The sequence below is a fragment of the Leucopleurus acutus genome (genome assembly GCF_964270905.1).
Source record: "Leucopleurus acutus genome assembly, chromosome: 3".
NCBI lineage: Eukaryota > Metazoa > Chordata > Mammalia > Artiodactyla > Delphinidae > Leucopleurus > Leucopleurus acutus.
This window is the reverse complement of record NC_139145.1, coordinates 160,475,442-160,547,530: the sequence shown is the minus strand read 5'-3', so window position 1 is coordinate 160,547,530 and position 72,089 is coordinate 160,475,442.

Here is a 72,089-nt window from a genome sequence, read left to right as displayed (position 1 = left end):
CTTCAAGTCTTTCCAGATTTTTCATTCAGACAAAACAATATCCACAGAAAGAAGAGGGATTCTTTATTTTTGGATTTGTCTCATAGGATAGACCAAGGACAGAAGTCCCAGAAAAAAAACAAAACAAAACAAAACACAGAAGTCCTTCCATCATAACTCATTAAATAGTCACAATAAGTCATGCACTCTTTCAAATTCAACAAATGACACTAGAAATGAAAGTGCTGTGGATTGTCTTGGACCAGTCAGGATATGTCCCTGGAATCTGATATGGGATCACTTTATGTGGTGGAGAACAGAACAAAACCAACATCCTATTGGGAAGGAATAAGGAAGTAAATTGATACTGTGTAGGCAGCCAACTAGGGCAGTCATGTAACTTAATAGAATAGAATAAATGTAAATATATTTTTAAAATATATTTTAATATAAATATATTTTTTAAAAGGGAAGTAAAACAGTTGTATAAAGTAATAAAGGTATGAGTGTTGCTGTTAGTAAGAGACAGACATGGGAGTCAATTTTGGGTAGATTTTACAGGATTCTTTACATTAGACTATGTAGGAAACTTATATTTTTAGGTGAAATAAATGTTCATGTTAAATATCAATTATTACTTCATTTAAACACAAACACAGGAGAATAATTATATTTAAATAAATGAAGTTGACATTTTTAATGATTCTTTTTTTTTAATTAATTAATTAATTTATTTATTTTTGGCTGCATTGGGTCCTCGCTTCTGTGCAAGGGCCTTCTCCAGTTGTGGCGAGCGGGGGCCACTCTCCATCGCGGTGCATGGGCCTCTCACTATCGCGGCCTCTCTTGTTGCGGAGCACAGGCTCCAGACGCTCAGGATCAGTAGCTGTGGCCCACGGGCCCAGTCGCTCTGCGGCATGTGGGATCCTCCCAGACCAGGGCCCGAATCCATGTCCCCTGCACTGGCAGGCAGACTCTCAACAACTGTGCCACCAGGGAAGCCCTAATGATTCTTTTTATTATGCTTAAAATGGAAAATTTTGCTAAGGATGAACATAGATTACGTATGTCATCTACATTCTCTATGCTAGACTCATTGCTCTTTTAACAATCCATAAAGATGGTTTGTTCTAATTATGGTACATTATGGACTTCTGTTCAGCAAAGCAATTGTTTGATAATACCAGAAAAATGGCTAAAATAAGGTATGTTTATTTGTAAATAATATTAACAACTCAGAATGTAACAGTGACTATTCCACAGTAGGAACTCAAAAAATTATTTGATAGATGCTTGAATGAACAATGCCATTTACTGACAGCTTCCTATATGCCAGAAACTATACTATTACTTATTTAATACTAACAACATCATTGCAAGATTAGTACTATTTTCCCCATTTTACAGATGAGACGATATATATTAAGTAATTTTCTCTGAAGACAGATATTAGCTAACAGCCCATTTTCTTCTTGGAACACTTTTATTTGGGTTGACAGCTGGTATTAAAAAGACACGGACTGAGTACTTATGTTTTTATAAGTGACATAATCAATGAAAATGTTATTGAAAAGAATGGTGGAAAGATTGTCATTTGCCATTAAACAGAACTTTTGCTTAACAATGAGAGATACATTTCTCAATTAGTTCAGAGCAAGGTGGTATACTCAATAGCTTGCATAAGAAAAAATTAACACAAGTTTTTATATTAATATGACAGAAGTCTTTTAGTGTGACTAATAATGTATAAAATCTGTAACTATGGCTGAGACAATGGCTTCACTTACTTCAACCATATCAGAATTTAAATTGGTTTAAGTTAAAATGATAGATAGTCTAAGTCACTTACACTAAATTTGAAGTGACCTCAATCTCTATAATAGAAATAGGTTATCTTGTATGTATCTTTATATAAAATCTATATCTGTGTATACCTTGTAATATTTTACTGGTGTAATCTAATGCCAAATGCACTTAAACATCTTTTCTTTTTCTTTTTTCTGTTTTTTTTTTTTCCTGGAAGTTGCCTATGTTCTATAAAAGGCAAGAAATTTCATTTGAATAGAGTAAAAGGATGAGTTATTACTCATGCATAGAAAAACTTTTAAGGATTCAGCTGTGTCAGTGATAGATGGATAGACTGCTGAGAATCCATCTGAGACTACTGTGATTAGGTTAGACAGGTCCCAGCTCTTATTAGTGAGTGTTGCCTTGTTCTATACAAAGAGGAGGCAGCTGTCTTCTTCAGTTTTCCCTCTGGTGCTGCCTGCTTTAACTAAGCCTATAACATTTTCGACAAGCAAATCAGGAAGGACTTTGCAGACAGATGGCGAAGCTGCCTAGGCATCTCATTTACATGCAACCTTGGCTCCTAACTATACTTGAGCCATATGCAGGGGCTTTGCATTCCCATTGGATTGGTTTTAAGTGCTAGGCAAACAAGTCAGATCTATCTTGGTCTATGTTTTCCTAATGTGATTTAATTCGATGGAGTTATGCAAAGTGTTTATCAAAAGAACTTTGGAAATTAAAATCATGACTGAGTGCAGAAATTTATACCAACCATGGTTAGTGAGAAGAGTGCCCTAGGAGACATACTCATATAGGAAATGAAGACTAGATTATATAATTTATAAGCTAAAATAAAACGAAAATATAAAAAATAAAACTCTACTTGGGATTTTGAATTGCTTAAGCCTAATGCTGGTCTATTAAAATGTCTGTAATACACTAGCCAAGTTATGTATTTTCCATTATGGGATGATCCAAAGATAAACTAATATTAAAAAAATATACAAACATTCTAACTCTTGCTTATAACCTTACATATGCTTTGGATAATATAGAAAATAAATAGCAAATCAAATTTTAGTGGAGAATTTTTGTCACAATAACTAAAATTTTATTTGTGATTCATCATAACAAGTAATGTCTCATGAAATCATGCAAGTATATATTATATTTTATTTAAAAGAAAAAATTAATTACTAGAGGTGAAGATGAATATAAGTAATACCTTTTAATGAATTAATTTTTACATTATGAATTTTAAATTATGACAGTGCCTAATTGTATTTCAACATATTATGGTGAAAAATCTAGTTCCTATAAGTTTATTGTCTTCCATGACTCACAGTCAAACTTATTATAAAATACTGTATGTATTATATTTCTATAATAAAAATATTTTCTCACTGTAAAAATCATAAGTATAGAATTTTGAATAGATTTGAAAAAGATCTATCTATAATTCCACATTAACATCATGTACATTTCTTTTATATATTAAACATAATTGAGATAAATCTGTATAAACAAATTATTCTTATATTACTTACTAAACTCTATACCCTAAGTATATCCCAAAGCTTATTCAATTAACTTCAAAAGCATTTTTAAGCTTCAAACATTAATTTTATGCATGCATCTCTTCAGCAACAACCTATTATAGATAATTATCATTTTTATACATTTGCACTATTATAAATAGTTCTGTTGTGAATATTTTGGCATAAATAATTGTTTTCAGTTTAAGTGATTTCTTTAGGAAAGATTTCTAGATTAAAATTATATTGAAGAATAAGATTTTTAGACTTTTATTACATGTTGACAAATTGCCTTCAGAAAAATTTATGGTGATTTATTATATTACCATTAGTGTGTGTTTATCAAATACTGCTAGCTATGTCAATTAAGATATATTTGGTTGCAAACAATATCAAATATCAATATGATTACATAAATTTTCTCCTAAGCAGTTTAATGGTGGGGCAGGTTAGTTCTGTGATAAAACATCTATGGACCCAGATTATTTTTACCTTTTCTCTATTAATCTCAGTGTTGAACTCATCCATATGTTGCTGGAATTCTGAGAATTGTCAGAAATCTAAATTTCTAGGCATCATTTAAACGTTATAATATCTGGAGGACAAAAAACATGATAAATCATCCTTTTTTATTGTTCTTTCTTTGGAGATAAGAAACTTTCCACAAAAATGAACAAAAAACATTCCCTTATGATTCATGGCTCAGAATTTGCTTATATTCTGACTCATAGTTGGAAATATTTGTCTACCAATAATATATATTCAATTATGAAAAAATAATAGATAATTACAATTTAAAAAAGACAAATATAAAAGGGATAAATGGAACAAACACTCTGTAGGTTAAACTGTCCAACATGGACATTGGTTCTGCCTTCTGAGAAAAGTCTTCCTTCATTGTTTATTATCCTCTGAGGCCATATCGAATATGAGCTTCACAACTTGAGTGACCCATTTTTTGCTCTGTGTCTGGGGATCAACTCTGGTAAATGCAAAACAAGTGTAACCAAGTTTTTAGCCAGAAAATGTAACATCTTAATTTCCTCTGGCCCAATCCTCCACTCTCAGAATTTCATATTTCAGTATCTGTTACATACCACTCTTCATTTTCTGGTGCCAAATCACGTGAGAATACTTTCAAATATCAGAAAGCAATATCATCCACCTAAACTGGCTTTCAAATTTAAAAACATATATTATGATATAACAGGTAATCTAGAAAGAGAAATCTTCAGAACTAGTTGATTTACAAACTCCAAAATTATAATGTAAACTTCTTCTACCTCTACCAGCATCAGTGGTGGCTTTGTCCTGAGGCTGAGACAGGATGACTATGGTTGGTCCAGGTGCTCCTGACACAACAAGAACAAGTAGAGAGTTTCTCTCTGTGTGGATTATCTAAAGAGAGAAAACCTTTTTTTTCTTTCTAGAAACTTCTGGTCATGTGTCCACTGGCATCATATTTGCCAGGATCAGGCTGAGTGTCTATTTATGAATTAGTACTAAGTGACTAGAATCATGAGATTACCCTAGAGAAAAAGTCTTTTGCTGGAAAGGAAGTTGAATTCAAGTCATTCCCAGGACATGGTTGTATGGGAGAGGACTGTATAAATGATCAATACCAGTAGAAGTAGGTGAAGGATAAGAATGTTTCCTAAGCAAATGAGTTTAAAATTTCTTGACTGCACTGGCTAGAAACTCCAATACAATGTTGAATATAAGTGATTAGAGCAGATGGCCTGTCTTATTTCTGATCCTAGGTGGAAATAATTCATTCTTGCACCATTAATATAATGTTGGTTATAGATTTTTCCAAGATATCCTTTAGCGTGTTGAGGACATATCTTCTGTTCCTTGTTTGCTGTGATATTTTAAAAACAGGACTGGTGATAGATTTTGTCAAATGTATTTCTTTATCTGTAGAGATGATCATGTGTTTTTTCTTTCAGTATTTTAATTTGATGAGTAACATTGATTTTCAAAAGATATTCTAAACTTGTATTCTTAGGATAAAACCTATTTGATCATGATGTACTATTCTTTCCATGTTGCTGAATTCTATCTGCTAGAGGTTTGTTTATCATTTTTGCACTAGGTTCATGAGGGATATTTTTATCCTTGGAACATCTTTCTCTGGTTTTGGTATCAGTAGAATTGTAACCTTATAGAGTGCGTTGGGAAGACATTCCACCTCTAAAATTTTGGGGAAGGTTTCCTATAGGATTGGTACTATTTATTCCTTAAATGTTTAGCAGAATTCATCATAAGGGCCTGCAAATTTTGTGAGAAATTTTAAAATTACAAATTCATTTATTTAATAATTATAGACTATTCACATTTTACCTTTCTTCTGAGATTTAGTAAGTTATATACTTCAAGGGATTTTTCCATTTTATCTAAGTTGTAAATTTATTGACATAAATTATTCATATGCCCTTATTACTATATGGCATATTATCATTCTGGCATTTTCAGAACAATCTGTGGCAATGTCATTTCTCTTATTCCTGACATTGGTGACACTTTTCTATTCTACTTTTATGAAGAGTCTGGCTAGATGTTTATCTATTTTCTTGATCTTCTCCAAGAACTAGCTTTTGGTTTCATTGATTATCTCTAAAGCCTATTTTCTGCTTCACTGACTACTGCTCTCATCTTTATTATTTCCTTTAATCTACTTATTTTAGGCCTTATTTGTTCTTTGCTTTATAATTTCTTAAGGTGAAAGCTGAGGTTATTGATTTTAGTGTCTTTCTTCTTTTCTAATACATGAATTTAATGCTATAAATATCATGCTAAGTGTTGTTTTAGCATTCTACTACAAATTTATTTGTGTGGTGGTTTCAAATTTATTCAACACCTAATTACTTTTAATTTCTCTTTTGAAATATTCTTTGACCCATTGGTTCTTTAGAGGTGTCCTATTTTGTTTCTAATTATTTGGAGATTTTAAAGTTATTTTGTTATTTATTTCTTATTTAATTTTACTAGGTCCAAATTTTTGTATAAATTACATCCTTATAAATTTACTGAGATTGTTTTTATGGTTAAGAATGCAGTATATTGTGAAAAATTTTACGTGCATTTAAGAATATAACATGTATTTTGCTGTTGTTAGTGAAATGTTCTATAAATATCAGATTTAAGTGAAATTAGAGGACATGTTGACAGCACTTAAGAGGAAAAAAAATTGAATTTTTTATGCCTAAAGTTTGTATCAAGTAAAAACCTTAAAGGCAAAGTAAATGCCAATGACTGGTAATTGTTTTGATTATGATCAGTAGTAATTTTCTCAATGTTTGAGCCAAATTATAATTCAACTTATTCCATAATTCTTTCAGCTTAAATTTGCTGTCATTCAACTTTTATCATCTCATAAATATTGAGATAAAAAGCAGGAAAATATATTTATCATAGAACAATTGAACATTGATCATATAATCAATACTTACTGGTTCATTTAAAATATGCATGGATAAAATACATTATACATATGCATAATACTTGATTTGATTTATGTTGGAAGGAGCAAAGATTTCTATATTCAAACGCTATTATGTTTTTTAGAGAATTTAAAACAAAAATGATTTTCCCAGGATGGCCATTTAACAAGTAAATTTAACAACGATCTGATATATTTGATGACTATTTACTTTGTACAATTATGCTCCACGTCTTAGTGCATTCTCTTAAGTGGTTTATTTCAGCAGGCAACACATGTAAACTCGTTATCTGGTGAACTTCTATTTTAGAAGAGTTTTAGACCTACAAATCTAAAGAAAAATTACAAAGATGGTAGAAATGTGAACTTCTGAACCACAGTCTTTTTTTCCCTTAGAATGCAGAAATGGTGTGGTATGATACACCCTGAAAACATAAATATACCACTGAGAAGACAAAGTAAATTGGAATGTTTTGTTTTGTGATTTGGAGACTCAAAAAAATTTTTTTTTTTTAGTTTTCTTTGATTTTTCCTTGGAGAATATAAACTGTGCTGTGATGTCAAACTCATTCTAAGTTTAGATATGCACAGGCAAGTTGTTTTCTCTAATTAAAACAAAATGAATACAAATTTCTTACACATACGTCTTTGATGGTTAGAAATGTACTTTAATGTTTCTAAAAACTCCTCAGCAGTCAAACTGCCTCATTCTGGTAATGTTACTTTTTGCAGACATCTAAAATTGTTACAAAAGTATATTTGATACATCAAAATCATCTCATACTTGTGTACTGTTTAATAATTGGGATCCTTGGGACGATTTGCCCCAACTATTTCACAATCTTGAAAAATATTTCTATCAGAAGACATTATACAAAAATATTTATGCCTAAAAATTGTTTAATTATCAAAAAATTTTCAACAACTCTTTAATTAAACAAGTTGTATGTTTAATTTTATTCGCTAAAACATTTTCCTGCTTCCCTTTAATAATGTGATGTATGTTAATGTCTTCTGAAAAGAAGAAAATTAGGAAGCTGAAGAGTGTATCAAATAAAATCAGTTTTAAGGAGAACATTTAAAAAGTTAATTTTGGGGGAATTCCTTGGTGATCCAGTGGTTAGGGGTCCACACTTCTACTGCAGGGGGCATGGGTTCGATCCCTGGTTGGGGAACTAGGATCCCACATGCTGTGTGAAAAAAAAAAAATTATGTTAACTTTTTCAAGGTAAAAGGACATAAATTTTAACATAACTCAATGTTCATATAAAATTTCTATTATTACCTATATTTAAGTATTTTAGTCCATATTCACTGGTTACTGCAGGTTACTAATGTTGGGGATTTATTTTTCTTGATATTGTATCAATTTTTTCTTCATTCAAAAGAACAATACTTGTGCTCCATGAGGAAAATATGTTGCCACTCCTTCTCTTAATTAAATAAAATAATTTTAGGTCTTTTTTTCAAAATTGAGGCCCATAAGAGGAACTCCAGATTCTAAAAATACTGATATGTAATCTATAAAAATATTCTAGTATATATTTTGTCCTCAGAATAGATTCAAACTTATGTCACGTGGGAATAACTCCCTTACTCAATACTCACATTTTTTTTTTTTTTTTTTTGCGGTACGCAGGCCTCTCACTGTTGTGGCCTCTCCCATTGCAGAGCACAGGCTCCGGATGCTCAGGCTCAGCGGCCATGGCTCACGGGCCCAGCCACTCCGCAGCATGTGGGATCTTCCTGGACCGGGTTCATGCCCCCTGCATCGGCAGGCGGACTCTCAACCACTGCGCCACCAGGGAAGCCCAATACTCACATTTTTCATATCCTTCTCCTCAATATTCTCTTCTGGCTCAGATGCCTGTGGCTGAAAAGAAGAGGTTCTTTAAAAACATAACAAAAACAATTTTGGTATCCCCACGTGTTTTTTGTTTCTTTGTTCATTTGTTTTTGCCAGTGTTCCTGCTTTGTTTGGGATAAAATATTTCCTTTGAATTTAGATTGATAAGGATATACCTCACTCCATATAGAAAGGCACCTAAGTGTCTATTAGTATATTACTCTTGTTTTCTTATTCACTCTTTCCTTAATAGGGAAGGTATGGGTGACTTACATAATTGGCAATATTGGAAAATGAAGATGAACTAGCATAGCTCATCTCTCACACCCTTTTTTTCTTTAGGACTTCTCAGGCTACAGTGAGCGTGAGTTCTATCTGCCCTCTGCCATGTTGTAAATTTAGCAATAAGTCCCTGATCATATGTGATTGACTTAGTAAGGCTGCAGTGGTCTGGGGTGCAGTATAAGGAAGTTCTCATTGTTAAGCACCAAGACCAGCCACTCCATGAGCTGTAAATCTCACATTTTTATTTCATTATGCCTTACTTCTATGTTTATCTTGAATGGTTCAGGATTCAGATAGGGAAAACAGGGGTGTAAGTTATTAACAATCTTCACTGTAATATATTCTATAAGGCCCTTATCTGTTCTATATTTAACCAAATTTAACCAAAAACCTATGGTAAATTATGAAGTTGCTGAACATCCTCTCTCTCTCTCTCCTGTATATCTACACTGATAATTCGTCAAGAGTTGTTTTCCAGGATAAATACTTAACAATTCCTTTTATAATTTTCATAATGTAACCTAATAAATCATCTTTGAGACTCTTGAGAGTGTGACTATGTAAACATACCTGGAGTTAATGTTTCTGGTCTAACTATCAAAGTTAAAATGTTGATGTCAAAAACACAGCAAACATAATAAAACTTGTAAAGAAGTGCTCTTTAAATAGTTTTATTTGTATAATTGCGCAGCCTCAAAGAACTAATGATGTACACCAAGCAAAATAGGTAAACTGCCATTAGTGAGTCAGAATTAAAAAAAAAAAAAACTAGACATAACTTTAGACAAAAATAATACTAATCATTAATATTAATTCCTGTAAGACAAATTGCATCTATATAAAAACTGCCTCCAAGTTATTTGCAACTTGCAAAATTCTTTGGGGAAAAATGAATGTATGAGGTCAGGTTAGAGAGCCCTTGTAATTTTTTAAAATCACTTCAAGCTTTTAAAAATTCTTACTTTAAATAAATTGTCCCCCCAATAGTTTAGTAATTGACTTTTAATATTAGGGTCAATTGAGTTTATGTAAACACACTTCTACCTTAAATATATATAAATATTGTGTTATTACATGAAAAAATGAATATCCACAATCCAAAATAACAGAAGGGTATATTTCTGTTACCAAATTCAGTTGGGTTACTCGCTGCTCCCAAGCAAGTAATCCAGGGGCAAGTATCGGTAGAAAGGAAAGGTGCTTTATTCAGAAAAGCCAGCAGTCTGGGGAGAAGGTGGACTCATGCCTGGAGACCAACTCTGAAGATTCTGCTCAGCCATGACAATTTTTAAAGGGAAAATGGGGAAGTAATCTCAGTGTATCATTGAGGCAGAAGGTTAGGTTCCTCATTTTCCATCATTTGCAGGCTGCTGATGTCTCCTGATCTTCCTTGGGATGCTATCCTGCCCACATAGTCCACCTGTAAATTTACTAAGGGGAAAGCTGGGGGTAGAGAGTCAGTCATTCTTTAGTTAATTTCTTCATTCTTACTCCTTCTAATCAAGGAAAGGAATCAACAGGTTAGGCAAGACATAGTGTACATTCAGGGAAGCAAAAATCAGGGTTAAGTTAAATGTTACCTAGTGATCTCATTTTTATGATTAAGGTTTAAGGGGGACAGAAATAGACAAATAGGAAATGGGCAAAAGATCTGCTTACAATTCAAATTTATGAGAAAAATTAAAAAGCAACATGTTAATAATAATAAGCATTCATTATGTAACTTAATTAGTAATCAGGGACTTGGGTTCAAACACTGAATTTCCTACATTAATTAAGTTATTTGGGGAGTATAATTTTATTTCTTTAGGTTTCCTCTTCTTCTCTCAAAGTTTCTGTTGTGAACATTTTCTTTGAGCAAGCACATTTGATTTAAAACCTAAATATATTTAGAAAAAAAAATTGGGGTAGATAAATCATTAAATTTATTTCCACTTAAAAACCAGTTTGGGATATTGTAAAATTCCAACTTGTTCTAGGTTTTATAGACTGCAGAACAACTATTCTCACCTTCTCACCATGCGACTTTTAAATTGAATTGAATAATTCAATTATGTGATAATTGAAATCTACTATACTTTTCTGCAGAATGTCTTGCTAACAATATATCCATTATAGGCATTTTTGAAGAAATGAATGAAAATATTTTGGAATGATACATGGATTTGTGAATGAATGAAGAAAACAGTAAGGCATAACTGAGGTAAATTATGAATGCATACCTTCTGTGCACTCTCAAAATACATTTTTATCTACTTTAACAGTTCAAATGAGGACCTAGAACTTCAATTCATATCTTACAGTTTGTATAACATTGTCCTCTTATTGGGAAATTTTATGTCTTAGAAGTATTTGGAAATAAATTTGTATATTCTCTATTCATATGTAAATGACTCAAACATTTCATACAATTTTATCTCTAATACATTTTTTGAGTAATGGAATAAAAATCTCACCACAAAATGAATTAATATATTATAGATTGATAGGAAACACCATCCAAAGATAAATGACCCAGTCTTTGTGTAACAATCCTGTAGATTATACCCTGAAATTAAGTAAGACAATTCAGTCCCACTCTATTATTTCTGGGTGGCTGTGGAGACAGGAGAAACAGGTGTTAATGTTGGTCACTGCTTAAGGAGGCTCTATCATTCTTTAGTCACAAAATGTGTTCATCTCCACAGGGAAGAAAACAAGGCACTAAGGATAGATCATTATACTCACATGAGAAACAAATTGCCCATTTTCCCATTGATAAAACACAGTCAAATGTATAGGTAAAAGTCTCCTATTTAAAAAGTTTTAGTTTTGAGCCAAAGAGAACAATGGATCAAGAGAACAGCTCTTCAAGGGAAAAAGTACTGCTGCCATTACAATTAAAACTAAACCATAATTTTATATTTATTTTTACACAGATGGATCATGAAAAAGCAAAATGGACAATTTTTGATTACTCAAAACAAGTGATCTTTTTCAATAATCATCTTTTTTGTTGCTTAAACTAATAATTGTAATTCTAGCCCTCTAAAATCAGCATCACATTTTAGGTAATTCAATCTCTAATAATATGCTTTAAACATTTTTTGGCTTTCGTTGAAGAGCAGATAGCCATTATCATACATTGGTTTGTTTTCCTTAAGAAAAATCTCAGGATTTATGATGGCTCTGTAAAACTTCGATTTCATAGTTCTTTTTCCCATACATCTATTAAAAATATAATTTCTGCCTATTAAAAAACTGCAATAATGAAGAGGTACATCCACCCTGGATGGAATATCACTAGCATTCTATAATGTACACTAAGCACATTATTTACACAAAGTATTATCTATGTTTACAGTTATGTAATCTTTGTCACTAAAAACTGAAAACTCAAGATTTATTTGTACATGTGAATGGATAAACTGTGATAAAATTATTCAATAAAATACTACCCTGCAATCAAAGGAACAAATTATTTATTCACACAACAATAAGGAAGCATCTTATATGCATTTATTAAGTGAAATAAGTCAGATGCCAAGGCTTCATATTTGCAAGACATTCAGAAGATAAACCTCTAGGGGTAGAAGACACATCACTGCCTGCCGTGTTACGATAGGAGAGATGTTGCCTCCAAAGGAGAGATACAAGGTAATTTACATATTGTTTATGGCTGCTTTGGAGCTGCAAATAAAGAGTTGAGTAGTTCATGGAGACTCTATGACCCACTGGAAAAAATAAATGCTATCTTTGCTCCCACCTAAATAATGACATACATTAGAAGGTATAGTTCAGATACTCTTTTCATTGAATGTCAAAATATAATTGTCTACTTATGTTCAGCAATATGCATGTTACCACTTACTCTACATATAAATGTGTGCTCTTCCCATTAAACTATTTTTAACACCAAAGTTCAAAAGTAAGCACATGATACCTGCTTTTCATTATGGTGCTTGGCTTTGCTCTGACAATTTGAGGCAAATCCATATTTTTCCTAAATTACAATGTTGCAGACCTTCATTTAAATTTTTATTTGGCTAGATCATATAAAAAATTCAGTTCTAGCTACAATCCACTATCCTTTTCCATTTTTGTTCCAGAGAAGATTACGAATGAGATTAAAATAACAGCAACCAAACAAGAAGCCAGATTCATATACTATAGAAAACAGCACAAAGACGAGTACCTGAGACAATTGAGTTATTCAATCCTGAGCTGAGTGTAAAAATTCATCTATCTATACATGAAACCAAAGGAAATTTGAGTCACAGTATTTGAGAATTATGGATTAATAAATGTGTGTGATAATTGTTGGTTCACAAACCTCCTCAGGAACTTCCCTGGGTGAAATATGAAACTGACCCCCATACTCAGAAGGCAGGGAGTGACCAAAGAAAGAGACAGGTCATCCCAGATTGGTAGGTGACAGTATCAATAAGCAAGGGAACTTACACAGGAGACTTGTCTTGGGCAGCCACAAGAGGCGTAGATTTCCATTCTGCACCCACCAGACAGAATCTGAATGTTTTTATAGAGGTCTTAACTGGGTTCAGTCACAGGTAACCAGTCAGATAGAAATACCACATTTTTATCTCAAGGCTGTATCCTTAGAGCAGCTTCTGGGAGTAGGGAAGGCATGCAGAAGGCACATTCCAAGTAAGGGAGAAGGTAAGACACCTCCAATTGCCAGGGTCCAGCTGGAGGGTCAAACCTGTGGTCACGTCTTCTTGATGACCTCCCCCCAAGATAATTTAACATGTTCTCTGGATACTAGAAACATACAGGTACATAATTATAGTTGGAAAACATGTAAATTATGTAATTTCTCAATAAAATCAGAACATGAGACATAATCATACCATAAAACAGTATGTGTATACCTGGTCAATCATAAATAGTTCTGAATAATACTCATTAAGACTTACCTTCCTGCATTTTCTTTGTACAATTTAGAATAATAATTGAGTAACAGAAGTTTCCTTAAATTTATCCCAAATATTGGCAAATTTAATCATACAGGTACATTGATCTCATTTTAATATCTGATATTGACAGCCATTGTACTGATGCTTTAAAAAATATTTAATTTAGGGTTTCCCTGGTGTCGCAGCGGTTGAGTCCGCCTGCCGATGCAGGGGACATGGGTTCGTGCCCTGGTCCGGGAAGATCCCACATGCCACGGAGTGGCTAGGCCCGTGAGCCATGGCCACTGAGCCTGTACGTCCGGAGCCTGTGCTCCACAATGGGAGAGGCCACAACAGTGAGAGGCCCACGTACTGCAGAAAAATATATATATATATATATATATATATAAAATTTAATTTAATATAATCCCAGTTATGGGAAAGTATGTCTGAATCTACACAGAAAAACAGCCTGTACTGTAAAGTAATATACCATCATGTTGATAACAGTTATATCCAAGTCACAATATATTATCATATTAGGTGCCCTTAATTTCTAAGATAATTTTCTGAGTCTTCTAATTAATCTTCATTGAAATTATATTACCTTTAAAGCAGAAAAAAGGGAGGAATTGTGACATTCTCATATTTTGTAAATGATGTTGGGTCTTTCTATGGTCCATACATGCACTCCAGCCACTTATATACTCTATTACTAATTTTTAAAGGTCTTATTGGGAATGAAGTTGCCATGCAGCTAAATTATGTGATTTTGATACTAAATGCTAAAAAAGTGTCATTTTTTTGGTTTTGTTTTCTTAAGAAACCTAAATTTCAAAGCAGTACTCTGTGAGGTTACAATCCCTTCCAATATGTCAGCCATTTATTGGGAAAACACTAACACTTGGCAGTTATAGAGCATTTCAATGATTCAACTGGGCAGATGGAGGTCATTTGGGACAGATGGTAAAAACATACTGTATATATTTGATGTCTTTCAAAAAGTAGACATTATCTTGTAACTTACATCACAAAATCCTATCGAGTTTATAAAATCCTTTTATCTTCTGCTTTCATTGCCACTTGAAGACATTACATGAGATGCAAGTGCTGTGGTCCATTAATGTGTTTCTCTTCAGAAATATCTACGTTTTGAAGAAGCTCAAATATTCACAAAATGAAAATGCCTTCAGCATCTCAAGAACATTGCCCATCACCAAATAAAAAATCACTTTTAAGGCAGGTGGATGTTGATACTATCTACTCTCTCCCGATGATATTTCATTCTATAAGGTAATCTTTTATGAAAGCACCAGTGTCTTGAGAGTCTGTATTTTATTTTTTAAAATGAATAGTTATTGGCATATAATGTGTCCTTGGATTTAAATTAGTAATTGCCTTCTCATGAGTGGATCAAATAATTTACCTATGAAAAGTCATAGGAGATGAAATTTTTATTCACATTACTAAGTATTTCCAGGAAGGTACGTCAGATGAGATGTGTATGTGACTTTTGAAGCACATACACATAAAAAGGTGTGTGTGTGTGTGTGTGTGTGTGTGTGTGTATGTGTTATAAGGTTTATAAACCTGTTTTATCTGTCCTTTGTCTGGATTTTACTTAGCACATATGAGCTTGGTTTAATATTATGTAAATAATATGAATTATGTAAAAATGTATATGTATGTACATGTATTACTATAAATACATTATATTGTATAATACTTTCAAACAATGAAAATGAATTTGTGATGTTATTAGGACTAACAATAATAGCAAACTTGTAGTCAACAAATCAATTAAAACGTTTGTGAAAAACTGTAGGGGTTTTTAAGCATCTGACAATTTTGTTTAAATGTTTTGGCTTTTACTGTTTGCCCATGGAGAATTTTGCATTAGATATTATGGACTCCATTTCATTTGTTCTAATTCTCATACGGGCCAACAACTTGGAACTTATGTACACACAAAAAAAGTACTTTCACTGAATTTAGCATTGGTTCCAACGTAATGACAAGCTGCACAATTCTAAAAGTTTACAGATGGTGACACTCTCAAAACCTACTTGCAGACATGTGTGTTGTTTCTTACAATATTCTCTTTGTCTTCTGAACAAACTGCCCTGGATGGTTGGTTTTTTTCTAACATGCTCCTAATTTCACAATGTCAACGTTAGGACTGGTTTCATAGATGTGTGAATAGTATAGTCACACAGGCCCACAAGCGCCACATACTTGACATTAAATGCTCTGTGATCACAGTCTTGAAATTTTATTCGCTTTATCTTTGAATTTACATTTTTTTTTCTTTTCTTTTTGTGTTCGCGGGCCTCTCACTGCTGCGGTCCCTCCCGCTGAAGAGCACAGGCTCCAGACGCACAGGTCCAGCGGCCACGGCTCACGGGCCCAGCCACTCTGCGGCACGCGGGACCCTCCCGGACCGGGGTACGAATCCGCGCCCCCCTCATCGGCAGGTGGACTCCCAACCAGTGTGCCACCAGGGAAGCCCGAATTTACATTTTCTAATTGATGTTTGCTGAAATGAGGAAGCAGGGTCTTGGAGCTTCAACTCACCCACGGTCATACCCCCTTATTGTCTTCTCATCTACCCAGATAGATGGTCCACTTCTTACTTCTCTCTGTGATGAACTGGCCTTGCCTAGCCTCCCTCTTCCTGCCCCATACCCGCCCAGCCACCTTTGCTTTCTTCTACTCCCCGTGGTGTGGGGAGGATCGAGGTCAGGTTATGGCATCACCCTTGCAACAACCCATTATAACTCTCCAACTTCATTCTCTTGGCATCCTCAACAAAAGGTAATTACCCATGAATGTGAGGTTTTATTTTGAGATTTTCAGGTCCATTTATGTATTGATTTATATGTGTATATATGCACCAGTATCAAAATAGTTTTATCACTGTAGGTTGGTAGTAATAACTAAAATCTGGAAGTGTGAGACCAACAACTTTCTTTTTTCCAAGATTATTTTGGTAATTGCTGTGGGCTTAATTGTGCTCTCCAAAAAGATATGTTGAAATCCTAATCCATATATCACAGGTAAAAATGTGACTTTATTTGGAGACAAGACTTTGCAGATACAGTCAAGTTAAGATAAGGTCATATTCTAGGATGATCCCTAGTCCAATAAGGCTCCTGTCATTACAAGAATAGAAAATGAAGACACAAGGAGAAGAACTCTATGTGACGACACACAGACTCAAAAACACAGAGGGAAGATGGTTATTTTAAAATGGAGCCCAAATAAGGAGTTATACTAATAAAAGCCAAGGACCAATCTGGTGGTACCAGAAGATGAAAGAGGAAGGGAAGGATCATCATCTTGAAGTTTCAGAAGGAGTTATTTGCTATTTGTTTTCTATGTGTCTGCCTTTATTTATTTATTTATTTATTTATTTTTATTCATTATTTATTTATCTGTTCTTACATTGGTTTCTTCTTTTATGCTAAATAGATGATTTCTAAAATTCATTCTTGTTTTGTTTCTGATAATATAGTTTTAATAATTTTCTTAATGATTACCCTGGGGTTTTAATTAACATCTTAATATGAAGCCATTTATTTCAAATTTGTAAAACTGTAACTTCTTTTTTTTTTTTTCTCACTGTTGTGGACTCTTCTGTTGCGGAGCACAGGCACCGGACGTGCAGACTCAACGACCATGGCTCATGGCCCCAGCCGCTCCGTGGCATGTGGGATCCTCCCGGACCGGGGCACGAACCCATGTCCCCTGCATCGGCAGGCAAACTCTCAACCACTGCACCACCATGGAAGCCCTGTAACTTCTTTAATATACAATAGAAGTAAAGTAAAATATTTTACTCCAGTAGCGCTCCTGTCCCTCCTCCCTCCATTGTGTTAAATTGTCATGCAAACTACATTTTTATAGATAGTAAGTCCATCAACAAGATTTATAATTATTCCTTTATGTAGTTGTTTTTAAGTCAGATAGGAAAAGAAGAAATTACAAACAGAAATCCACTTATACTGTATTTTATACTTACATATTTACTTACCATTCCTGATATACTTTATTTCTTTGTGTGGAAATAAGCTAATATCTAGTGCCCTTCCATTTCAGCATGAACAGTTTCCTTTAGTATTTCTTATTTAGTAGTGAAGGTATGACAGCAACAAGCACTCTCAGTTTTTGTTTACCTTGGAATGCCTTAACTAATACTCTGTCTTTGAAAGATATTGTAAAGGATATGGAATTCTTTGTTGAATTTTTACTTTTACTTTCTTCTACTTTTGGTGCTTTAAAGATGACACCACACTGCTTTCTGGCCTTTATGATTCCTGATGAGAAACCAACTACCAATCTACTGAGGATCTCTTGCACATGATGAGTCATCTTTTTCTTGTTGCTTTTATGATTCTCTGTCTATGACATGTCTAGGTGTGGATCTCATTAAGGTTATCCTGCTTTGATTGGAGTTTATGTTCAGAATACTGTTTTTCATAAAATTTGGACAATTTTCAACCACCATTTTTCCAAATATTCTTTTAGCTGTTTTTTCTCTCTCTTTAAATTTAGAGACTGATTATGTATATGTTGGTCCACTTGATGGTGTCCCATAGGTATCTGAAGCTCTGTTCACTTTTCTTCATTCTCTTTTCTTTGAGTTCCTCAGACTAGATTATCTCAATTGAATCATCTTCAAATTTATGGATTATTTTTTCTGTTAGTTCAAATCTGATGTTGAGACTATATAGTGAATTTTCTATTTGTTATTATATTTTTCAATTCCAAAATATCTATTTGGTTTTTCTTATATTTCTAGATCTTTACTGATATTCTTAACTTGGTGAGGCATTATTTTTCTCATGTATTACTTTAGTTCTTTAGATATGATTTCATCTAGGTATGTGAACATATTATAGTTGCTGCTTTAAAACCCTTGTACAATTAGTTCAACATCTGGGCTTCCTCAAGGACAGTTTCTGTTTACTGGTTTTTGTTTTATTTTTGTTTTCTGTGGATGGGCCATAATTTCCTGTTTCTTTATATGTCTCATTTATTTTTAAAATTAAAAATGGAACATTTAAATAATATACTGTAGCAACTCTAGAAGTAACTCCTTCCTCCCCAAGGTTAGTTGTTTTGCCATTTGTTTTTAAGTGATTTTATTGGTATAGTAATTCTCCAAACTCTATATTTTTGACATTTGTGGCCACTGAAGGTTATGCTCAGCTTAGTGTTCTGTGAGTGACTGAACAGAGATTTCCTTAAAAGCCTTGAATCTAGCATTTTCAGAGGTGCTCTGTGTATTTATTGGGTCATGCCTTAATGCTCTGAAGTTTGTGAATTTTTCTTAGCTTTCCTGTTCATGAAGAGTCTCAAGGCCAGCCATAGCCTTTTATGTTGTTTTTGCTGACCATACATGTGCTTGGCCTGCCCAATTTCCAATATGTCAGGGCTTTTCATGCCTCCCAGTTATATGTTATTCACTAGATTTTCCTTTTAAATTTTATGTCTAGCCTCATGTTTGACATCACCAATTCTAATGGCTTGTTGCTATATAATTGTTTCTAATGGTTTTCAGCTACTGACTTGTGGATAGGACTTTTCCCACTGAACAAACTCTTAGTGAGATCAAATAAAGACAAGCCTTGTGAATGGAGCTTTTCCAAGGAACTGTCACACAGGTCAAATATCAGCAATCCTTGAGGATGAGAGTTTTGGGGAGCTCAATCAAAACCTGTTCTACTTTCTCCAATGGCTACTAGGCTACTGGTTCACCCAGCTACTCTGGTTTTTAGGTTGCTGTTTTTAAGGTTACTGTGGAGCTGAGGAGAGGGGCATGGGATAAGATAAATTGAAACACTACAAATCTCACTCTTACAGATAGTCATTCATTTTTTCCTGAATACATACTCACTATATTTTTGCAAGCTTTTGGTTAATTTTCAGAACTTTGAAAAAGTTGATTTTGACAATTTTTGCCTGTGGTCTTGTTGCTTTTGATGGATGAGTAGATTTTCAGAGATCCTTACACCACCATTAAAGAATCGTCTCTTGTTCTGCTCTCCCATTATTTTGATTGGAGTTTTTGGCAACAAGACCTCAGGCATTCCAGTTTGTATGTTCTCCTTCTTCTAAGATTGCAAAGTGTTTTTGTCCTTTATCTTTTGGCTGAATTTAAAAAGGTAGGTAGTACTCTAAATTGGCTTGCATGTTTATTATTTTACCATTGCACCAAACACTGTTACTAGAGAACCACAAAAGTGTAATTGATCTGGATGGACTTTTATGACCAATTCTGTTCAGGAGCTGGGAGATGGGCAGCCATAACAGATTCAGGTGACTGGAGCTTGTAAAGCTGCATCCAAAAGAGAATGGTGAATGAAACAAATTAAAACAAGATTTTTCCATTATACTGTGTCTCTTGTCAATTTTTCAACCTATACAAATCTGTTTTGAGTTGAATTGTACCCCCAAAAAGATATGTTGAAGTTCTAACACCAGAATGTGACCTTATCTGGAAATAGCATCTTTGCAGATGTAATCAAGTTAAGAGGTGATTGTACTGGATTAGGGTAAACCCTAATCCAATGACTGGTGTCCTTATAAAAAGAGAGAAATTTGCACTAAAAGACACAGAGGCACACAGAAACAGAGAGGGAATATGTGGAGAATGAGATAGACATTGGAATGATGTGTCCAAAGCCAAAGAACACCAAGGATTGCTGGCAACTACCGGAAGCTAGCAAAAGGCAAGGAAGAATCCTCTCCTAGAAACTTTGAAGAGAAAGTATGACACCAAGACAACTTGATTTTGTATTTCTAGCTTCTAGAACTATGGGATGATACATTTCTCTTAAGTCAAACTCTGTGGTAATTTGTTACTGCAATCTTAAGAAACTAATACAAAATATATAATTGATGCACTCAAAATAAAGCAACTTTCTTTCTCATAAAAAGAAAGAAAATAAAATCCATGTGCATTCATGACCTTCAGCTCTAAGTCCAGACTGGTTTCTTTCCTCAATTGAGTGAGGTTGCTGCTGTTTTTGGTATGGGACCTTATAACCCAAAATAAAAATTAAACTTTCCCCAAATATATACAATATGTAAAAGAGAAAGGAAAAACGATGATGAAATATTTAAAAATTCAGAAGTAGAATAGGCAGAATGATGAAGAAACATAAAATAACACAAATACAGAAGATAAATTACAGTCTAGGATCCCTTAGAAAGGCAATCTGATTACCTCTGGTTCTGGTCTTAGATTTAGAACAGAATGATTTGTGCTAGAGATCTGGTCTCCTGTTGTCTTCTGTAGAAACATTTTATGGAGATATTCTAAGCGATTTCTATTTGACGGCATCCATATTTAGGTAATTTTTTTCTTATTGTTGCAGGCCCATGACCAGAGGATCATCTTAGGGGTTGACCAAAGGCAGGCTGCTGTTTGCTCTCCTTTAAGTTTCTCTGGCTCTGGAACTGTTTTAAAGCCCTGGATATCTGCTGGCAGATTTGATTTCTGTGAATTCCATTAGGTTCTATCATGTCACTGTTAAGGAAAAATCTTTCTAAATTTAGAGTATACATACATGTGTGGTCAATGACTCTAGACCTGCTAGAATTTTATGTAACTGATCACAGACTCGTTAACTGACCAAAGTGACATAAAATCTGTAATTGCCCACTCATCAAAAAGAGAGTCCAATGTTCCCATCAACATGTCTACATACACAACCCTTCACATACTGTTGGTGGAGATTTGCTGAACTCATTTCTGATGAGATTGGCCACATGCAGAGTGGTATGACCATAGACATGAACTTATTTCTGAATAACATGACTCTCTTTATAAAGCAACAAATAATTCAGGTTTGTTTTTGATCATCTGTAGTACTCTTTAATATCATTTGCGAAAGCTACCTTATTGTACAGGGCCGTTACCAACATTGTTTTAGTAACTTAGCAAATAAACTGTCACAATTCCATTACCAGTGAGCCTTAATTTCATAGCTTCACTTTTGACTAAGACTACAGGGAAATACTAGGCAGAGATGCAGAACAGAACTAATCTACACCGGGGTTCTAGACTCCAACCTAGAGACTTTTACCAGGCTAATAAAGCAAAGCAAAGGTTGAGTAAGGCCTAGGCCCAGACAGTTTTCCATTTCCCTGGTTCCCCACAGTTCTCTACTTATTTCTTGCTATGTTTTACAGTTTGTGACTTTGCCTTTTTGAGTGCAAAGTATTTCTTAGATGAGAAATCTTAGTACAGCAAGGGAAAAAAATAAGTTTGAGAATTAAAAATAAAATTAAATCTGTAAATTCAGGTAAAACTTTCCAAAAAAGAAATAAAAGTCCATGAGGAGAAAGGAAAAAAGTGTTTAGAGGTTGAAAGATTAATCTTCCTATATCTCATCACTCCCCCCAAAAATAATTACATCAATAAATGTTATCAAAATGATGGTGGGGCAGGACTAAGTATCAGGTCAGACCTGCACTGCAAATACTATACTTCCTGTTGCTATGGCAGTAGGTTGTCATCTTCATGTTAAAGGTATTTTAAGAAAAGAAATGTACTCAAGAGAAGTAAATGTTCACAGAGGTAGGATGTGGAAAGACCAAATGTTTTTTAGTGCTACAGGAGGGATAATATGGAAATATGTTTAGAAGGATTTTTGTCCCTGAGAATAGTATAGAGAAAAAAGGATTTTCTATTCATGCATCTATATATTTATCTGTTTATCTAGCTCTCATCTATATATCAATGTTAAATTAAGTTTCTATTATTGAGGCAAAATAAAGAAAGAGCCTTTAGTTACTTATATCCTCTTGCATTTCTTGCTGACTGCTGTGAGATTTAGTGTTTTAATAATTCATGCGGCTGTATATAACTGCAGGGTTTTGTTTGCTTTTGCTTTGTTCACTCATTTGTTTGGAAAGAACCCCTAGAAGCCAGGCAAGCAAAATGTGCTTGCTCATACTTACAGTGTTTGCTTGCCCCTCCTTTATTTATTTATTTTTTTTGCGGTATGCGGGCCTCTCACTGCTGTGGCCTCTCCCTCCCGTTGCAGAGCACAGGCTCCTGAGGCACAGGCACAGCGTCCATGGCTCACGGGCTCAGCCGCTCCGCGGCATGTGGGATCTTCCCGGACTGGGGCACGAACCCGTGTCCCCTGCATCGGCAGGCGGACTCTCAACCACTGCGCCACCAGGGAAGCCCCGGCCCTCCCTCTTGTTACCATCACTAAAGAGCATAATTTGCAAACTTCTGAGATAATAAGAATTATTGAGGAACTAACTAGGGCCTTGCAATCACTGAGGATCTTGTTAATTAGGATCTTCCATGTACCCCAAATGAATCCTCCAGGTGGGATTTACAATTGATATATTTAATGAGCCACAAACATTTAAGGTGATGTCTAACTTCAAGGGAGTGTGGAAAGACTAGTTATGCATCACAGAAGACATGTTTTTGTCCATTCTTTCTACCTCAGTTATGCTAATTTTCTTTGTATAGGTATGCTTCATCTATATTTTTCCATTAATCAATTGGAAAGGAGCTAAGGAGGTTTCATAAGAAGTGATCAGCACTAGTTGTATTTAAGAAAAATTTTGGAAAAATTAAGCTATGGCACATATACTTGTATTTTTTTTGCGGTACGCTGGCCTCTCACCGCCGCAGCCTCTCCCGCCGCGGAGCACAGGCTCCAGACGCACAGGCTCAGCAGACATGGCTCACGGGCGCAGTCGTTCCGTGGCATGTGGGATCCTCCCGGACCGGGGCACGAACCTGTGTCCCCTGCATCGGCAGGCGGACCTTCAACCACTGTACCAGGGAAGACCCTACTTGTACTTTTGATATACTTTTTAGTATCTCTCTTTCATCAGAAAAATGAATATCTGAGTCCAATATGTTTATAAACTCACTGAACATCTAATCATTTAAAATAATTTAAAATGTAATGGTTAATGTTAAAAATGAAGCACATAAGTAATATATAGAAGAAACATAGCTACTGGAAATAAGTTCATTTTTATTTTTGGATAGTAAATTTTCTTTACTTTCCCTCATAGTTACAAAAATGTATAAAATATATCTGAAAGTAAAAATAAAGCATAATGAAGTATTTGAAATTTAGTTCCTATTCAGACACTCATGACAGGAGAAGTGCAATTAACTCTATATGTCTGACTTTTTCATTTACTTGTATTTACATCATTTTGGGACAATCATGCCTGACCTTTCTACCTCATTAGGTTTTAGTGGGGATACATGAGAATATGTTTTGGATATACTTTGTAACCCACGGAACATCTTACAGCTGTAAACAATGTTCATGATCTGACAAAATAAAGCACACAATCAACCTGAAAACATAAATTTCACACTGAAAGTTAACTCAGAGGGCATTGAGATTTGAGTTTCATGTAACAGCCAATGGATAACATAGTCAATATTACCCTTCAACATTACCCTTAAATTTAGTTCTTAAATTGACACAGATATACTGTTAAAAATGAATGACTCTTGTATGGACTCAATAATGACTGGAGAGAACAAAGTTAAATTGAAATCCAGTGAAGACATTTCTTTTGGAAAATGAGGTTATATGTGTAGGTGCTTTTCCTTCAGATGATCTAATACAGAGATATAATACTTGGAGATGCTCATAGAATAGAGAGCTGAGTCATTCTCAAATATTAGATAGAATTATCAAGCCTTTGGCAGCTGCTCAATTACTGTCAATAACTAGCACTAGAATATCAGCTCACATCCTTGTAAGCTCTGCCTCTGTGATTCAATTCTCTACTGATCTGCTGGCAGCAATAGTTCACATGTCAGACTGTTTTTCACATATGTTTACAGGTCAGAATATATGAGCTTGGAAAATGTTTCAGTACTATTTTGAGGATATCCCATCCAGCCTTTTGATTTTAGGTCTATACATATAGTTTTAAGAAAGCAAAAAATGGCCACACAATTAATAGCCTGAGACAAAAGATATTACTACTGTTACAGTCTGGTCATTAACAAAATAATATCCACCACACCCCTAAAAGGAACAATTTGAGTTAATGGATATGACAGAAGCAATATTATTTACAAAATAATGAAATGATAAAATAATGACTAGTCTGACATGACATGCTCTAAACTGGTTGTTCTGCGGTTAAAGCTTATCGTCTCCTCATCTGAAATACACATATTATATAGGAATGTAAATTATACCTTCCTAAACTGAATGTCCAAAATATTTGTATGATAACAATAACACAAAATCTCAACAGGTAAAAATATATCTGGTCTCTCACATGGAATGTCTCTATTGTTTTAATTAACTAACGTATCTCAAACAATTTTAAAATTGTAATGTACATAGTTATAGAAAAACAACATTTATAATAGTATAAATGCATAAGTAATCTTAATGCCAACAAATGATAAAATGGTTAAATTTATTTATTGAAATATTGTAAGAACATGAAACACTTTCAAAATTCTTATATGAGAATACATTAACAATGTATTTTTTTAAAAGATTTATTATTTATTTATTTAGTTTTGGTTGCATCGGGTCTTAGTTGCAGCATGCGAGATCTTTTGTTGCGGTGCGCAGGCTCTTTGTTGCGGTGCGCTGGCTTCTCTCTAGTTGTGGCGTGCGGATCGTCTCTCTTTAGTTGTGGCACACAGGCTCCAGGGTGCATGGGTTCTATAGCTATGATTCATGGGTTACAGAGTGTTTGGGCTCTGTAGTATGTGGCACGCAGGCTCTCTAGTTGAGGCACGTGAGCTCAGTAGTTGTGGTGCAGGCTTAGCTGCCCTGCGGCATGTGGGATCTTAGTTCCCTGATCAGAGATCACACCTGAGTCCCCTGCATTGGAAGTCAGATTCTTTACCACTGGACCACCAAGGAATTCCCAACAATGTATTATTAAGTGATAAAGATTCTCTCAGACAAAGCATAATGAGATAATACTGAAAGAAAAAAAATTCTACTACTTATCTTTGTATCGAGTGTTTATTTTCCATCATACAATTCTCTTTTTGTCTCAGATTTCTCAACCGACAGGTTACTTTAAAAATCAGTAAAATAGAAAATATTACTTTAAAATAAACACTTTTTAAAAATTTAGTATTTACAGGTGCTCAAGATCCTACATGCATTTTAAACCACTAAAGATATGTGTAAGCTTACTAATATAACTGAACTATTTTAGATCTTTTCTTAAAATATGATTTAATACTGCACTTGTTCAGAACTAAAAAAATATCTTTCAACATTAACTTCATATTAGTTCCCAGGTATAGGTATTATGGCTATTGGACAAGGCACATCATATTTGTTATTGGTTGGGAGCATATGTTGTATGTTGTTGGATGGCACCCAAACTTATAAGGTATTATCTCTAATTTTTGAGATGTATCTCTAATTTTCCTATATACTATAAAAGCCACTGCTTCTCTATGATGGAGTACACAACAAATTCAATGGATCCCATGAGCATTTTTCCATAGAATTAGTCATTTTTTCCTCTAAAACAAATTATTTGGACAGAAAATGTGTAGAATATAATCACTGGTTATGAGAAAATGTTTGATAGAAGATGTTTGTAGATGATCGTTCTGGCAGAGGCAGGAGACACAGGAGCAGCAAGTTCAAAACCAGGAAAAACACATATTTTACAGTAGTCAAATGTTCTTTCAGGGATACTCCAATACCTGCTGGTGAGAAATCTACCATGGCCCAGTATCAGCAAAACCCACAGAAGGAACAGGCTAAATCACCATCTCCCAATCTTTTGCTGAAAAGGGTCAATCTACCTATTTTAAAACTACAACCTAAATTTCCATCGACAGATGAATGGATAAAGAAGACGTGGTACATTTATATAATGGAATATTACTCAGCCATAAAAGGAATGAATTCATGCCATTTGCAGCAACATAGACGGACTTAGATATTATCATACTAAGTAAAGTAAGTTAAACAGAGAAAGACAAAATATGTGGAATCTAAAATATGATACAAATGAACTTATTTACAAAACAGAAAAAGATTCATAGATGTAGAAAACAAACATATGGTTACCACAGGGGAAGGGTGGGGGAATAACTTAGGAGTTTGGGATTAACATATACACACTATTATACATAAAATAGGTTAAGAAAAAGGACCTACTGTATAGCACAGGGAATTATAGTCAATATTTTGTAATAACCTATAAGGGAAAAGAATCTGATATATATATATATATATATATATATGTATGTATGTATAACCGAATCACTTTGCTGTACAGCTGAAATTAAAATACATTGTAAATCAACTATAATTCAATATAAATACATACATACATACACACAGTGTGGGAAATAAAGAAAACTACTGCCCGAGGGTCAGGCTTCTAATTTAGCACACATCTAAGGACTGGCTGCAGTCCTCCTCAGAGAGCAGGGAAACCAGTAGACTTCTCCCTTCCCAGCCCCTCAAACCAACTTCAAGTCACTAGTATCTCCCTGGAAGGAGCTTGTACACATTGGTCTCTGCAGTGATATTTTATTTTGTATTTGACATCAGAAGCAACAGCAACAAAAGCAACATTTTAAGAAATGGGGCTACATCAAATAAAAAGCTTCTGCTCAGCAAAGAAAACCATCACAAAATACAAATGGAAAAAAAAGAAAGATATTTGCAAGCCACAAAGCTGATAAAGTTTAATGTACAAAGTATATAAAGAATAGGAACTATAATAATTTAATACAAAGAAAATCTCAAATAACCTAACTTGATTAAAAAATCAGAAAGGAACTGAATATGTATTTTTCCAAAGAAGACTTAGAAATACTCAACAGCTACCAGGAAGTCAACATCACTAAGCATCAGAGAGATGCAAATCACCACCACATTGAGACATCACCTCATACCTGTTAGAATGGTTACCATCAAAAAGACAACAGGTTAAAAATGGTGGTTGGGCTTCCCTGGTGGCGCAGTGGTTGGGAGTCCACCTGCCGATGCAGGGGACGCGGGTTCATGCCCCGGTCCGGGGGGATCTTGCATGCCGCGGAGCCGTTGGGCCCGTGAGCCATGGCCGCTGGGCCTGCGCGTCCGGAGCCTGTGCTCCGCGGCGGGAGAGGCCACAGCAGTGAGAGGCCCGCCTACCGCAAAAAAAAAAAAAAAAATGGTGGAGAGGAGGTACACTGTTGTTGGGAATGTAAACTGGTACAGCCACAATAGAGAAGAGCATGGCAGTTCCTCAAGAAAGTAAATTAGAACTACCAGTTGATCCAACCATCCCACTTCTGGTATTTTTCCAAAAAATACTGAGATATATACATTTCTATGTTCATTGTCGCATTAATTCACAATAAACAAGATATGGCAGGAAACTAAGTGTCCACAAATGGATGAATGGATCAAGAAAAGGTGGTGTAGGTATACAATGAAAGATTATTCAGCCTTAAAAACAAAGAAATCCTCTCATTTATGACAACATGAATGAATCTGGAGGACATTATTATGTAAAATAAGTCAAAGAGAGAAAAAGACAAATTCTGCATGGTATCACTTATATAATCTGTGTGTAATCTAAGAAAAAAAAAAGTTGAACTCATTGAAACAGAGTAGTAAAATGGTTCTCAAGGGGTTGCTGGGGGAAGAATGGAAATTGGGAGAGGTTGGTAAAAGGGTACAGACTTTCCGTTATAAGGTGAATAATGTCTGTGGTTCTCATGTATAACGTGGTGACCATAGTTGATAACACTGTATTGTATAATTAAAATTTACTAAAAGTGTTCTTACCAAAACAAAACAAAAACAAACAAAAAAACCAAACAGACAAAACAAGAGGTAAACATGTGAGGTGATATATACGTTAAAAAAAAAAGTCTTCCTTGGTTTTCTGTGACAGCTTCATGGATGCTTGACCCTAGTCACTGTTACAAGGATTCTATTTCTTTTCTTTATGTTCCCCCTTTTCCTTTCTTTGTCATAACTCAAGAAGAGAATAAAACTTAAATTATCACCCTTGATTGTCTTAAATAAGAAGTTCTAGCACTATATTTATATAGAATTGAAGATTCTGTTTTAGGATACAGAAAACTTGGGAATATTTGCCCCTTGTAAACATGACCTAAATGAATCATTAATGACATTGGGGAGATCTCCTGCTAAGAAAATAAATGATCTGCTTTCTGCTGAGTGGGAAGCCCTGACTTTTGGTCACAGGCAAGGTGAGAGGATCAGGCATCAAATAAGGTTACTTGAAAATAAGAGACTGTTTAGAATTTCCAAGAGGAAGATTTATTTTGCTTTATTTTTCAATAATTTCAAAAGGTCAGTATCAGGAATGCTAATGGCAACTGCAAACAGTAACAAGAATGGTTGCAGTGTAACACATTATTTGAGGAAATTTGGGATGAAGGCTAAAGAAGAAAATATTTTATTTAGTATTTGTTTCACAACTAATAATACAACATCTTAAAATTTACTGAAAATGGCTAATACCATATGGAATTAGCAATATCAAAATATATACAAAAGATCTTGAAAATCTCTCTTGGCAAATGGTAAGGTCAGCACAATTGGCCTCTTTCCAAGATTTTACTACTACCGCCAAAGATTTTACTGGTATCTCCAAAGATTCTACTAGTACACAAAACCTTTTACTTATACCTCAGAATCTATATAGAACTCATCTCTGATTTCTTTAAATATTTTAAAGGCATTTTTATAATGTAAACTTATTTTCTACTTTCATATACCATTTTAAAATTTAGATTTCCTGTTATTTTTATGAATATATGAAGAAAACACCTTAAAGTTCTTTATCCTTTGGTGAAGTCTTTTGCCATTTCTTACAACCGTTTGAACATGGTACTTCCTGTAGGTTCATCTCAAAATATTTCTTGTAACCTCGGGTTGTTATCATTTCATTCAAGTGTCTATTTACTCTATGAAACATACACATGCTGACTAATTTATACATACCTAACTATTTTTTAGATATTTTAAAACAAGTTTCTGATCTCTGACTTTTGTATCAATAGGCTTTCATCTTTCTTTGCTACGCATATACATTTTCTCTAGTTTTGGCATTTTTATTTCAGGAATGCATTGAATTCTTGACCCAACTCGCTAAGGTTTGGTTTTGACATCTCAATTTCATTTCATAAAATTAGGTAACTTCTGCTTTTTCTTAAAAGTACTATGATTTAAAATTTCTGAAAATATATTTTTTTAAGGAGAAAATGTCAATTTTCTATAGATAAATGTCTGTCACCATAAACATCTTTGCATGAGAGCAGACATCAGTTATCTGCAGCATAATATGAAAATCTAGGACCTGGACAAGGAAAGATTGAGAAATATATAATCTTAAAGTAATATTTTTAGAACAAGTAAATGAGGAGAGAAAAATATGTAAAGAAAAGACAACATAAATGCAATAGCTCTATGCAGAATTATTTTTTATCAACTCAGCAAAGGCTAAATTTCTTAGATGATTAAAAAAAGAGAATCAAGGAATAAAAATTAACAAAATATGTTGAAACATGTAGTCAATATTGTGAGATTTAGAAACCATATATATTGATCTCCTAAAACCCTTGTATATTCCTGAGTGATAAGAGCACCAGGACCATCTCTTGTTCTATTAAGGCAACTTGGGGTGGGCTCCTGGATCCGGTCTGGTCACTAGAATAGACCAAACCATAAATAGAAGCTTTGAATTTTCACCTCACCCAGCCCCATCCTCCAGAGAGGGCAAAGGGGCTGGTGATCATGCCTTTGTGATGAAGTTTCCATAAAATCCCAATAGGAGGGTGTTTGGGGAGCTTCCAAGTGGCCAGACACTTCCATGTACCTGAAGGGTGATATACTCCAACTCCAGGGAGACAGAAGCTCTGGTGTTTGGGAACCTCCCAGACCTGGCCCTAGGTATCTCTTCATCTGGCTGTTCATTTGGTTCATTTATCCTATCCTTTAATGAAAGAGTAAATGTAAATAGGTGTTTCCCTGGGTTCTGTGAGCTACTCTAGCAAATTAATCAAACCCTAGGAAAGGGTCATATGAATTTCAGATTTATAGTTGATAGGGCAGAACTTGGGGTTGACATTGGCACTTGGACTTGTTATTGGCATATGAAGTGGGGGGGGGCAGTTTTGTGGGACTAAGCCCTTGATCTGTGGGATCTTACACTATCTTCAGGTAGATAGCATCAGAAGTAAGTTATAGGACACCCAGCTGGTCTCCAGAGAATTGCTCGGTGTGGAAAAACCCCACACACATTTGGTGACCAGAAGTGTCAGAAGTGAAATGTTCTATGTGAAAGTAAAGGAGACACACGGGTGGAAAACTGGGTAGTTTCTCTCATACAAATGCAAAGCCGAGACTATATGCTAATGGTTTATATTCTAAGTAAACTGTCCCTTTCAATACACCTCTCTGCCTGCTTATCAGGCACTCTAAATATAAACAGAATCAAGAGTGAAGCAGACACTTGAGCATTAGTAAAACATTCTTGAAAAGATAACACAAGGTAGTAGAAACACCACAGAGAATCATTTCCCAACAAATGACAGTGGACAGCTTTCTGTATTAAAAATTGTCAATTCTGAATGTTAGATAAAGGTTTTATACTGCATTGCATTTGAAGCTTTCTGTGTTATTTCTAAATGAAAAATAAAGCCACATACTCAGTTCACACTGTAAGGTTAATAAATCATTGATAAGTTTCCATTTTAGGGAGGTTTGCCTTGATTCCCACATATAATATAGTGCTTAATCTCACCTTTACCTCAGGCTGATTGTTAAGGGAGGATCAACTACTTGAGATCAACAGAGACTCAGGATTAGTGAAGAAATCTAAACAGCTAACTTGGTCTATGTGTGTCTTGGAAATTGTGCTGCTGAATCAGTTCAGCTTTTATTTTGAAAGTACTGGATCAGCCATGGTTTAGTCAGAAGAGAAATCACTCTAGGAATTTTACAGGGGGGGTTTCATAGAGCAAAATGGCTTTATAGGAACTGAAGAACTTAGAGGACAAACAAGGAGAACTGAGCTAAGCCAGAGACAATAAGTAATGAAAAGAGAGATGGGGAAACAGGTGGTTTAGCAGAAGCCAGGGGTCCTACGTGAGGGGTTGGTGCTCAGATCTCTGAGGAGGAGATTCCCCCCTGGTCTGTCGTCTGTGCCCACAATGAAGGGTGATGAGGCTGATTCTGGGGCTGGCAGAGGAAGCTGGAGATTGGACCCAACTCTCTTCTGGAGCAATACAGACTTAAAAGGAGCAAAGCAAAAGGGAAAATAAATTTAAAAAACCAAACAAACAGAAGGCAGGTTCTTCTCCCCTCCTTCACCTTTCTCTTCAGGGCCTATTACTGTTACTAGCATGGGTGTACAGACTGAGAAATATTATTTGTAAAGTTATAGTCCCAGCATCTCAGAGCAGATTGTAAAGGATAAATTTAAAGCTGAAACACCACAAGTAACTGACCAGCAAAATTACTAACTACCAAGTAATTTTCAGGGGATTTTGATCTATTATTTTAGATGGAATATCTACTGAGGCCTCTAGGTTTCCTGGTGAAAACTCACTGCAAGGTCATGTTACTAATTTTTTTTTTTCTAATGGGAAACACACTGAATAATAATATAAATTGATGCTTTCTCAGGAATGATCTTTTAAAATAACTTATTATTAATATAGAATGAATACTTTCACATGGAGGAATGATTTCATTCCATTTATTTAAAATAGAAACCAAATCTAATGAGTGTGATGACCTGCTTTAGAATATGCCCTTTGACATTTCTGTATGCATTTTCCTTATATCCTCAGTAAAACATATAGCTTTTCTCATTTCATCCTCTCCTTTACAAGGAGTAGGGATTGTAGAGTAGATAAATAAGGTAGTCTTAAAAGAAAAATTTTCTCTTGTGTAGTCTGCTCTTAACATTTTGTTTCAGTTTATGTATGATTGATCTTCTTGATATTTTAAAATCTAGCCTGAAGAATAGTCTTATGAATGACTTTTATTCATGAAAAGAAAACAAAAGTAAAAAAGAAAAAGCAAACTCTAGTTTTCTCTTGTCCTGACTCTATTGGCATTGTTCAGTGTTCAGTTGTATACAGCAAAGCATGCTTAACTTCAGGAATGCTTTGCAAATTTCAACACATCTGCTTAAAAAGTAGTTTTAACAAATAATGTTTTCAATTTGAGATGAAGTGCTTTTAATTCAGTGGTAAAAATCAATATATAAAATGAACACATACATGAAAATCAAACTAATTTTCTTTGTACCTTTTGTTACAAACTTTGCTGAAGATTCAAGTAATATTCCATATTTTTTTTTCTGAAAGGCTATAATATTAATAATTCTCTATCTGCAGTTCTACATCTGTGTCTACCATTTTCATTGATGTTACTTGGATCTTGCAACAGAGAAAATTTATTGTATGTATCATCTAACACTAATTTATACTTAAAATGTTATGATTTCACTTTTATTCAAGTATACTTGATTTGCAATGTCACATTAGTTTCAAGTGTACAGCATAGTGATTCACTATTTTTACATTTTGTATTTCATTAAAAGTTATTATAAGATAATGGTTATAATCCCCTGTGTTTTAAAATATATCTTTTTTGCTTATCTATTTTATACATAATAGTTTGTACCTCTTAATCCCATACACCTAAGGTGCCCTTTCTCCATTCCCTCTCTCCACTGGTAACTCCTAGTTTGTTTTCTATATTTGTGAGTCTGTTTCTGTTTTGCTATATACCTTCATTTGTATTATTTTTTAGATTCCACATACAGGTGATATCGTACAGTATTTGTCTTTCTCTTTCTGACATTTCAGCAAGCATAATACTCTCTAAGTCCATCACATTGCTGCAAGTGTTCATACTACCCAAATCAATCTACAGATTTAATGCGACCCTTATCAAAATACCCATGACATTTTTCAGAGAACTAGAAAGAATATCATTGTATTTGAACATTTGCCGAGACTCTGTATTATAGACTGAATATATGTGTTCCCCAAATACATATGTTGAAACCCTAAAAACCAGTGTGGCTGTATTTGGAGATGGGGCCTCAAAGTAATTAAGGTTAAATGAGGACACAAATGTAAATGTGGGACCTTGAAACAGTAGGGTCAGCGTTCTGATAAGAAGAGAAACCAGTGAGCTTTCTCTCTCTCTCCACATGTAATACAGAGGAAAAGCCATGTGGGTCATAGCAAGAAGGTAGCTACCTACAAGTCAGGAAGAGAGAGTTCATCAGAAACAGAATAAGTACATTTTGATTGTGTACTTCCAGCCTCCAGAACTGTGAGAAAGTAGATGTTTGTTATTTAAGCCAGTGAGCTTTAATATTTTGTTATGGCAGCCCAAGCTGAGTAGTACACTGTGGAACACAAAACAGGGCCACTTCATAGATGCAACGCTACACTGCACCTTGTAAGCTTAAGTAAAGTATCCAAATCTATATACTTTATAAAAGGAAAAGCTAGAATTTTATACTCATCTATGTGAATTCTACTATGAAACAATGCCCCTATCACCCTACATTACTACGGCAGTTGATGGTGCTCAAATCACAATAGCCTATACTGAGAGACATAGTCAGGTAAAATGCTCATTGTGTGATCTTATGTAGAGAATTTTGTGAGAAAGAAATAATATGTTTTCAAAAATTATATTTTTAGTTGTTTCTTAAGATTGAGTTTTTGATTTGATTATATTGAATCTTGGTATACCATTAAAGGTATTTGACAAAACATATTCAGTGTATATATAATAGGTAAATGTTTAATATTAAAATTTAAAATATCTCCTAAAAATAAATAGGTGAAAGGAAAACAACCAATACAAATAAAATATTATGAGCACATAGATCCTATAATGAAAATGGAAAATGAACATATGAAACTATTTCAAACCTTATTACAAATTAATAAAAAGTAAACTAAAATAAAATATTTATTCATCCATTGCTTCATCAAAAGATAAATGACACATAATTCTGACAAAGGTATGACAAATGGATATTCAATTATCTATGGTAAAAATATAAATTAGAACATCATTGTAAGATAATTGAGTATTGGTTATGATGTTTTACAATGTGTTTATACTTGACCAAGGTTTTTATTTCTAGGAATATATTCTTTAGAAATAATTGAATATTTACAAAAGTATAATGTAAAATTATGAATTTTGCATTGATTGAAAATCCGAATGACTAAAATGACTATCAAGGGAATAGAAGTAACTTCATAAAATAGAAAAATACTTAGCCAATAAAAAGAATGAAGTGTATTTATATATACTATTCTAGAAAGATCATGAAAACATATTTGAAGTAAAAAATACAAAATTATATGCATTGTATGACATCATTTATATGTTCAATTACATATGTGTATATAAACAAATTAAATGCATTGAAAAGACATGAAAAAATGCTTTTGATTTTCATTAGGAGATTTAGAATGGAGCTTATTCACTAAAATTTGGTCCTCTAGTACCTCTTAAAATTAACTGACAAAATAAATGAATTTAGGATTTAAAAAACAGCAATCAAAGAGAATATCACAATCTCATATTTTAAACTCACAAGATGGAAATCAAAATCAGAAATGGAATTAAGGGAAGCTTAATCTTGTCCTTCCCCAACTCTCCACCCAAAATAAGATATTGGAGTGATGTCTTAATCTTGGGAATCCTCACAAATGACAGCAAATTGTTGAGAAGCTGCTTCAGAGGATATTTTTATCTTTTCCATCTCTGGTTAGCAGAGAATGAAAATGACTATGGATGAGATTTGTACTGAGAGGCCCATATGGGGTTGAAATTTTCCAATAAAAGCATGAACTCCAGGAATTTTAAGTGAATTATGGAAACAATTCATTTAATTCAATGAATATGTTACATATATATTATCAATTCATTGAATTATTAGGATAACCCACTCATGAATTTAGATTTTACCTTTGTTTTGTATGGTGAATACTTTTAGATTCTTGCTCTTCAAAGTTTGACTATCAGACCAGGAACACTGGGGTCACCCAGGAGCTTGTAACAAATGTTGACTCATAGGCACACTTCTATACTTTAGCAAGATCCCCATGTGATTCCTAGGGCATTAATGCTACAAAATATTATTTTAAAGGACTTGAAATATTATAATGCTACATTAGGAACAAGTTCTGTTAAGAATGCCTACCGAAAGCTGAGGTGTCCCCTCTCACTCAACAAGCATTATTTTCGGGGTGTGGGGAGAGGAAATAGGATTTAGGTGAGGAGTAGGGAGAAAGAAGACTTATGCTAAATTCTATGAAAAATATCATGTTAGCAATATAAAAAGAAAGGTTTGACAATAACATAAACATTAAGATAAGCATAACTTAAAGAACATAATTTGCAAAAGACAAGTGACTGTCTTAGCCAAGAATAAATAACCAAATGAATAGAAAAAAATATTCTGCAAGTGACTTGTAAGTACTTAATACAAACATTCATTTATGAAACAGAAGTGTAGAAACCTGATGGTACTACAACACAGTAAGATGAAAATGGGGACCGGAGAGCTATGGAAACAAATTGAAAAAGAAAATTACAACAACACAGAAATAATAAATGTATTCTAAATAGCACAAAACAGAGCAGATGTGGTTGAAAATGGAATCACTGACACAGCTGAGAAAAGACCAATTAAAACTATGTGAATGGAGAGGAAAAAGTCCAAGATCAAAGCAATTAGATCAATCACAATAGATGTTCCAACAGAGAATTACTGTCATCTGCAAAGTAGAAAATCCAATAGAGTTAACAAAAATCATTCATCCAAAATGGATGAAATTTTCCCAGAAATAAAGTTTTAAATATATCAGCAGAACAATAGAATACACAGTGTTCCAGAAACAATAGTTGCAGAATAATTTGTCCCCAGAAATAGTGGCTGATGTCACTGAAATTGCAGAACTAAGTATTGCCTGGCCTACAAGGAAGAAATGAAGGTATGTACAAGGAGGAAATTCAGGGTTGCCTTAAACTTACCCAAGGAAATGTTCAGTGGCAGAAGATAATAGCACAGTAGCTACAGAGTTCTGAATGAAAAAAAAAGGGAAAGTGTTACTCAAGATCTATACATCCAGGTAAGTTATCATTCAAGCATGAAAATAGGAGACTGTCACTTTCTATATCAAAATAAAAGAAACTAAAACCATCAGTAGGCCTTTCTCAGAAAAGAAAAGAAACAAGCAGAGGGACAAATAAACACATCTTTTTGACAATTAAGCCAGTCAAGTAACAGATGAAGAAAGGAATTGTGAGCATTCAAACCAAATAAATATAGGCTTAGCATCTGTGGTTATGAAACTTTAAGTGAAAATGCACACATTATGTACATCAGTAATGAAGGCTTGGGGTATAAAAAAATGTCCAAGATGTTATGGGGTGTGCTATTTCAAGTTGAAATAATTTAACCCCCCAAACTCTCAATAGTTTTTATGTTTTCCTAAATTTTGAGATATCTTAGGGAATAAGAATACCTTAAGAAGGACAAATATTTATACAAATACCATTTTAAACATTTAATTTGCTTTCCTTTTTTCTTTTAAATTCAACAAAAATAAAGTTATATTAAAAGTATAATTCATAGTATGAACCCTGTTTTAAATAAAATACCTTGCTTTCTTTTATTCTTTTTTCTTTCTTTTTCTTTCTTGCTTTCACACCTTTTCTTTCTCTTTCTTTCTGTTTTCTAAAAGTATAGCAAATCTTCTAGGATGCTCTTTACTTAATGGTTAAAGTGTGATTTCCAGCTTTCTTTTGTGTGCTTAAAGTTGTTCTGAGCATGTTTTTATGTTGCTTATTTTTTTTAACAAAACAGTCATTATTAAAACAGAAAAAGATCTAAAAGAATGCATACCAAATTTAAATATCACTATTGGTTTGAGGAAATTGGATTGAATGTTGACAGAAAGCAAGAAGAAAAATTTTTTAATTAATATTTCATAATGTATATACTACTCTAACAAAATTATTATTAGCATAAAGTATCTATTACTAATGAAATAGAAATTGTTATTAATGATATAAAAAGTATTTTTTAATCCTTGTGTTTTTATATTTATTTATTTTTTAATAGATCTTTATAGGAGTATAATTGCTTCACAATACTGGGTCAGTTTCTGTTGCACAACAAAGCAAATCAGTCATATGCATACACATATCCTCATATCCCCTCCCTCTTGAGCCTCTCTCCCACCCTCTCTATCCCACCCCTCTAGGTCATCGCAAAGCACCGAGCTGATCTCCCTGTGCTTTGCTACTGCCAACTATTTTATATTCCATAGTGTGTATATGTCAATGTTACTCTCACTCCACTCCAGCTTTGCCATCCCACCTCACGTCCTCAAGTCCATTCTCTATGTCTACCTCTTTATTCTTGCCCTGCAACTAGTTTTATCAGTACCTTCTTTTTTTTTTAGATTCCATATATATACATTAATATACAGTATTTGTTTCTCTCTTTCTAACTTACTCTAGGTCCATCCACCCCACTACAAATAACTCAATTTCATTTATTTTTAGGGCTGAGTAATACTTCACTGTATATATGTGCCACATCTTATCCATTCATCTGTTGATGGACATTTAGGTTGGTTCCATGTCCTGGCTATGGTAAATAGTGCTGCAATGAACATTGTGGTACATGTCTCTTTTTGAATTATGGTTTTCTCAGGGTATATGCCCAGGAGTGGGATTGCTGGGTCATATGGTAGTTCTATTTTTAGGTTTTTAAGGAAACTCCGTAATGTTTTCCATAGTGGATGTATCAATTTAAATTCCCATCAACAGTCCAGGAGGGTTCCCTTTTCACCACATCCTTTCCAGCATTTATTGTTTCTAGCTTTTTTGATGATGGTCATTCTGACTGGCATGAGGTGATACCTCATTGTAGTTTTGATTTGCATTTCTCTAATAATTAGTGATCTTGAGCATCTTTTCATGTGCCTCTTGACCATCTGTATATCTTCCTTGGTGAAATGTCTGTTTAGGTCTTCTACCCATTTTATAACTGGATTGTTTATTTTTTGACATTGAGCTCTACAAGCTGTTTGTATATTTTGGAGATTAATAAGACCCCAAATAGCCAAAGCAATCTTTAGAAAGAGAAACAGAGTTGGAGGAATCAGGATCCCTGAATTCAAACTATACCACAAAGCTACAGTAATCAAGACAGTATGGTACTGGCACAAAAACAGAATTATAGATCAACGGTACAGGATAGAATGCCCAGAGATAACTCCACACACATATGGGCACCTAATTTATGACAAATGAGGCAAGAACATACAATGGAGAAAAGACAGCCTCTTCAATAAGTGGCGCTAGGAAAACTGGACAGCTACATGTAAAGGAATGAAATTAGAACACTATCTAACACCATACACAAAAATAAACTCCAGATGGATTAAAGATCTAAATGTAAGACCAGACACTATAAAACTCCTAGAGGAAAACATAGGAAAAACACTCTTTGACATAAACCACAGCAAGGTGTTTTTTGACCCACATCCTAGAGTAATGGAAATAAAAACAAAAAGTAAAAAGTGGGACTTAATTAAACTTAAAGGCTTTTTCACAGCAAAAGAAACCATAAACAAGACAATCCTTGTGTTTCATATATTCATGAAATTGTCTGATCCCCTACAGAGACCCTCTGGAAAACCCATTGATTATACAAAGCTCAGTTTTTTTGTTTTTTTTAATAATAAGCAAGGAGGGCTTCCCTGGTGGCACAGTGGTTGAGAGTCCACCTGCTGATGCAGGGGACATGGGTTCGTACCCTGGTCCGGGAAGATCACACATGCTGTGGAGCAGCTAGGCCCATGAGCCATGGCTGCTGAGCCTGCGCGTCCGGAGCCTGTGCTCCGCGATGGGAGAGTCCACAACAGTGAGAGGCCCGCGTACTGCAAAAAAACAATAAAATAAAAAATAAATAATAATAATAAGCAAGGAAGGTCAACATCTGATGGAGTTATCCCTATGTATTAGTTGGAGAAAGTTTAGAGAAGAGTATGAATAGAGAAGGAATTGATCATATTTTCATATTTTTGTAAACCAGGCAAGTTGCTAGATCTGTCAGAAATCCTTGAAATGTTTGAACTGGAATGCAATTTCTGTTAATTTATGTTAAAACAGGTGTTTGTGTGTAGTCTTACTTGGGTTCTGAACAACATGCTGCTAAAACGGTTTGCACTGGCATAGTATACTCCATAATTATACAGAGTTGATTTCTTGAGAATCATAGTGTTTGTTTTGTAAATTATGGTTTCTGTGCATTTTTGTGTAGCCTATATTTCATATTTTATCTTATAGCCTAGATTATCTCTGTTGAATACCTTACTTATGAAACAGAGTTCAAGTAATTACTGTCTTTTCTTCCGGCACTTTTAAACTACTAAGTGTTTTTCTTAAGCCAAAGTAACTTGTAAAATATCTCTTTGTTGAACGAGATAATGGAGGAAAGAAAACAGTAAAGCAAAATATATTTTCTGAAATATTCTCAAGTTATTGTTGGGTAATTTTATTTCATTGGATTGGAATGAGCATTTACTGGGCAAAAACATGTTACTTTGTTTTTCTTTCTTAAGTAAGGGATTATATATAACAGATATAACAGTTTCCCTCTCCTTGTGCTTTTAATACATTTATTCTATCTTTACTTTCTTATATAATCCTCAACAAATAGTTGCTTCAAGAGAAACATGTATTCAGATTATCATTGTATTAACCTAGAGGCTCAAACTAATGCTAAAAGGTAGCAACCAATTTGAGTCTTCAGCTATACTTGGACATGTGTTGTGATGTTATAAGAAAATACAACCATATGATACGTATTTAAATAAGAAGAAAGCAAATTTTGTCATATTTTACTTTTGATTAAAAATTCCATTTTGGTTATGTATGTTTTACATAGATTTCAGTTTAGTTTTTCAAGGGTGTTAGTTATAATTACTGCAGATTGATTTTTTTTTAAATTTTGTAGATCTAAATAAATGCAACTATTATTTTTGGTAATGTATCTAATACTTTGTAAAAAATGTATCTTCCTTAAAAAGTTAGATAAAATAAATATTATTTTGAGTATGTTATTTATCTTTACTCATACGAGCTTTTGTCACAAGAATCTCGTGCTTAGTAAATAGATACATTTTTATTCACATGTGAAGCAAACTACCTATTTTAGTTTAGATTTCTGATGCACAGCTCTCTTGCTACCAACAAAACATTCTTATGCAAGCGGGGCCTTTTTACACAGCTGTAAATAAGGGCAATTTGGAGGAAATGATAACCATTTTACAGAATGGATGTTACTTTGTTACCCATGAGATAAACCCATGGCTAGTTTGTACATCTGTATATTGTGGAAGTTCCCAAAGTGACTTACAAGGTAAGTGGTTTATAACATGAAGAAGATAGTTACTAACTTCACAATCTCACTATCATCCACATTTATTTCTCTATTTTGTTACACATCTTTGCTCTTTTATTTTCATCTCTTCTTTTTTACCCCTCCCTTTTCTCCTTCCTTATTTTTTGTTTTTCCTACTATATCATATATGAATTGGCTTATCATTGAAATAGTAGCAAAAAATACATATTTTCCTTCTTAAGTGCAAAGCAACAAAATGGCTTATTTGAACTCAGGTGAAGTTGAGGAATCACTTTTCTATTTCAACTGATATCATCCGTCCTTACATTTCTGTATGTGTGGTCCTTTAAGTCTTACAACACACACCTATCTGAGCACAGAAGAGACAGTTAATTCTGTGGTATTTGAATGAGTCTAGTGGGAAGTTGAGACTGGAAGCTGTTGTTTGCAAAGTTTCTATCGCAGACTCAGGTTTCTTTCAGGTCAGCTCCCTAAGAACTCACGGTAAAAATTTAGCAATGCTTTTATCTGATTCTGTTGGAATTGTACCTCTATGTTTTTTCCTCATCTAAACTATGAGCTTTTTGTGAAAATCTTACACACCATGCTCATATCTGCATCCAAATGACTAGTACAGTACCTGAACTATAAGGAAATTATTTTTGAATGAACAATTTATTTCCTATTATCATTGTGGCATCATAAGCATCAAAAAATAAAGAAAAAAAAAACCTTAAAATACTTGAGAGGATCCTTCCCTTTAAAGTGCTCCTGGATCTGAGTTCAGAAAGCTGCTTATTTTAAATCTACTCCATGTTTTCTTAGGATTCTTGTACTATTTATTTTATCATCTTTTCAGTGAACATCCATAAGCTGGTTAGATGTCATTCAAAAGTTAATCATTCAGGAACCAAAGCATTACTCTCTTGGGCACATCTTCAAATGTCTCAATCTCATTATCACTGATTCAATACACTTAGTGAATTTCATGGAAGCAAAGAAGGGGAGTTTATCACTCAGACTCTCACTCTGGTAAAGCTTGGGCAACAGGATTATATGGCATTGAAAATATTTTATTCATTCATTCATTTATTTGCTCATTTATTTAATTTTTTTAAAATTCATTTACAGATGCTGCAATCTTTCTCACAGACTAGGCATACTTTGGCTTGTCAAATTACGGCAGAAAGGCAGAATTTTTTTTAGTAGAAACTTCAAAGTTTTGACAGAATCATCTTTATTTTTTTGGTAAGATTATTTAGAAATCAATTTTGTATTTGACACAGTCCTTTGTAGTAGCATAGGAAAATAGAGGGGAAAAATGGTAAGATGTATTTTAAAATCCAGCGGCAATTACTTATATGTGCTTTACAAGGAAAAGCAACTGAACTTTGACTTGTTGGTGTTCTAATAGTGAGAAAAGTGGGAAATAATGTTGAGATTTCATATAGTTAAGTTAAATGTTAATCCTGAGCATCTGAACAAGTTTTCTTGTCTTGCCATCTTACTAAAGTGACTTTTCAATAGCAAGTTCCATAGTATTAGGTATTCAGAAGAAAATAATGCTAGCATGGTTTATTGAGCTCCATAACATGTAAAACTGATAAGAACTGCTTCTTGGTTTGAGAATTCAAAATCATTTGTTATTTTATTTACTCTTTATTTGTCCATTTGACAAGAGGTTCAATTTCTCATTCCAGTACAAAGGATTGTCCCTAAATGCAGGATTTTGAAATCAAACCAGGAGTTAATACCTTTCCCTATACCAACTGACAGAGGACTAAAATCTGAACCATCGGTTATTGGTGTAACGTCCCATTCATGCTGTTCCCCCAGGGCTTAGAACTTTAATTTACAACAAACTTAGTGAAAATTACATTACTACTTTAAGTGTGCTGTTGCCAGAGAACTTCCCTGTATAAGCCCTATGTGTACTGAAACCAGTCCTCTGCTGGAAAGGCTCTGGCTTTATATTAAGCTTAAGTCATTGACCTAGGCCGTTTCCCTCCTGATTCACCTTGATTGATGACATACTAACATCACTAACAAGTCTTTAATTTCTAGAGAGGAAGAAGGCAGATTGCTGAGAGTTGTAAGCATATTGATAACCTATATTCCAAGCTATGAGATTGGCGTTGCCTGGGTCTTTGGAGGTGGCATTATCAATGCGTTCACTGAAAGTGCCGGCTGTTTTCTCACCCTGCTTTTGCATAACTAGAGATGCCTCAGATTACTCTTTTAGGCATACAACTACAGTATGCTGCATGTGTTTTAAAGTTTTCATATTTGTGTACCTAAAGGCTGGTATGTTAAGTGACTCTTCAACAGACATACCTTTGACCTCTAACTTGGTTGTCAACTTGTGAAACATGCTATTAAAGACCTATGCACTAAATAAAAAACTCCGTTTCAAAGGAATAAAATAATATTGTGAATTAATAGTTATCATATATATGCATAATTATATATTTTATATTTATTATTAAAATTTAATAATTATGGTTCTCTACAGTTAACCATATTATCATGTCTCTTTTCACTCAAAAGTCATCACATCAGTTTTATCAAATGTAATTTAAAATAAACATAAATTAGGATTCCCTGTCAGTCCAGTGGTTAGGACTCTGCCCTCGCTTTAACTGCCGAGGGCCCGGGTTCAATCCCTGGTCGGGGAACTAAGATCTAAGATGTCACAAGCCACACATTGGAGACAAAAAAAAGATTAATTAATTAATTAAGAAAAGTAAAAAAATAATTAATTAAGAAAAGTTTTTTTAATTAATTAAGAAAAGTAAAAAAAATAATACTTAGAAAGTTTATGTGATTTGATTAATATGCCTCCAATTTAGGTTTGATTTGAAAGAAGTCTCATTAAAAATATACAAGAAAATATAGTAAGGTTTACATGTATAATTGCTAGCAATTGGCCTTTTATTCAGTGTGTCTCTGATGACATCATGTCATTTAGTGTTAATTGAAATCACAAGAGAAGTTTGATTGATGCCAAAGAATTCCTCCTGGCAACCATGTTGCATCCCAAATCATCAGGACTAATGATTGTCATCAGTTGTAGGCTAATATGGCTAATGATCAGACTTGTGGTCATGAGAGAATGAACTATTAAATACACTTGTATGTTCCCTGTGAAATATGACAGTATTTATAAAGTTAACATATGTTCAATATGTTCCACTTTATAAGAAAGTTCCTAATGTATGCATAATTAAGTAGTCATGACACTATATTTTGTTTCTGTAAATGGGGTTCAATTAAAATATTCCATCATCTCTTTTGGCTGATAAATCAGCATGAGAAAGACCCACTATAGGTGAAACAATAACAAATAACAAGGCCTTTCACAAAATGTTGATTAATTTAAAAATCTGTATTATAAGACTACTGTGAATCAAGCATTTAGCTCGTTTTACAGTGCTCAAGACCCAATCCCTATATTCCAATAGTTTACATTGGAAACCTGTAAAACTGTAGAACTGTAACACAATAGTACAACATGGAAGTGATATTTTGTGTAGAAGCCCATTAATTTTATACGTTCTAGCATTGTTTAGGCAGTCATATATTTCACATGTCAAGTTAAAACAGTCGGCTAAGGTTCACATTTTATTTCCATTTGTACATTTTAAATGAAGAGCAAACTTTTGGAAGCTATGCAAATTTATAAAAGTAACATTCAAACTGGATAAATGTCACATATTTGCCTTATTCTCTCTTATGTCATTTTCATGCGGCCCTTGAAAAAGTCTAAGAAACTAAGGAAGAATACACTTTGCTTTCATTTTATAAACAAAATTTTAGCACACTATGGAACATTTTTTTTCTTTTGTTTGTTCTTGAAAAATAAGTTTTAAGATTTATCTTGATCCTATTAACTTCGCAGTCATTTGTAATCTTGATTTTGCTTTTTTCTCCTCCTCTCCATTTTGTTGAAAGTGCACTTTTTGAGGTACGTCCCACAGATCTTTTTAACAAGTCCAAATAAAACTTACATTCTCAAAAACTTTACTTTCATACTACAGTTAATCCTTTTGGTCATTCAGTTTTAAGTTCTTCCTACAAATATTTGTTAATTTAAATACAAGTATGATGTTTCACTCAAAGGAAGATCAAGAGTGAACTAATGAGAAGTATGACATGATGACGCAAATAGAAGGTGATTTTTATACAAGTGTTTGTCTTCGTAAATTTCAATTATCATCATGGCCAAAGAAGAGCTATGTAGTACATTATAGTGTTTGTATACAGGAAAAATATATTAGGTACTCTATCAATATATACTGAAAGAAGAATAAATGGGAAGGGAAGACCTCAGGAATGGCAGCAAAAGGAACTCTGAAAATATTCTTCTTTATAGAAGAAAAAATATCTGGCAACCACCATCACAATCAAATTGGCAGAACTGAAAAGTTAACTAAAGACTAAGGACAACTAGTCTTTGACAAAGTTCAACATCATTTTATGATTAAAAACTCTCAACAAATTAGGTATAGATGGAACATACCTCAACATAATAAAAGTCTGCATTAATGTAGGTTTGTGTGACAAACCTACATGTAACACTGTAATTAAGTGAAAGGTGAATGTTTTTCTTCTAATATCAGGAACAAGGGTACCCACTCTTGCCATTTCTATTTACTTATAGTATTGGAAGGCCTAAATAGAGCAATTAGGCAAGGAAAATAAATAAAAGGTATCCAAGTTGGAAAAGAAGAAATATAATTGTCTCTATTTACAGATGACATGATAATATATGTAGAAAACTCTAAAGACTCTATCAAAAAATTGTTAGAACTGATCAGTGAATTCAGTGAAGTTGCAGGATACAAAAGCAATATACAAAAATCAGTTGTGTTTCTATACACCAATGATAAACTTTCTAAAAAAGAAAAAAAAAATATCCCATTTACAATAGCATCAAAATTAACATAATACTTAAGAATAAATTTATCCAAGGAGGTGAAATCTGTACACTATAAAACTATGAAATTTTGATGAAAGAATTTGAAGAAAATACAAATAAAGGGAAAGTGATCCCACACCCATGGATTGGAAGGATTAAAATTGTTGAAATATCCATACTAATCAAAACAGTCCACAGATTCAATGCATTCTCTATTAAAATTCCAATGGAAATTTTTAGAGAAATAGGGAAAATCCCAAAATATTTATAGAATCACAGAGGAATCAAGTAGTCAAAGCCATCTTGATAAAGAAGAACAGAGGTAGAAGGACCATATTTCTTGATTGAAAACTATATTACAAAGTTATAGTAATTAAAACAGCATGGTTGTTATTCACTAAATATTTGTGCCTCCCCCCAAAATACATATGTTGAAATCCTAATGTTTAATGTGATAGTATCAAGAGGTAGAGTCTTTAGGAGGTGCTCAAATCATGGAGATAAAAACCCTTATGCATAAGGTTAGTGTTCTTATAAAAGAAACACAACAGAGTTTCCTACTCCCTTCCTCCACATGAGGTTACAAGAAGTCTGTGACCTGAAAAACAGCCTTCACCCAACCAAACTGGCACTATGATATTGGACCTCCATCCTCCAGACTGTGAGAAATAAATTTCTATATATTTGTAAGCCATCCAGTCTATGGTGGTTTGTTACAGTAGCCCAAACAGACTGAGGAAATAGTACTAGTATAAAAAAAAAAAAAAAAAAACATAGACCAATGAAACAGAAGAGTAAGCCCAGAAATAAATGCATGCTTATAGGGGCCACTCATCATTTTTTTTTTTTTTTTTTTGCGGTACATGGGCCTCTCATTGTCATGGCCTCTCCCGTTGTGTGAGCACAGGCTCAGCGGCCATGGCTCACGGGCCCATCCACTCCGCGGCATGTGGGATCTTCCAGGACTGGGGCACGAACCCGTGTCCCCTGCATCGGCAGGCGGACTCTCAACCACTGTGTCACCAGGGAAGCCTGAGCCACTAATCTTTGATGAGAGCAGTAAGAATACACAAGAAGGAAGGAATAAGCTCTTTAATGAATGACATTGAGAAAACAGGTTTTCCACATGAAAAATTAAATTGGACTCTTATACCATACAAAAATTAACTCAAAATAGGTTAAATACTTAAATGTAAGTCCCCCAAACATGAAACTCTAAGAAGAAAACGTAGGGGAAAATATTCTTGACATTGAACTTGGCAATGGTTTTTTAGATTGACCTGAAAAGCAGAGGAAAGAAAAACTAAAATAGATAAGTAGGACTACATCAAACTTAAAAGCTTCTACACAGCAAAGAAAAAAACAGAGTGAAAGGCAACCTTCAGAATAGGAGAAAATATTTTTAAACATCTATCTGTTAAAGAGTTAATATTCAAAATATATAAGGAACTCATACCACTAAACAGCAATAAATAAAGTTAATTAAGTAATTAAATAACTTGCTTAAAAATGGACAGAGTATCCAAATAGATATTTTGCCAAGGAAGACATACAAAAGGTCAACAGGTACATGAAAAAATCCTCAGCATCACTAATCATAAGTGAAATGCACCTCAAAAGTGTAATGAGATAACACTTCACATCTGTTAGTATGGCTATTATCCAAAAGAAAAGAGATTTAAAAAATTGGGCATTGTGGTAGAGAAAAAGTACCAGCAATCTCACTTTTAGGTATATATATATCCAATGGAAATAAAACAAAAAAACAGGATCTCAAAAAGAGATTTACATTCCCCTGTTTATTGTGGCATTATTAACAATGACCAAGATATGGAAATAGCCTGTGTCCACTGTTAGATAAATGGATAAAGAAAATATGGCATATATATATATGGCATATATATATATATATATATATATATATATATATATATATATATATGCAATATACTATCTAGCCATGAAAAAGAAGGAAATCCTGCCATTTGTTGCAACATGTACAAACCTAGAGGACATCATGTTAAGTGAAATAAGCCATATGAACAAAGACAAATACTGTGATTTCACTTATTTGTGAAATCTGAAAAACTCACAGGAGCAGAGAGTTGAATGGTGTTTGCCAGGGGATGGTGGTTAGAAAAAAATGGGAATATATTGGTGAAAAGGTACACATTTCAGTTATAAGATGAATAAATTCTGGGAATCTAATGTATAGCACAGCATTAATACTATAATGTATTCTTGAAATTTGCTAGGAGAATAGATCTTAAATATTCTCACAACACATAAAAAATGGTAACTATGTGAAGTGATGGGTGTATTAATTAATTATTGTAGTAATAATTTAACAATACATATGTAGATTACATTATCAGGTTGTACACCTTGAAAAAATCTATATGAATTATATTATCCACAGGGCATTTGTCAAAACAAACAAAAAAAATCAGCAGCAATTGTTCAACATTGCCACTTCTTATGGTGGCATTATAAGTTGGGAATAACAAGATCCTGATCAGAAAATATAAAGGCAAAACTGAAGAATCAGAAGAAAATAGAGGGCTTTAGAAAGCTCTAATATATTCCTAGGACTCTGGAAAGTTATGCACATGTGCATTGCCTTGCAAATGCCCAAGAAACACCTGAGAAGACCATGCTCTCATCTGCAGCTGAATCTGAGCCTCTGTACAAGAAGAAATTAAAGAGTTCGATAAGTTGTAAAATGCCTGTTGGAGTGTCGTGTGTCCAAACACATACACATACACACACACACACACACACACACACACACACACACAAATTCCTCAGCAAAGACTGGGGCACTTATTGGTTCCACTTTGAAGAGAATGTATCCAATCATTAGGTCACTATTAACCTAGATCTAGGAAAGACTTCAATGGCTGCACACAATAAAGGATACATACTTTTTATAGAATTAGTCCAAGAAAGTCACTGAACAAATAACAAGAAACAATAAACAGCAGCAACAATAAACGCTGGGGCCATGGGCTGAGTCCCAGAGTTACCATACTATACTATTTAAGATGCCCAGTTTTCAACAAAAAATTATGACACACAAAAAATTTAAAAAGTGTAGCTTACACACAGGAATAAACAGTCAATAAGAACTATCTTTGAGGAAGTCCTGCCATGGAATTATGAGACAAAGAATTTTAAACCACTATCATAAGCATGTTCAAAAAGTAGAGGAAATTATGTCTTAAAAATAAAAGGAAAGCGTGAGAATGTTGTTTCACTAAATAAAAATATAAATAAAGCAATAAAAATATTTTAAAATAACTATATAAATTCTGAGTTTAAAAGTAAAATAATTGAAATTTAAAATTCACAAATGGTTCAATAGCAGATTTTTGAACCAAAGCAGAAAAAAATCCCCTAATACGAAGATAGATCAATTGAGATTATTTAACCAGAGAAACAAAGAGAAATAAGAATAAGAAAAAAAGACAAAACCCTCAGTGACCTCTGTGGCACCATGAAGTTTATCGACACATGAAAAATAAGATTCATAGAGGAGAGGAGTAAATGGAGTAGAAGAAATATGACTGGAAAATTTTCAATTTTGGTGAGAAGCTTTTATCTATGTCTAGGAAGCTTAACAAATGGAAAGGAGGATGAAGTTAAAGAGATATAGGCCTTGAGATCTACTGTACAGCATAGTACCTATGGTTAACAGTACTGTATTGTATGCTTAAAGAATTTTCTACGAGGGTAGATCTTATATTAAGTGTCCTCATCATAAAAAATATAATAATAATAAAGAAGACCAGAGAAAACCTGGGGCTACTGGACACATTTATCGTATAGATTGTAGTGATGGTTTCACAGATGTATACTTATCTCCAAACACATCAAGTCATATACATTAAATATGTACAGCTTTTTGTATGCCAATCATATCTAAATAAACTTGTTTAGAAAAGAAGGGCAGGCCTAGACAGGTCACAGACAAACTGTCAAAAACCAAAGAGAAAATATCTTAAAAGTAATAAGAGAAAAATGACTTTATGGTATGTGGATTTTATCTCAATAAATAAGTTATTGAGAAAAGAATGAATGTGTACAAGAGACCATACAAATAGAAAACTTTATAAAGAAAAAGTGTTTACTTGTAAGAGTTACAAATATTAATGACATTTTTTAGTAGCTCAGAATGTTATTTTCAGTGGGGATATCAATCAAAGAATGACTGAAGTACTAATCAGTTCAACTTACAATCAATAATTTCTGAATTTACCTCAGTTGTCTTTGGCTTTATAGAGATATTTACTAATTTCCTCTTGAGTGATATTCTCTTAATTAAATACTTTCCTCAGCTGTTTGAAGACTGCTCAGAAAGAGACAAAATAAATGAAAAGCAAGTAACTAACATGTTTAGAAATAGATGGAAAGAAAATGTATTTCTTTTAGAAAAGTGTTCTACTGAACTAAAAATGGAATAATGAGATTCAAGGATTTTTCTTACTACCTTACAGTATGCTATTTTTTCATGGTAAAAAGGTTTTGAATTAGTCTATTATATCATAAGCAGCAAGAAACTCTCTTTCAAAAGTACCTGGAAGCTTTTCAACATGGAAATGGAATCTAAACATAATATTTAGAAAATAGTTGCTTTCCTCCAAATGCAACCAGAATACGTCTATCTTTTAATGACATACTGCATTAGAAGTTCCCACATTTTAGTTAAAGAAAATTTCCTTTTACAACTATATATTCTAGTAGCCTTGAGGCACAAATATGAGAGACTATTATACAGATTGAATTAATGGCCAATTCTTAAGCTGTCTTTGAAAATTCACTAGACATTCACAAAGGAAACTGTATCTTAAATTTTTTTAAGGACAAGTTCATTTTTATGAAAAATAGAGACTACTTATACTTTTGTTCAATGTTCTTATTGTGAACAGCAAAATTCTAGAGACTGCAATAATGTACTCAAAGTTTAAGGCTGAACACTGGATTAGATTTTAACATCAGACCATGTATCTAAAAAGCCATGAAATTAAAGTAAAATAAGTATATATATATATATATATATATTCTTAAATTTACAAGTATTTTAAATAAGAGTTTCTGTGGTAATTAAACCCTCTTATTTCCAAAAGAGTAAATTGAGTTGAAATCTAAATATTTACTTATAGAAAATTAGAAAAATTGATTATTTCTACACCCTGGAAAAAGATGCAGAAAAATATTTTTAAAATATTCCACTTAATTTCTGGTGTTAAATTTTCACCATTGGGAGGTGGTGTTGAGGCCCTTTCTCAAGTAAATGACTGTTGGGCTAGATTAGCTAATTTCAAATTTATTTACATCATGTTAAAGATATAATCATTATTTATTTATTTATTTATTTATTTATTTAATGTATAACATACCACCCAAACTTAGTAAATTAGCTCTTCCTCTCTGGGTTTGGAGTTATTTTGTGGAATGGTTAACACACCAAGAAGATTGAAATCAGTAAGTATGGAACCTGGTATGGTGCCTCATTCAGGAAAATGGTATAGGAAATTAAAGTCAGGCAGGACACCACATGCACTTGTTCCTTCTGTGGCTAAGCAAAAATGAGCACTCAGTGATACCTGGGGCTACACTGACATTTCCACAGTAAGAGTGAAGTCTGCCAGCAGAAGTCTTAAGGGAATTCAAAAAACAAAAAACAAAAAAACAAACAACAACAATAGAAGCTCCACTATTTGAAGAAACTGTAACATGGAATAAATGGGTTAATTTATGTAACAACATAACAACAAAAGGCTTAGTCAATTAAAGCAGCAACTATTTTATCTAGCTCATAATTCTATCAGTTGGCTACTTGTAGCCATGTGACCACAAGACCCTTAGTGCCAACAGCCACTGAAAGCTGGGAGAGGTGAGAAACAGACTTCTCCTCTACAGTCTCCAGAGGGACCATGGTCCTGCCAACTCCCAGTGAAACTGATCTTTGACATCTGACATCCAGAACTATGATATAATAAATTTTTATTGTTTCAAACTACCAAGTTTCTGGTACTCTGTTGCAGCACATTTAAACCTAGCATAGATTTTAGTACCAGGAAGTGGGGTGCTTCTGTAAAACACACCTAAAATATGTGGAAGTGGCTTTGGGTTGGATAATACATAGAAACTGAAAGGATTTTAAGGCATATGTAGAAAAAGTCTAAATTGTTTTAAAGAGAATATTAGAAATATGGATATTCAACGTAATGCTATTGAGGGCTCATAAGGAAATTAGGATTATAGTATAGAAACCCTACATCATCTCTGAGAATACATACATAATTACAAATGAAATCGTGGTAGAAATATGAAAGTTAAAGTCTCTGACTGTGAGAGCTCAGAAGGAAATGAAGACCATTATTTTGGAAACTAGAGAAAAGGCATTCTTCAACATAAAATGGCAGGAAATGTAGCTAAATTGGCGCTCTACATTGGTGTGGACAGCAGAACTTATAAATGATGAACCTGGATTTTAAATGAGGATATTTCTCAGCAAAGTGTTGAAACTGTGGCCTGGTTCTCTTTTACTGGTTATATTAAAGTATGAGAGAAAAGAGATGGAGGGCTGGTTAGGGAAAAACAATCAGGACTCGATGATTTGGTCAAATTTCAACCTATTCAGATTGCAAAGGATGCTAAAAATTGGAGATTAACTGTTAGGAAAAACATACTATGGAGAGAAGATCAAGGGATTGTGGGACAAACTTTTGCTGATACTGAAGAGATTAGGCATGTGATTCGTGTATCCCATCAACCTTCTCTGCAGAAGCCAGGAATAGATATGAGATTACACAGGAAAGATCTGTGGATGACTCTCTTGTGTAACAACACAAATCCCTGTGACATACATAGAGACCCAAAAGGTTTTGTTGAATGGTATACTAGCTTGGACTAAAAGGGACAAATACAAGGGAAAAAAAAGAAAAAGGCAAAGATGTGAGACTTTTGAAATTCTACAGGCAGGAAACGGGCTGAGAGAAATAGTGTCTGCAAACATGTACTGCCCTTTAAGAGGAAGGACCACCATTGCATTTTGGGAAATGATAACTGTTTTCTATTTTCTTAGATCCATAAGGGGAGAGGTAATTTTCCCAAAACATTTTATACCCAGAGTGTCACTCATATCTATTGTAAGTGATTTAAATTTGCTGGAATATGTAACACTGAACTGATGACACTTAGGTGAGATTTCAGACTTAAAATTGATGAGGTAACGTTTTGACATCTATGCATCTCTTCCATCTGGCTATTCCTGAGTGATACCTTTCTATAATAAACTGAGAATCTAGTAAAATGTTTCTCTGAGCTCTGTGAGTTGTTCCAACAAATTAATTGAACCCAAGGAAACCTTTGGTTTATAGACAGTTGATGAGAAGCACAGGTGACAACCTGGACTTTAATTGGCATCTAAAGCGGAAGGCAGTCGTTAACCTGTGGAATCTAATGCTATCTCTGGGTAGTGTCAGGACTGAGATAAATGATAAAACACTGAGCTGCTGTCTGAGAATTGCTTGATGCTATGGAAAAAACCCACCCCCACATTGGAAATTGGTCTCAGAACACATTTACTTTTGTGTGTCTCTCTCTCATTCTTCTTCTAGTATTCCTAATTATGAGTATGTTACACCTTTTGTAGTTGTCCTAGAGTCCTTGGACATTCTGTTTTTTTTTTTTTTCCCAGTCTGTTCTCTTTGCTTTTTGGGTTGTCTTTATAGGTATATCTTCTAGCTCAGAATTCCTGTCTTCAGCTGTGTCCAATATACTAATAAGCCCTTCAGAAATTATTCACTTCTGTTAGTGTTCTTTATTTCTAATATTTATTTCTGGTCTTTTCTTTGGTTTTCCATCTCTCTGCTGACATTGACCATCTATTTTTTCTACCTAACATTCCTGCCATGTCCACTTCTGATTCTTGCTCTATCTCTTCAAATTGTGTTTTTGCCTTTTGGTATGCCTTGTAATTTTTTTCTTGATAGCCAGATGTGATGTACTGGGTAAAAGGAACTGCTATAAATAGACCTTTAGTCATATAGTGGTGAAGTGTGGGGTGATGGGGAAGCATTCTACAGCCTATGGTTAAGTCTGAGTTTTTAAGTGAGCTTATACTTTTGGACTGTGAATTTCACAAGCTTTCTCAGTTTTTTTTTTTCTTCCCATCTACTCAACCTCTTCCCTTAGGTGATAGAGGATGGCTAGAGGGAGCTAGAGTTGGATATTTCCCTTACCCCAAGTTAGTTAGGCTCTGATAATACCTGAGTAGGTTCATATCTGATTAACTAGTTTCCCTTGAGGGCAGGCCTGGTAAGAAGAACAGAATGCTCTTCTGTATTTCAAAGTAGTTTCTTTTCCCCTTTTACCCTTCAGGGAGCCCAATTTCTTTGACTTTACTGTGGAAACCTGGTGGGACACTTAGTGGTGCATCTCAGAATATTGTGGGTCCTTTCCTATCACTGAGTCCCCTTGGAGTTTTATCTCAGTGTTGGCTACGCACAACGTCCAGTGATTCATCAATTACAGTTCAAGTGTTCCTACCCCAAGCACTGACTCCAGAGTCAGTTTCCACCAGCAGTTTCCTGCTCTGGTAAGAAGTGTCTCTCTATATTCACCTCTGCCTCCCCAGTTTTGGCGGCAGTAATTTGCTCTGGGTCCTCCCCTCTCTTATGGATCCAAGAAGAGTTGTAGACTTTTCTCTCTGCTCAGATTTTTACTTGTTAAGATGGAATGGCAACTTCCAAGCCCCTAATGTGCACAGCTGATAACTGGAAGTCATGAGCTTTTTTTACAAAAATGTCATGAACTTTTTAAAATGGCAGACATGAGCTCTTTAAAAAAAATAATGTATTGCCTCTGTTTTAAGAATATTACTTTTTTACTAGTCCTTAATTTTAAGGAATTTTAATTCTTAATTATGTATATATTATGTAATTGGATACTTTATTTTGTTTAATTAATTTATTTTATTTTATTTATTTTTGGCTTAGTTGGGTCCTTGTTGCTGTGCTCAGGCTTGCTCTAGTTGCAGCGAGTGGGCTTCTCATTGCAGTGGCTTCTCTTGTTGCAGAGCACAGGCTCTGCAGGCTTCAGTAGTTGCGGCACATGGGCTCAGTAGTTGTGGCTCGCAGGCTCAGTAGTTGTGGTGCACAGGCTTAGCTGCTCCACAGCACATGGGAACTTCCTGGATGAGGGCTTGAACCCGTGTTCCCTGCATTGGCAGGTGGATTTATAACCACCATGCCACCAGGGAAGCCCTAATTGGATACTTTAAAACTATATTTAATAAAATTATTCATCATTAAAAGCAATGCATGTTAGAATTGATCCATAGATTTTCCTATAAAATGTTAATTATGTTTTATAGTAGGACAAATCTGAGTTGTTGATGGAATGCAGGATAGGAAAGTGTTTAAAGAGCTCAGACTGTAATGTAGGAATGCCTCTACTCATCTTCTTCATCAGTAATTTCCTAGTTGCATGATATTAGATGAACTATTAACCTCTCCCTTACTAAGTTTCCCATATATAAATGGAGTTAATGTTTCTTGTTATAATTTAATAAATCAATGTGTGTGAAGCTCTTAAAATAATTTCTGTCTAATAGTAACACATTATAAATGTTATCTATTATTTCATCATTTATTCTTTGCAAATCAGTAATAGGTATTATACAAATATTAGCTTGTATTCTTATAGAATATCTTCTGGTAGCTAACTAGTAGCATTCTTCATGAAAGGTTTCATTTACTTGATTACTTTTGTTTAGTTTGATTTAATAGTGAAATCAGTGCTTGATTTTGAACTAAAACTTTTTTAGATAAATAGAATTTTTAAGACTCTTAAATTATGTGTTTGTTTTGTATATGTGTTAAAACATGTTCAATGTGTTTACATAGAAAATGAATTCCTATTGGTTAATTAACCCCAAACAACAATAAAAACACATTGTAACTATTTCAAGGACTACTTATGGCCAAAAATCTGTGGAATACTAAATGGAAAGAGAATGAGAAACAGCTCAGTTACCTTCCATGAAGTTTCTTATTTAAATAAGAAACTTATTTAAATAAGACCACTAGTCACTTACTACTTCCTTCCTAGCTCTTTGTTCTAAAAATCACCATACATTACATTTGAAATGATAATAAAATTTTCCTTAAAATTTGACTTTCATGGACACTTCGGATTCATATTTTGATATAACTTCAAACGCAAGGAAAAGCAGCACGCTTGCATGTTTATGTATTACCATACGAACAGTTAATTGGTTACTTGGAAGTTATTTATTTAAATTTAGATAGGTAACATTTCAGTCATAACAGTTTTGGTATAGTTGTAATTATTACCATTATGATAATCATATAATATTGCTGTCTAACAAGTAATCACTTTACTTGTTATGAACTACTACTTTAATGAAAGTCAAGAAGACAGTGATATAATAAATTTGGAGTGCATATAACTATAACTCTGAACCATATGGAATGCTGGAATGTACTAATTTTTGGTTTTGGAAAACAAAAAGGAAGTGAATATAACATATAAAGTAGCATGATTTTTATCACCTCCATTTAAAAAAATGCCTTGACCTACAAAAATAGCAGCTTTGAGTAAAAACATTACATGATACAGTGAGTGCTGTGAAGATGTTAACACTTTTCTGAACATACTGAAGAAAATATATCATTTCTGCACACTGAGGAATTTATGATATAATTTAAATTGTGATTGCTTCAATTGAATACAGTGAATTTGACTCAGTAAGAAAGTTCAATATATATATATAATTTGACACTTTATACTTCCTAGCAGGATCTCAAATCCAGGCAAATTTTATGGTTAAATGAGCACTTAAATCAAGAGTTGTTTAATTTGTCAGAAAAAAAAAAGAAAAAAGTTAATCATTTTATCTAGCCCATTTTTAGAGACTAAATTTTTTCTAGTAATGTGACTTTTATAGCAAATATTATCTGCGTTATCTATTTGGCTCATGAAATTTCCTCATTGTTACCAAGCAAAGGGGTCTCTGCCCACCTGGCATGTGCATAGAAGCCAATACTATGGGTATTATTTGAGGTAAAAAATTTCCCCTCTTCACATGTTTTGGCTGTATGATTTAAGGTTTTGTTCTTCTGTCTCTGAAAAATAACTCTATCTGATTAGAAACAAGATAGGGTCAGTTTCGGCTGGCTTTGCAGTGACATCATCATTAAGAATAAAAGGAAAATGTTTATGTTCATCCTTGAATAATTACTGATTTCTTTTGATTTACATGTTTTAATTTAGAAAAGTGGATGAATACTCAATAAAGAATGAGAATTAATAGTTTTGTTTTCCAGTAAAACAACATGGAAGTAAACTCTTCTTATACAGGGTATCCCCAAGGATACCCAAGGTATCCCAAGTCAATGGCATCTCAAGTCAATGCCTATTCTTCCTCTTCAGGTTTAACAGCCTATTATAGGCAAGTGCAGCCCTTCCCCATTTACCACCACCTGGGTGGAGGCCTACACTGCAGACTACCTAATTGTTTTTGGAATGAAGTGTTGAGGAAGGGAAGAAGAAGAAAAGGAAGAGGTAGAAGTAAACCCTTATATTTGAAATGCTATCTAGAAGTTACTTTCCCCTCTCTTGAAAAAATACTTTAAGGACCTCTTTATTACTGTTACCTTTGTGTGCACAGTAGCTCTAGATTTAAAATACCTTGAATTGTGATCTCTCAGTTTTATGATCCTTTTCATGAACTTTAAGACCTAATGATGATGATTCAATATCCCACAGAAGAGGACCTGATGATTATAAGGAACCACAGCTTCCAAAGCACTTGACTACAGACTGATATTTGACACAAGTAATATTAATCAAATGTATTTCACTTTTATCTCCTTGAACATTTAAGAATAGACAGAAGGACATATAAATGAAAGAAGTTTTAGGGCCAGCAAAATATACTTTGATTAATTTTGGACAAAGAGTGATAGTCTAATAAAATACACCAAGGGAAAAACGCAAATCAAATACAACTTTCTCCTCAATCACAATATTTTGGCTTAAGCTACTTATTGTTCTTGAACCAATTTATAATTAAAGAGTTACCTGAAAATCACAAGCATCAACTGTAAAACCATTTTCCAGGTGACATCTTCTATGGTTCTTGACTAAAGAACAATTTGATTCTTTCACCAATATCTCATCTTTTACACTAATATTTGTTAAAGGTCTGATGTGGAGTGTAGCTCTTGGTACAAATGTTTCCCCTAGGAAGAGATTAAGAGAAAATAAGAGACCAAGCTTCAAATTTTTAGCTAGTACCCATAAGTGTTAAGTTCTTGTGTATAACAGAAGGAATTATCCAAATAGGGGCCACAGATTTGCTAATGATCAAAATTCATTTTTACCATTGATGTAGAGGATCTATGTAAATGATAAAGCAAAAACATATAGTTACTATATTCTCTACGATAGCATTTAAGAGCTTGGTAGGCAACATGCTAGCTATTTAAAAGATAATGCCACCTCTGTGTCAAAAAAAAGAAAAGTGCTATATTGGTATGATAACCTTGCAGATGTCTTTAATATTTCAGCAATTGTATTAAGCAAAAACAAATTTTTTTAAAACCAAAATAATGTACTTCAAAATTTGAATTATTTATAAAAGAAAAAATGATTCAGCATACATTTTTTTACTTGAGAAACTAGTATTTTTCTTTCAAGTCGAAAATGAAAAATTTCATGTGTGTTTTACAGTTTTATTCCATGAATTTTAATTGCATTAATTTGTAGGCTATACAATTCTAGGCTTGCTAGAATTGAATTCTAGGCTTGCTAGAATTGTACCTATCTCTTAATGGAAATCTCTATCTTTTAATGAAACTATTGTTTAATTGTTAAACTTCTGAATAATTTTAGAATATAATTTATAGATGCAGTGATATAATTTATCATTTCAACCAATTTAATATTAGTTGCAAATCATTTTCTATCACATAATACGTTGAAGATAAAATCCTTTCCTTGAAAGAGATGCTTACTCCTTCAATTTGTTCATGTTAAAAATAAATGGTAAAATTTGGTATTTTTTCTTTTCTTTTTCTAAATTTTTTAACTGAGATGAACCGATAATAATGAGTGAATGAAATGTCGAGGACTTGAGACACATTTACATACAAGAGATGTTTTGTGAAAGTCTGTGTCCCTTAAAAGGGCAAATGATTCTAAAGCAAACAAACCACCTCGTGATTTTGATTTAAAATATTCCATTTAAAGTCAGTGCATTAGCAATGAAAGAGAATTGCCAAGGACATCAATTAAACATTACAGAGTATTATAGTTAAAGATAAAATAAGTTATGTGTTACAGTAAATATGTATTACTGCTAGCAAAATAACTATAGTTTTTTGAAAAGCACACTCTAATCACACAAAATTAATGGATTGAAAAGTTTATCTCTTTTCTATTCAAGTGAATTTATCATGAAAGAATAGCTAATATTAAACCCGTTAATAAGCTGGGTATTAATATCACAGGACAATAGAAAACGAACCATCTTAAGACTAGCATGAATCATAGCCATATGAAGGCTGATATTTGCACTAAAAAGCACAATACCAATGCAGAGTCAACTAAACATTTTTGACCACGCGCTGCATATTTTGAGTAAGGCTGTGCTTATTTAGTTTTGCATGAGGCTCTATGCCTTATATTTGTATTTTTGTAATAATTTTATTTATATACAATATTTAAAGCCTCATTTTATTTTATTTCATGTTAAAAGAGATGATCACATGCCGAAAGAGATTATCAGTGGCTTTACACAGTAAAGTTTTAGTAAATTACCATGGCACTAAAGTTGTATGCATAAAAGTGTAACATTAAAGAAGAGACTCATTGTAGTTGAGGCACTAGCTGGGGTGCATTTTGAAACTACCTTTCATTTATTTTAGCACACATAGAATATAGGCTATCTTTATACTTCATATTTTTTGCTAATATATTTCTGGCTATGTGCTGAATTACATTTTTCTGTTTTTGAAAAGACATGCATTGAAAAACATTACATAACATGCTGAATACTTACCTATTCCAAAAGGCTCAAAAGTAATAATAACACACTTTTAAGACTTGAATGCTACTGAGCTAAGTTAAAAAAAACTGCTTGCCTTAAAACTGATTATTCACTACAATGGATTTAAGGAATTTTGAAATATCACATTAATTTTTATAAATTATTGTATTGTCTAGATACAAATCTTTGTACAATGGAATGCATATTTTTCTAAAGTGATTTTCAGCAGCTAGAACATTCATAAAATATTTTTGCTGAAATCCAGGATAGTAACATGAGTTTTGAATAATTCTGAAAATGTTTAGTACATGCAAACATAGAAAAAAGGACTTTATATAATAAATGGTCACAATTCTGATACTGATTGAAAGGAATTCACTTTACATAGTTGTGATGTCACATAGTCTCTAACCTTTCAAAATCTGGATAAGATAAAACAGTTTTACCTATCCTGGAGATATGGCTCAGAGCAAGATATTTCATATTTCATGAATCATTAAGTGAAACACTGAAACAAAATCATCAAATATGATATAGAAATGCAGAGTTAAGTAAACCAAAAGAAGTGTCCATGACTGGTCCAAGATTTCTTAGATAATTAATTTTACTAATGTGTATTAAAAATTTCTTAGATGGATTTGCATATGCTGTGTTCCAGAATAATTTGATAAAGTAGACTATTATCTTTTGCTTCCTTTAGAAGAAGAGATTCATTGAATGCAGTATTAAAATGCTTTTGTAAGCCATTTAAAAGTTCAAAGACAAAACTATCAATATTGAGGCCTTCTGATCTGAGTTGGCTGAAATATTTTAGTTTTATTTATCTATTCATTTTCCTCTTACATTGTGTTTACAGATAGTGCCACACAACTCAGATCTTGTCAAGGAAACAATAACCAAATTTCATTCCAAATGCTTACCTTTTTATTCCATTTCTAAGATCAGAGACAATATCTGGCCTTTAACATCCTCTTCAAAAACTGACTTTTCAGGGCTTCCTTGGTGGCGCAGTGGTTGGGGGCCCCCCTGGGGTCCGCCTGCCGATGCAGGCGATGTGGGTTCATGCCCCAGTCCGCGAAGATCCCACATGCTGCAGAGTGGCTGGGCCCGTGAGCGATGGCCGCTGAGCTTGCGCGTCCGGAGCCTGTCCGGGAGAGGCCAAAACATCAAGAGGCCCGCGTACAGCAAAAAAAAAAAAACAACTGACTTTTCAAATACATACAGGAGGATTAATGCTAAATAAATGAGATTCTTAACAATAGAACACTTTAAGACTGCAATTTTTTTCTTTTTTCTTTTTTTTTTTTTGCGGCGGAGCACAGGCTCCGGACACGCAGGCTCAGCGGCCATGGCTCACGGGCCTAGCCACACCGCGGCATGTGGGATCCTCCCAGACCGGGGCACGAACCCGCATCCCCTGCATCAGCAGGCGGACTCTCAACCACTGCGCCACCAGGGAAGCCCCAAGACTGCTATTTTTTAAAAGAGAAAATATCTAACTTCAATGACTCCATTTTCATGGCTCTTGAATCATTTTGTCAATTTCTTTTTTTTTTAATTTTAACATCTTTATTGGAGTATAATTGCTTTACAATGGTGTGTTAGTTTCTGCTTTATAACAAAGTGAATCAGTTATACATATACATATGTTCCCATATCTCTTCCCTCTTGCGTCTCTCTCCCTCCAACCCTCCCTATCCCACCCCTCTAGGTGGTCAAAAAGCACCGAGCTGATCTCCCTGTGCTATGTGGCTGCTTCCCACTAGCTATCTATTTTGCATTTGGTAGTGTGTATATGTCAGTGCCACTGTCTCACTTTGTCACAGCTTACCCTTCCCCCTCCCCATATCCTCAAGTCCATTCTCTAGTACGTCTGTGTCTTTATTCCTGTCTCATCCCTAGGTTCTTCATGACTTTTTTTTTTTTCTTAAATTCCATATATATGTGTTAGCATACGGTATTTGTCTTTCTCTTTCTGACTTACTTCACTCGGTATGACAGACTCTAGGTCCATCCACCTCATTACAAATAGCTCAATTTCGTTTCTTTTTATGGCTGAGTAATATTCCATTGTATATATGTGCCACATCTTCTTTATCCATTCATCTGATGATGGACACTTAGGTTGTTTCCATCTCCGGGCTATTGTAAATAGAGCTGCAATGAACATTTTGGTACATGACTCTTTTTGAATTATGGTTTTCTCAGGGTAAATGCCCAGTAGTGAGATTGCTGGGTCATATGGTAGTTCTATTTGTAGTTTTTTAAGGAACCTCCATACTGTTCTCCATAGAGGCTGTACCAATTCACATTCCCACCAGCAGTGCAAGAGGGTTCCTTTATCTCCACACCCTCTCCAGCATTTATTGCTTCTAGATTTATTGATGATGGCCATTCTGACAGGTATTAGATGATATCTCATTGTAGTTTTGATTTGCATTTCTCTAATTAATAATGACATTGAGCATTCTTTCATGTGTTTGTTGGCAGACTGTATATCTTCATTGGACAAAAGTCTATTTAGGTCTTCTGCCCATTTTTGGATTGGGTTGTTTGTTTTGTTGATATTGAGCTGCATGAGCTGCTTGTAAATTTTGGAGATTAATCCTTTGTCAGTTGCTTCATATGAAAATATTTTCTCCCTTTCTGAGGGTTGTCTTTGGTGTAGTTTATGGTTTCCTTTGCTGTGCAAAAGCTTTAGAGTTTCATTAGGTCCCATTGGATTATTTTTATTTCATTTCTCTAGGAGGTGGGTCAAAAAGGATCTTGCTGTGTTTTATGTCATAGAGTGTTCTGTGTATGTTTTCCTCTAAGAGTTTGATAGTTTCAGGCCTTACATTTAGGTCTTTAACCCATTTTGAGCTTATTTTTGTGTATGGTGTTAGGGATTGATCTACTCTCAAACTTTTACATGTACCTGTCCAGTTTTCCCAGCACCACTTATTGAAGAGGCTGTCCTTTCTCCACTGTATATGTATATTCTGTATATATATATATATACAGTATATATACATATACACTGTATATGTATACATATACATGTATATGTATATACATATACAGTGTATATGTGTATGTATATTCTCCCCTGTATATGTATATTCCTGCCTCCTTTATCAAAGATAAGGTGACCATATGTGCATGGGTTAATCTCTGGGCTTTCTATCCTGTTTCATTGATCTATATTTCTGTTTTTGTGCCTGTACCATACTGTCCTGATTACTGTAGCTTTGTAGTATAGTCTGAAGTCAGGGAGCCTGATTCCTCCAGCTCCGTTTTTCATTCTCAATATTGCTTTGCCTATGTGAGGTCTTTTGTGTTTCCATACAAATTGTGAAATTTTTTGTTCTAGTTCTGTGAAAAATGCCAGTGGGAGTTTGATAGGTATTGCATTGAATCTGTAGATTTCTTTGTGTAAAAGAGTCATTTTCACAATGTTGATTCTTCCAATCCAAGAACATGGTATATCTCTCCACCTATTTGTATCATCTTTCATTTCCTTCATCAGTGTCTCATAATTTTCTGCATACAGGTCTTTTGTCTCCTTAGGTAGGTTTATTCCTAGATATTTTATTCTTTTTGTTGCAGTGGTAAATGGGAGTGTTTTCTTGATTTCACTTTCAGATTTTTCATCATTAGTGTATAGGAATGCCAGAGATTTCCATGCATTAATTTTGTATCCTGCTACTTTACCAAATTCATTGATTAGCTCTAGTAGTTTCTGGTAGCATCTTTAGGATTCTCTACATATAGTATCGTCATCTGCAAACAGTGATAGATTTACATCTTCTTTTCCAATTTGGATTCCTTTTATTTCCTTTTCTTCTCTGATTGCTGTGGCTAAAACTTCCAAAACTATGTTGAATAAGAGTGGTGAGAGTGGGCAACCTTGTCTTGTTCCTGATCTTAGTGGAAATGCTTTCAGTTTTTCATCATTAAGGATGATGTTGTCTGTGGGTTTGTCATATATGGCCTTTATTATGTTGAGGAAAGTTCCCTGTATGCCTACTTTCTGCAGGGTTTTTATCATAAATGGGTGTGCATTTTTGTCAAAAGCTTTCTCTGCATCTATTGAGATGACCATATGTTTCTTCTCTTTCAATTTGTTAATATGGTGTATCATGGTGATTAATTTGCGTATATTGAAGATTCCTTGCATTCCTGGAATAAACCCCACTTGATCATGGTGTATGATCCTTTTAATGTGCTGTTGGATTCTGTTTGCTAGTATTTTGCTGAGGATTTTTGCAGCTATGTTCATCAGTGATATTGGCCTGTAGTTTTCTTTCTTTGTGACATCTTTGTCTGGTTTTGGTATCAGGGTTATTGTGGCCTCGTAGAATGAGTTTGGCAGTGTTCCTCCCTCTGCTATATTTTGGAAGAGTTTGAGAAGGATATTTGTTAACTCTTCTCTAAATGTTTGATAGAATTCACCTGTGATGCCATCTGGTCCTGGGATTTTGTTTGTTGGAAGATTTTTAATCACAGTTTCAATTTCAGTGCTTGTGATTGGTCTGCTCACAATTTTTACTTCTTCCCGATTCAGTCTTGGCAGATTGTGCATTTCTAAGGATTTGTCCATTTCTCCCAGGTTGTCCATTTTATTGGCATAGAGTTGTTTGTAGTTATCTCTCATGATCTTTTGTATTTCTGCAGTTTCAGTTGTTACTTCTCCTTTTTCATTTCTAATTCTATGGATTTGAGTCTTCTCCCTTTTTTTCTTGATGAGTCTGGCTAATGGTTTATCAATTTTGTTTACCTTCTCAAAGAACCAGCTTTTAGTTTTGTTGATCTTTGCTATTGTTTCCTTCATTTCTTTTTCTTTTATTTCTCATCTGATCTTTATGATTTCTTTCCTTCTGCTAACTTTGGGGTTTTAGTATTCTTCTTTCTCTAATTGTTTTAGGTGCAAGGTTAAGTTGTTTATTCGAGATGTTTCCTGTTTCTTAAGGTAGGATTGTATTGCTATAAACTTCCCACTTAGAACTACTTTTGCTGCATCCCATAGATTTTGGGTCGTCGTGTCTCCATTGTCATTTGTTTCTAGGTATGTTTTGATTTCCTCTTTGATTTCTTCAGTGATCACTTCGTTATTAAGTAATGTATTGTTTAGCCTCCATGTGTTTGTATTTTTTACAGATCTTTTCCTGTAATTGATATCTATTCTCATAGCATTGCGGTTGGAAAAGATACTTGATACAATTTCAATTTTCTTAAATATACCAAGGCTTGATCTTTGACACAAGATATGATCTATCCTGGAAAATGTTCCTTGAGCACTTGAGAAAAATGTGTATTCTGTTGTTTTTCAATGTAATATCCCATAAATATCAATTAAGTCCATCTTGTTTAATGTATCATTTAAAGCTTGTGTTTCCTTATTTATTTTCATTTTGGATGATCTGTCCATTGGTGAAAGTTGGGTGTTAAAATCCCGTACTATGATTGTGTTACTATTGATTTCTCCTTTTATGGCTGTTAGTATTTGCCTTATATATTGAAGTGCTCCTATGCTGGGTGCATAAATATTTACAAATTTAAATCTTCCTCTTGGATTGATCCCTTGATCATTGTGTAGTGTCCTTCTTTGTCTCTTCTAATAGTCTTTATTTTAAAGTCTATTTTGTCTGATATGAGAATTGCTACTCCAGCTTTCTTTTGGTTTCCATTTGCATGCAATATCATTTTCCATCCCCTCACTTTCAGTCTGTATGTGTCTCTAGGTCTGAAGTGGGTCTCTTGTAGGCAGCACATATATGGGTCTTGTTTTTGTATCCATTCAGCCAGTCTGTGTCTTTTGGTGGGAGCATTTAATCCATTTACATTTAAGGTAATTATCAATATGTATGTTTCTATTCCCATTTTATTAATTGTTCTGGGTGTCTTATTGTAGGTCATTTCCTTCTCTTGTGTTTCTTGCCTAGAGAATATCCTTTAACATTTTTTGTAAAGCTGGTTTTGTGGTGCTGAACTCTCTCAGCTTTTGCTCGTATGTAAAGATTTTAATTTCTCCATCAAATCTGAATGAGATCCTTGCTGGGTAGAGTAATCTTTTTTTAGGTTTTTCTCCTTCATCACTTTAAATACGTCCTGCCAGTCCCTTTTGGCTTGCAGAGTTTGTGCTGAAAGATCAGCTGTTAACCTTATGGGGATTCCCTTTTGTGTTATTTGTTGTTTTTCCCTTGCTGCTTTTAATGTGTTTTCTTTGTATTTAATTTTTGACAGTTTGATTGATATGTGTCTTGGCATGTTTTTCCTTGGATTTATCCTGTATGGGACTCTCTCTGCTTCCTGGGCTTGATTAATTATTTCCTATCCCATATTAGGGAAGTTTCCAACTATAACCTCTTCAAATATTTTCTCAGTCCCTTTCTTTTTCCCTTCTTCTTCAGGAACCCCTATAATTTGAATGTTGGTACATTTAATGTTGTCCCAGAGTTCTCTGAGACTGTCCTCAGTTCTTTTCATTCTTTTTTCTTTATTCTGCTCTGCAGTAGTTATATCCACTATTCTATCTTCCAGGTCACTTATCCATTCTTCTGCCTCAGTTATTCTGCTATTGATCCCTTCTAGAGTATTTTTCATTTCATTTATTGTGTTGTTCATCATTGCTTGTTTCATCTTTAGTTCTTCTAGGTCCTTGTTAAATGTTTCTTGCATTTTATCTATTCTATTTCCAAGATTTTGGATCATCTTTACTATCATTAATCTGAATTCTTTTTCAGGTAGACTGCCTATTTCCTCTTCATCTGTTAGGTCTGGTGGGTTTTTATCTTGCTCCTTCATCTGCTGTGTGTTTTCTGTTTTCTCATTTTGCTTATCTGACTGTGTTTGGGGTCTCCTTTTTGCAGGCTGCAGGTTCATAGTTCCCATTGTTTTTGGCATCTGTCCCCAGTGGCTAAAGTTTGTTCAGTGGGTTGTGTAGACTTCCTGGTGGAGGGGACTAGTGCCTGTGTTGTGGTGGATGAGGCTGGATTTTGTGTTTCTGGTGGGCAGTTCCATGTCTGGTGGTGTGTTTTGGGGTTTCTGTGGACTTATTATGATTTTAGGCAATGTCTCTGCTAATGGGTGGGGTTGTGCTCCTGTCTTGCTAGTTGTTTGGCATAGGGTGTCCAGCACTGTAGCTTGCTGGTCGTTGAATGAAGCTCAGTGTTGGTGTTGAGATGGATCTCTGAGAGATTTTTGCCATTTGATATTCCATGGAGCTGGGAGGTCTCTTGTGGACCAGTGCCCTGAAGTTGGCTCTCCCACCTCAGATGCACAGCACTGACTCCTGACTGCAACACCACATGGCTCAGAATAAAGGGGAGAAAAAGTAGAAAGAAAGAAAGAGGATAAATAAAATAAAGTTAGGTAAAAATAAAAGTTAGGTAAAATAAAATAAAGTTATTAAAATAAAAAATAATTATAAAAATAATTATTATTATGAAAAAAAGAAATTTTTAAAGTAAAAAAAAAAAAAAGTACAGACAGAACCCTAGGACAAATGGTGAAAGTAAAGCTATACAGACAAAATCTCACACAGAAGCATACACACACACTCTCACAAAAAGAGGAAAAGGGGAAAAAATAATAAACCTTGCTCTCAAAGCCCACCTCCTCAATTTTGGATGATTTGTTGTCTATTCAGGTATTCCACAGATGCAGGGTACATCAAGTTGATTGTGGAGCTTTAATCCACTGCTTCTGAGGCTGCTGGAAAGGATTTCCCTTTCTCTTCTTTGTTCGCACAGCTCCCGGGGTTCAGCTTTGGATTTAGCCCCACCTCTGCATGTAGGTCGCCGCAGGACGTCTGTTCTTTGCTCGGACAGGACGGGGTTAAAGGAGCAGCTGATTCGTGGGCTCTGGTTCAGTCAGGCCTCAGGGAGGGCAGGGCACAGAGTGTGGGGCGAGCCTGGGGCTGGCGGCAGAGGCCGGCATGATGTTGCACCAGCCTGAGGAGCGCTGTGCCTTCTCCTGGGGAAGTTGTCCCTGGATCCCGGGACCCTGGCAGTGGCGGACTGCACAGGCTCCTGGGAGGGGAGGTGTGGATGGTGACCTGTGCTCGCACACAGGCTTCTTGGTGGTGGGAGCAGCAGCCTTAGCATCTCATGCCCGTCTCTGGGGTCTGTACTTTTAGCCGCGGCTCGCGCCTGTCTCTGGAGCTCCTTTAAGCAGTGCTCTTAATCCCCTCTCCTCGTGGACCAGGAAACAAAGTGGGAAGATAAAGCTGCTTGCCTCTTCGGCAGGTGCAGACATTTTCCCGGACTCCCTCCCGGCTAGCCGTGGTGCACTAACCCCCTTTCAGGCTGTGTTCACGCTGCCAACCCCAGTCCTCTCCTGGACCTCCAACCAAAGCCCGAACCTCAGCTCCCAGCCTCGCCCACCCCGGCGGGTGAGCAGACAAGCCTCTCCGGCTGGTGAATGCTGGTCAGGACCGATGCTCTGTGCGGGAATCTCTCCGCTTTTCCCCCCTGAACCCCTGTTGCTGAGCTCTCCTCTGCGGCTCCGAAGCTTCCCCCCTCTGCCATCCACCGTCTCTGCCCACCAAGGAGTTTCTGGTGTGTGGAAACCTTTCCTCCTTCATGGCTCCGTCCCACTGGTGCAGGTGCCATCCCTATTCTTTTGTCTGTGTTTATTCTTTTTTCTTTTGCTCTACCCAGGTACGTGGTGAGTTTCTTGCCTTTTGGGAGATCTGATGTCTTCTGCCAGCGTTCAGTGGGTGTTCTGTAGGAGCTGTTCCACGTGTAGATGTATTTCTGATGTATCTGTGGGGAGGAAGGTGATCTCCGCATCTTACTCTTCCACCATCTTCCCCCTCTCTCCATTTTATCAATTTCTTAAAAAAAGTTTCTTTCAATTTCTGTCCCAATAGTAATGTATTAAACATTAGCATTCCTAAATTATGACAAAATAATAAGTGAAACATTTCTCATCAAGGGTGATCTTTTACAGCTTGTTTTTTGTTATTACTGAGTATTTTTGTATTTACCTTTTTCTTCTTCTGTTATTTGTGTTTGTGTCTTCTGCCCACATTTTTTATTATAGTACATGCCTTTCTTATTTATTTGAAAGAGTTTATGCATCAAGTTTTTTAAATCTTTCATTGGGAGGTGGTTTTATTTCAGTTCCTGGGTATGATTCAAGGATTTATACTTGTTTTAATAAAGCCAATGTGGTCTAGGTTATTATAAAACAAACAAACAAACGAACAAAAACCCACTTCAAATCAAATCTGAGGAGTTTGTCTTTTGTTGACTGAAGGATAAATAGTATTTTGGTAAATTACTGATATACAGATGTTGCTTAATATGTGACTTTTAGATATTAGACATTAGAGTATTCAATATATCCTTTAATTGTGCCAACATATGGATACACTCATTTCATTAATTATGCTTTTTTATTATGATTCTGAATCCTAGGTGTCAATATCCAGAATTATTGAATAAAACTTAGGGAATACAATGTCATTTTATCTATAGAGAAGTGAATGCTTTTAAAAGTGAAATCATGAGAAGACTATTATGCAGAGATTTTCCTGTTAAGGTAAGGACTTCTTTAATGCCTCTCTGCTCTACTCTCATGTGCTAGAAAGTATCGATGAAAAATTATATAGTTACGGGAATGGTCAAATTTTCTGTGTAGATCAAAAAGCTTTGGTATCTATCTGGTGTAGTTCAATTAATTTTAAAAATTACGTTTGTATTCCATTTCACTCATAAAAGTGTCTCAGGATAATAACACTGAGATCATACTAATAATAACTCTGAGATCATACTAATGTAGGCTAAACTGTTATGACATTATAAATGAGTTTAACAAGAACTATAGCAAATACAATGTTGGGAGTCACTTCATCAGATTTATTCTCTAGAAAGATCCCTCTGATTATATAGTGGATAATGAATTAGAGTATAGCTTGACTGAGGACCCAAAACAATCTTCTAAAAGCTAGTAAAATAATCTTAAAAATAATATGATGGATTAAACAAGATACCAAAAGTGGAGAAAGAGAGAGTTTAAAGGGTATTAAAGAATAGAAAATAAACTTAGTAATATTGGGGGGTGAGATTGGGGTGAATGATAGAAAATATTCCAAGACTATACCAGCTTCTACCATAAGTCAATGAAATTAGGGCCAAAGGAAGGGCAGAAATTATGTCAGACATAGATAAATTGTGTACAAACTTATATGCCTTTGAGATGTGAAAGGTGGAAAATGCAGAAGACAAATTCTGGAATTCACAAAGAAGATTTGAAAGGTAGATATGAATTAAGAAGAATCCAGGACAAAGGATTAAATAAGCCAAAGGAGAATAAGGTGAAAGAATTTTTAAGGAGAGTTGAGGACAGATTAATAGTGCATACCAATTTATAAGAAAGTCCCTAACCCATTGACTATCCTTAGCAACAAACTGATTGGTTGCTATCTCAGAGGCAATGTTTTACTGAAGTGTAAAAGTCAGATTTCTCTTGTTTTAGAAGTGAATTTAAGATCAGAAAGTAAGTCGATGGATACATCAAATCTTGCTAAATTGTCTGACAAGGAATTTTGATATCCCAAATGTAAAAATAAGGATGGTGGACAGATCTGTGTTAATATTTGATGAAATTTTGCTGTGATTGACAAAGAAGGCCCTGATAGAATTGCAAGGAAAATTCTTTTGATTTGGAGGATCACAAAACAAAACAAAAACAGTTCCTTGTTTCTTATGGTTTTCTAATAGAGACAGAATAAGCAACTATGGGGTTCCAATGGACCATATGTCCTGATTGCCCATTATAAACTGGAAGTTATCTCACCCACTAAGTAATAGAGTTGAATCTGTGCACCAACGCTTATGTCTTTTTTCAGTGGAAGTGTTGTAAGATCTCAGGACTCTTGAATTTTCAGAGTACATCCTGAAACACAAGTAAGTTGCATGAGCAAGGGGTACTTACTCCTGCTCTTTGTCTGCTCTTCCTTAACCTATACCTTTGACCACATTGGAATTCTTATGACCTGAAGAAGAAAAACAGCATGACTGATTTAAAAATAATTTCTCAAATAATCTGACATACCCATATGTGGAAAGCTGATAGCACTATAGCCCCACTCAATGGTGTCTCTAATGAAAAATGGTAAAGGAAAATCCTAAAAATGGACAAAACCATGAGCCGTGTGTCTGGCTGTTTAATTTTCCTGAGGGGGAAGGATGGTAGAGTTAAGTGTTTACATGCATTTTTTTGTCAGGAATTTGGAAGAAATAAGTTTGGAAATCTCTAATATGAAAATCAAGGGAGATACATGGTTGATAGTAATGGGCTGAGTGTGATGATACCTGCATAACATGTGAAAGTAACAGGGGAAGTTTTTAATGAGTACAAATAAGATAATCTCTGGTGGATGTCCAATAGATATTTTTTGTCCCTCCTGCAAACATTGGGCTTTGCTCTGATGTGACCATGGGGAATAACAGAAGATAGTCATGGGTTGAACATCTTGGACCTCTCCTCCTTAAGACTGATTTAGATGTAGCTGTTGCTGAGTAGCCAACCTGCCAACTATGAATGTTAACACTAAGCCTATTTCCTTGGGGAGTCAACCACTCAACTGGGGCTGATTACACTGAAATTCCTCCAACAAGAAAAGAAAGGAATAGATTCTTGTGTTGAGTTTGGTTATCTGCCTTGCCCCTACACTTTTGCCCCAATTTTTCTTTGTGAATTTCTATAATGCTTTATTCCATACAATTTTGCTACTGCCCAGAGAATTCATCTTAGAAAAAGTAGAACGTGCATAGAATTCACTTTTCTTGTCATGTCCTCCATAACCCCTAAATATCAGGTCTGATAGAATCTGTAGAACTAATACAAGAAATTTCCTCTAGAAGACTATGTTACGGCACC